We start from the raw sequence: 72,089 nt of genomic DNA on the forward strand, positions 1-72,089 counted from the left end.
CTCTCTTTCTTCAATATAGTTAGGGCCCCCTTCCACTTCTATTCAGGTCTGAGGTACATCTCATCCATAATCCTCTCTATGTCCTCCAGCCAATACTCAACGTCTGTCAGAGGTCCACCAGTAATACCCTCGAATGGAACTACGCCAGCAGCAACAAGAGAATTTGAAATCTCAACCGCAGTCATATTACTAGGGGCTCTGGCAGCTCTCTGAAACATGAGGAATATAGCTCTATTAATGGCATCTTCGTTCATGTCAGTATCCTCATCTCTAGTGACGGGAGGATCTCTCACAGGAGTAAACTGGTCATCATGAGAAAGGGTCGGATCTACTTGCGGAACATGAGGATCACGTGGAGACATCGGATCGTCGATCGTAATAGAAGGTCGAGCGACTCGTCCTCGACCACGACCACATCCTATCCTACGACCTCTAGCAGCACTCATCGTTGGATCTATAAGGCTCTATAGAAAGAGTTTGAAACATATGTCAGATTAGCATCAGGGATCTCGAGAGAACTTTAAATCATAAAATAAGGTGACATTTTTTTCTTCTAAATTTCTTAAAAATCCAAAGTTGGACCCATATACAGTCCGAGTGTTTAAAACCGAAAGCTCTGATACCACCAAATGTAACCCCTCAGACCCGGTCTATAAATTAAACCCAAACCTAAGTGGTCACCTATTACATTCAGCGAATTTTTTTAAACAACTTATAATACATTAGATATAATACAGAACAAAATATAAATAATACAGATATATCCAAAATGATAGCAAATACATGTCACAAAACACAACTGAAAAACATATAGAGATATACGTTCGTACAAAATAAGTAGTTGATCTCCCCTGATGCCAAATCTGTTAGCTTACGGTCTTCTGTTATCTGAAAAAGGTAAAAACTATAGAATGAGCTAAAAAGCCCAGTGTGCTCCAAACAGTGTATAAAAACATACGAATAAAATATTCTAGTAAAATCGGTTATCAAACATGTTTTAAAATATGAACACTACCCCCATCCATCAAGTCCAAAATGTGTAGGTTCCCCAGAACCATACACCCACCGTCACCTGAGCACACAGCCGAGGAGCCGGTAGGTAAGGCCCTGAGCACACAGGAAAGGAGCCTCCAGATATACTTCCTCCAACATTATTCCCCCCAAATAAATCATGTTCCGCTCATAACGTATATATATATATATATATCAAAATTAAAACATAATACAAGTCAAGTAACATATCAGAATCCATATCAAGTATCATATAAAAATCCATGTCAAGTATCATATAAAAATCCAGGTCAAGTATCATATCAACATCCAGGTCAAAAACCAGATAAACTATTCATATGATAGTTTTAAACATTAAGATAACCCTGTCAGGAAACACACCTGTAACAGTCTGAGAAATCAGATAGGAAAGCCTACTAATGGGTTTGTCGATCACGCTCTGCTGCAGCACTAGATCCTACGAATTGGAAAAATCCATATTGGAATCCTAATATAAATAATCTTAATCTTTATTTAAATAATATACGGAAACCTACGGGTAATTCTTGTAGTACGTAGTTAGGGATGATTTAACGAACGAACAACACTGGACCTAATTGATCCTTGCTCAGGTGAAACACGAGTACATTTATAAAATATTTTTACTGAATCAATTCCTTAACCAACTCTCAAATAAATAATCAAAATACTAAAATACTAAGCCTTTTTGGATTCACATGCTCGATTCTAGAATTTCGGGTCTGAATTTGACAAAACGGACTTCGGAATCAGATTCAGGATGTCAAAATACATAAAGTATGACCTTCCGAAATTCTAAATTCTTGGTCAAAATCAAAGTCAACGGGTTTGACTGACGATTTAGAGACTTTTCGGTTTGAATTTGGTGAAATGGACCCAAAAACGAATTCGGACGTCAAAAAATGTCAGGAAAGGTATTCTCGGAAAAGATTAACAGCTATTTAATGACCGATCAAAGTCGGTCAAAGTTCTGGTCAAAGGTGGTCATGATATGAACAACCATTTTATGAAAGTAGCATCATTTCAAAACAATTACCAAAATATCACCATTTTCAAAATAATTATTAAAATATCACTTTTTTAAAAAAATTTACGAAATTATCTTTTTTTTAAAAAATTACAAAATTAGCACCCTTTTCAAAATAATTACCAGAATAGCACCCTTTTCCAAATAATTATCAGAATAGCACCCGGTTAATGATCAACTGGTCGGGTCGGATCAACGGGCCAGGTCGGGTCGGTCAAACCGGTCCTTTTGACATTCCCCACGCGCAGTTACGGCGCGTGGGGGCGCGTGGGATGTCTTCCGGCAGCGTAAAATTCACGAAAAAATTTCTAAAAATTATTTTGAGCGATTTCGAGATACTTACAAAGATCGGTTCAAATTTTTGAACGGCGGAGAGCTCGATTTCAACAAATTGGAAACTTTGACCGTCTCACCTCCTCACGCGCCGCCGTCAACAGAGACCAATGATGACACGGCGGACTCGAAATGGCACAAGGAACACGATGGTGCAGGAGGTGTCGTAAACGGATCAACGATAGGCGGTAAATTTAAGATTTTCTCGGCGATTATGCTAAAAAAACATCGAGACTTTGACTTGAAATTCATGGCGTTTGGTAGAGTTTACTTCAATTAATTTAAGGGGTTTGTTCCTCGCTCGATGATGAACACGATGGTGGTTTCAAAACGACGATCAGAATTCAGACGGCGTCGGGATCGTGGTTGGAAGATGATGTTGGGGGAGGCAATTTTGGGAGCAACTGGTTTTTGATTTTCAGAAACCAATTGCATGTATATAATACCAAACTCACCAACCATTCTAGGGTAAATTCAGGGCTTGGTCCCTGAATTTCCTTTAACTCTAAAATAAACTATAAATTTTAAAATCTTTCAATTTAGTCCCCAAATTTTACTAATTTACTTAATTAAAACCTCAAATTACAATTATATATTTTTTTCAAATTTTCGGGTTGTTACAAGTGTCTGCTTGAGAACATCTATTTTTGGGCCTTGCACTTCCATGTTAAGGTCTAGTGTCAGTGCCTTGCATCCTTGACAGCACTTTTCTTAACTAGCATTTTTTCTTCCTTATCAGTTATCATTGTAGTCTAATGTCTATTGAAAGATGGAAGAACAACATCTATTTATTGGTACAAACAAATAAAAGTGCAAAATTCTTTGCATTTTATATTGAACTTTAGAAACTTTCTTGGTCAAGAGTGTTGAATACTGGAAGAATGTAAAGATAGAGGGGCAAGGAGATGGCTAAAATAGAAAATCACCGTGCTTTTACACTCATGTGCTTTTTCGGGAGTGATTTAAAAGTGGAATGCAGGAAAATGTATATTTCCTAGATTTTGTCTCTTGTTTCCCGATTATGCTGGATTAAAATGTGTCAAGCTAAGGTCACAAATGCATTCCCTATATATTTCCTGGTTTCTTAGTTCCGAGTTGAAAGTGATTATGAAATATATGATTCAAATGTTAAGTAGTAGCGAATCTTACAAGTTACTACTGGTGTCAGGCAATGTTTTTAAATATTGATACCAACTAGCTAAAAATTGAAGTGGACTATTGTCGTACTCAATAATATTGGATATGATAGTGCTCTATATCTGCTAAAAGAGTTGATGTTTTCATTATTGATTCGCTAGCAGCATGTTCAAAATATTTTCATGTGCTTTATTATTGAGGGAAGGGTTGTTTAGAGCATAAAATTGAAAACAAGGTTAGAGCTTAAAACTTGGGATGATTTCAATGAAGTGTTTAGTGCATAATATTGAAAACAAGGATAGATCCATGTATGTAACTTGTTCATTCATTTGCAAAGTCTTTAGAACTTGGGCCAATTTGAGATTAAGTTGGAAAGTGAGTTGTATAATTTAAAAGTTAGCATGTTATTCTAACAATCACACGTTTGCTTTCTAACTCGGTATATTACAGTGACATCTGTATATAATTCAATTGCTTGTTAACTCTTTGATAGTTATAATATACTTCACTTTAAATAAGTATAAATTATATACTTATTTCATATTTTTTACTTAGGTTGGCAATGGGAAGGGAGAATACACGGATGATGATATTGATGATATTCGCAAAGAATGAGTATCTTATGTGGCAAACTTTATTATGCCGTGATATTTTGTATCGACATATGATTACAATATTTTTGATAACTTAATGTTAATATATTGTATGCAAATGGATTGCTTATATATAAATGATATATATATTTAGTATTATGAGGCATTAAATGTGATTTAGTTTGATTATTTGTCAATCTACAATATATATATATATATAATTTACGAAATACAATCACGACACACGAATGTGTGTTATCTTCATTTATGACAGGGGCTTCAATGACACGCAATGTAAGTCATAAATGCGTGTCATAAATTTATGACACACAAATGTGTGTCATCTTCATTTATGACGGGGGCTTCAATGACGTGCAATGAGTGTCATAAATGAGCCTCATAAATGCGTGTCATAAATGCACATTATCTAGTTATGACGCATAATTACGCGTCATCTGATATTTATGTCGGTGGCTTCAATGACATGAATTTGTGTGTCATCTGCACCCATAGATGACGCGCATTGCACATCATTAAATGGGTTTTTTCTAGTAGTGGTTGTGTCCTTTGCATTCTGTTAATAAGCAGAAAAACTTGGTTTTAAGGCAGAATCCCCAAGATTTTTTCAGTATTTTTATCAGTTGCAGTAATTATGTTGCTCCGCTCCTTTTTCCCCCCTTTAAGAACCCATGACCAACACCTACTTTGACACACATTCTGGTATTAATGCATTAGTAGAATTTAACACACATAGTAATCTCTTGAATGCAAAACATTAATCTTATTACCATTTTTGCTTCTTTTTCTTTTTGGCAAATTATTAGCTATAAGTAAGAGAAGGGTATCTTTGTTCCTGATATTTCTTGCAATAGAGCATGTTTAATCCTCAAATAGATACAAGGCATTAAAATTCCATAAAAGTTAATCTCATTACACTTCTTAAGTCAAATCTAATTAAGTATTATCTCCCAATCCATAATATTTCCTCTAAAAATATGATATTTATGTTCTTATGTCAAGGAAAGTATGTTCTTATGTTCTGTACTTAAGGTTCTCATAGACTTTGTGAAATGCAACATCCTGCTAGGGTTCTATCATTGTCTGGATTTCTGCATTGTTAAAAAAACAATTTATCTTATTGTTTGTAGTTAATTTATTTATGTCTTAAGAAAACTTCATACTTTGAGATTGTTACCTGAGTGTGTTGTACTCGATGCTGATATTTATCTCATATTTGTAAATGCTTCTTGACAACATATTATTGGTAGGGCTTTGTCTTTAAACTGTAAGTAGTGTTTGAGTCAAACTCTGAGTCATAACTTATCTCTAAAACTATCTCATAATTTGTAGAAAAGATGACTCCTATCTTATCTATGTCTCTAATCCATGTGTATAAAAATCCTATGTATCCTCTTGTGTAAGATGAAATTTTTCTTTGAATAAAGAACTTACTACCTTCATCAGAAAATCTTATTTTAAATGGTATCAGTCGCCGGCGTCGATCCAAGCTTTGTTCTTTCCACCGTTTGACAGAAATACGACCAGCAATGTGTTTTCCTTGCACTGCCGCTCTCTCGACCATAAAAATCCCATCACCCCGCCACCCGCTCCATCATGAAATACCCATCGCAAAATCGTCCTCCTTGTTGCGCCACTCCCGTCGCAGCGCTGCTCTCCTCGTTGTAATGCTCTCGTCATGCCGCCGGCCCAACGCTTCCCAATTGGATTGCTACTTCATCGTGGTGTCTCCCTTACAGCGATGTCCTCATCACATCGACATTACTTCCCGTTTATTATGGCCAATCAATGAGACCAATCTACTTTCGCCGCTGTTTGGTAACTGTTCGACCAGACCTATCTCTTCACCGCAAAGCCCATACGACACTCATCGTAGCGCCGATCTCCTCAAGCCCTTAATTCTTCTTTCTTGACAGTCATGACATATCCTTCTTCGTCCAACCTGTCATCCGAGGCTAAAACCTCCTTTATCCAGACATCTCCCTCCAACTCGGTTTCCTCTTCCATTACTTGTCATCGTCTAAATGGTGAGAATTACATTGCATGGTATCAATCCGTGCGTTTGTTCATCACCAGTCGTTGGAAAAAAATATCTCTCTGATAATATGCCAGTCCCCGATCCCTCCGACCCCCAATACAACACTTGGCTCTCTGAGAACACCACGATTATGTCTTAGATCCTTAACTCTATGTTGCCTAACAATAGCGTGAACTTCATGCTCTACACCACCGCCTCAAAAATCTAGAATGTTGCGAGGAAGACATACTCCAATCAGGAAAACTCGTTCGCTCTGTTTACCATTGAATGTCGGATCAACAACTTGAAGAAGGGAAATCTCACTGTTACAGAATACTTCACTCAACTGTCTCACTTATGGTGGTAAATTGATCTGTTTGAGTCTCCTGCTTGGAAGGTGCATATGCCAAACTCTACAAAGGGCTACTTGAAAAATGATGTATTTTTCAATTCTTGTCGGGGTTGTCCGTCTCTCTTGATGATGTTTGTGGCTGGATTCTGGGCATCAGGCCTCTTTTCTCTTTTGAGGTGTTCTTTGAAGTTCGCTGTGAAGAAAGTCGCCGCTCTCTGATGCTTCCTCCACCCGTTGAAAGTTTTGTCTTAAATACCCATTTATCTGGTGACACTTGTGTCAAGAAAGGCCGTCCTTGGTGCGATCACTTCCAGAAACCTTGTCATGTTTGTGATAAATACTGGAAACTCCATGGCCGTTCAGCTAACTGGATTCCATGAAATCCTCCTCGCGTCCATCTCATAGTAATTCTGCTGTAACGACATTAGAGGGTGGTTCTTTTTCTCGTCAATAGCTGGATGATCTACGATAGAGGTTTGTTCATTTACAATTTCCTCCTACTATTGAGTTAAAGTCTGTCTGGATTATTAGTGAAGGTAGTTCTCCATTTTCCCTCTTATCCACTTCACCCTGGTGTGTCTCTTGGATTATTGATTCCGAGGCAAGTGATCATATGACGGGAAACTTCAATTTATTTTCAATGTTTCACAAAAATGATGTCTCATGCAGTGTTTGTTTTGCTGATGGCTCCCTATCACCGGTCAAGGGAAGTGGCTCGGTTCACATTAATAGTTGAATTCTTTTGTCTAATGTTCTCTTTGTTACTAGTTTGACTTGCAATCTTCTTTCGATTAGCAAATTATTTATCGATTTGGGTTGTACTTCTCATTTTACTCATGATTGTAGTGAATTTCAGGATTTGACCTCAGGGATGGTGATTGACAATGTTAGGCGTCGTGGTGGACTCTACATCCTTGAAGCTGCTCCTTCTTCTCTCGTTCTAACCGCTCACCTACACCATTTATCTCTTTATTTGTTTCTGTTTCTCCTACAGATGCAAATGCCGACATTGTGTTATGGCATTTTAGGTTAGTTTACCCCAGTTTTCCTTATCTTGCAAAATTGTTTCCAAAATTATTTATTAATAAAAATCCTGCACATTTTCTTGTGATATTTGCTCTCTTGCAAAACACATTCGTAGCTCTTATCCTCCTTCTCCCTATCGCTCGCCTAAAACTTTTTCCCTAATTCATAGTGACATTTGAGGACCTTCACATGTTACGAGTTTACATGGAATTCATTGGTTTACTACTTTTATTGACAACCACTCTCGTACCACTTGGACCTTTTGTATGAAGGACAAGTCTGAGTCTTGTACCATCTTCAAACACTTTCACAAAATGGTTGAAACACAATTCCAAAGTTCCATTGGCATTCTTAAATCTGATAATGGTGGGGAATACCTCACTCATTCGTTGGGAACTTTCTTCCAAAAAAAGGAATAGTCCACCTCACTTCCTGTGTCGATACTTCACAATAAAATAGGGTTGTCGAATGTAAAAACCGTCATCTTTTTTAGGTAACCTGAGCACTATTTTTTCTTCTAATGTTTCGAAATATCATTGGGGTAATCCTCTCTTAACATCTACTTTTCTAATCAATCGTTTACTAGTAAGACTGATAAGAAGTAGTGGCAGGTTAATGATCGTTGCTCTTGTTGAAGAATCAATCCTAGAAAGCTCTAGACTCAACAAAGAGCAAAAGGGGATGAATAGGGAAAGGTGTCGGCAACAACTAGGGTCTTTTAGAGTTTCTTTTAAGTGCTAGAAATAAGGTAAGAAACATGATTAGAACAAGATAAACAAAAAAAATAAAGAAATTGAAAATAAAATATGATAACTAAGAAATCAAAAGATCTCCCTTATGAATGTGAATGGTAAAGATGATGATAGTGAGGATGAATTTGTGGAAAATAGATGGATAAGTGTCCTATCGAACTCTCTTGGTCACAATAAAAAGGTAAAATCGATAATATGACTCTAACCAACCCTCCTAGTCGCGATAAAAAGGCAAATTGGAGTGTGAAGATTAGTCACCCTCACAAGAACTTGAAAGAACTCCAAAGAAGAAGCTTCGAAGACAAAAGACAATTAACACTTGTAAAACCAAACTCTCATTGTATTATTAATCAAATAAATCTATTTTACAAAGTTGAATGAAGTCTCTTTTATATATAACTAATGAATAAAATAATAACAAACTAAACATGTCTTAACTTTAATTCCTAATAAAATAATAATAACTAAAAATAATTTTTAACTCAACCTTAATTCCTAATAAAATAATAAATATAATTCTAAAAGATAATGCATCATCCTATGTTAAATTATATTACAAATAATCAATAAAATATTGAAAATTCATAATATTTACAAAATCATGTATTAATCCCATATAGGATTTTCTGTCTGCACTATCTCCACTAAAATGACCATATTTTGAGTTCTCGATATCATATTGATGCAATTCAAGAACCTTTAAAAATATAAGAGACAAATGGTCGTATATATAAAAGACATGTTGACCAAATAAGATCAGAATCCAATTCAAAAAGTCATCGCAAGTCTGATGTTGTTCTAGTCTTTTTTTCCAAGGCTTGGACGAGTGAATCATTTGGAAGAGTTATTACTTCTTCCTTTGATGTGAGCCTTGTGATGCATGTATCATCATTTCTTTCTTAAAAAATATTCGACTTCGAATTTGAAACATTAAATGGAGACAAATTAGAATCGTTTAATGATTCATTCACATTATGCTTATCGAATAGATATGCTTTGAATATTTGAGACTTGGTTCTTCTGATAGGTTCGAGTAGAAACATTAGTCCAAAGAAGCATGTATTATCGTTATGGACTCTGGTGTATGTATTATTCCCTCACTCCTCAAAAGGATTCGTCATTAAATCTGAAAATCCAAGAGAAATAGAATTAGATGTATTGAAAGAAAAACTTGTGAAATATTTACCAGGATCAATGTAATGTTTCTTTATGCATTTTAGTCGAGGTTTCTTCTTTGTAAGAACTGATTTCTTGTAGTCTTGAAATATTCTTTTGCATACAAGTCTTGTAATATGATGTTTGGGTTGAAATTGAACATGGTGCCGGCTATTGTTGGCTTTCTTTATGATTGCTTCAGATATTCTCTCCATGGATTGAGTGTGTGGCTAGAATGAGTGTTGAAAAACCATGTCAACTGGTTTGTGAAAGTAATCCCTTAAGTCTCCTAAGTGTGGTTCATGAATTATGAATTCTAGGGAGGAGATTTCTGGACTGCAAAACCTTCGTGGTAGTGCATCATCTATTGTGTTTTGCTTACCTCAATCTTTTATTCACTTAAAGGAGTTGTGTTTAGTATGGATGACAACTTCAAGAGTTTTACCTTGTAAAAAGGAGAAGACGCGCGTTACAATATCATTAAAATGAGTAATAAAATACATACCTTTGGACTCTCTTAAATCATGACTCTTCATTGATATATCATAGTGTTTAAGGCTTTCATGTTGTAACTCGTCATGAGGGTCACCTATAACCATTCGACAACTCTTGGTGATGGAAGATAGTGCGGGCTAGTCCCGCGTTACTTTTACTTTTTTATCATTTACATGGATTCCCTGTGCACAAACTATAAAGCCTGTGGAGTTGTTCAAATCATGTTTCGTCATTAAGATGGCGTTACGACTAAGACTTTCCTGGATGTAACCTTTTTTGTAACAAATCTAACTTCCTAGATGTAATCTTTTTCTAACAAATCTAACTCTTTGGTTTCTTTGAGATTATATGTTTGACGAGGTATGATGGAACCTTGAATTATATTGATTTGGTGTTTTTTCCTCTTTCGTAGTAATCCGTCAGGTGGATCACCTAACACTTCTAAAAAATCCTGTAAAAGATAGGAAAATACACTAGACAAATCCTTGTTAATGTTAGAAATCGAAACAATTGATTCCTTAAAGCGAACAAGGATGCAAGGTTGTTTGTAAAGAAGGTTTTCTCTCAATTCTTTTGTGCTCACACATAGATTTTGAGTCACTATTTTCTTCTTGCAATTAGGTTCACTCACCACCCGTGGGTCATTTGTTTGGCTTTTATCGGTTTTGACCTCTTTTGCTTTTTGTTTCAAGTTCCCAATCTCCTTGCGAATTCGTTGTTGATATATGAGAATCTCTTTGGGGGGTTTGTCATTTATCGGCTTTTTTTTAGAGAAAATGGAGTAGAAGATGATGAAGGATTTGAAGGATTACCTTGGTAAGAGGATGAAGTACATTGGTAATGTTATCTGAATCAAATCTCCTTTAGATTTGTTATTCGATTGTTATTGCTTCTTTAGTGTATCTGCAAGGTTTTCATAACCATGGAGGTCAAAAAGATTAATGATATTTGAGTTTAAGCCGATGATGAATCTTGACACAGTGTTCTCTTCTTCTTCGATTATGTTAGCCCTATTGAGTAAGGACTGCATCTCCTTGTAGTAATCTTTAATTGAACTTCTACCTTGTCGAAGTCGGTGTAGTCGTTGTTTAACTTCTCGTGTATAATGTGTAGGAATTGGTTCCTCATGACTTGTTTGAGGTCGGTCCAAGAAGTGATTGGTTGAATTTGGAAGTTGTCGATCTTTTTCCTTGTTTGTATCCTCCAAGTGTGAGCATATCCTTCGAATTCCATGGTGATGAGGGAAACTTGTTTAGCTTGAGGCCAATCATGGTATGCGAACATAAGATCAACTTTTCCTTCCCAATCGATGTACTTGTTTGGATTGCAGTCTCCTTTGAAAGATGAGATCGTGAACTTTGGTTTTGCAAAGTGTTCGGGTACTTGGAAACGTGGTTGTGTTCGACTGGGTACCAAAAGTTCAGCATTGTCTGGTCTTGGATTCTAGTTTGGTAGATCTAGTTGTGGTTCTTGTCGTTCTCTCACGGTATTGTTAAGTTCATCAAATCTTGTTTCAAATTGAGTCGTGACTTGTTCAAGTGCGGCTAAGATAGCCATAAGTGTCTCGTTGTTATTGTCGCCCATCTTGAAATCACAACACTCAACGAAACATTTAAAGTAAAATAAAAAATAAAAGAAAGAAAATTCAACAAAGCAAGAAACCTCACAAGTCACTCCAAGAAAGTAACATAATGAGAGGCAAGTAAGCTGATATTGTACTCTTTAAAACTTACTTTACCAAGTAGTCTTTCACAGTTCGTATCGGAGTTTGATTACTAGCAAAGGCGATAAGAAAACCTAAAAGCTGTAAGAGGTCAAACAAGGGTTAGACTCCAAGAGAACGAGAATGCAAAGAAGGAAGAAGTATGAAAACTCTTTAGTTCTAGTAACACAAGGAAGATAATGTGTTAGATAATGTAAAAGAATAATAAAAAGGGAAAACAAAAGAACCTAAATCACTAAGAGTCAAAGAAAAAAAAAAGAACTAAACCAGAAACCTAGAAAATGTTGGGTGAACTTGAGCAACGTTTTGGGGGGGGGGTTACCGGTGTCCAAAAATTTTGGACAAATTCTTGAATGTCGTTCAATGTGTGTAGAAACCACTTGTAATTTTTTTAACCAAATACCTTCAGTAGTATCAAGTAGACTCTGTTGAACGGTGAGTCCTCAAACAGTCTATTTTTCACGATCGCTTTGTTTGAAGGTTTTATTGACCTCCAAAAATTCTGATTTTTTGAATGATCTTAAATATGTGTAGTTTCAATCTGGAAATTTTCACCATGAAATTCCTTCTGTAGAGTTTTAAAGAAATCTGACAAGATTCTAGACCGAATCTGCCGATGAAACTTAGAACGATGTATTTGAAGGCTCTAATGAACTTCGATTGGGGTGAAATTTGGACTGGAGATTAATCTTAGAATGAATATGAGATATGGAGAAAGACAACCCTAAATTCATTCGTTTGTATTTTTTGAATTTTTGTGACTTTTTTTAGCTTTTTGATTTTTGGCCCTTTTTTATTTTTATTTTTGTATGAAAATCAACAAACTAATAATAAGTATTTGAAGCTAAATTAAATATAAACAAAAAGAACCTGAAACGATGAAGCTTTTGCGAAGTAGCTCCGTTGGGGTACCTTGGCGTTTTCTATGCAAGGACAAGCAAGATTGCTTGATTCTTTCCAAGAATCGGCCCAAATCTAATACCAATTGATAGAGAAGAGGTGTTGGATTAATGAACGTTGCTCTTGTTGAAGAATTAAACTTAGAAAGCTCTAGACTCGATGAAGAATAAAGGGGAATGAATAGGGGAAGGTGGCGGTAATAACTAGGATTCTTTAGGGTTTCTTTTAGGTATTGGAATCAAGGGAACAATATTAGAAAAGATAAATAAAAGATAAAGAAATTGAAAATAAAGTAAGATAATAAAGAAATCAAAAGATCTCCCTTATGAAGGTGAACGATAAAGATGATTGATGATGCAGATGGATTTGTAGAAAATTGATGGATAAGTGTCCTATCGAACCCTCCTAGTCGCAATGAAAAGCCAAACTCGATAATATGACTATAACCAACCCTCTAGTTGTAATGGAAAGGAAAATTGGAGTGTGAAGATTAATATACCTCACAAGAACATAAAAGAACTCCAGGAGAAGAAGCTTAGAAGGCACAAGGCAATCAACACTTGCAAAAATGAACTCTCGTTGTATTATAAATCAAAGAAATCTGTTTTACAAAGTTGAATGAAACCTCTTTTATATAGGGGATGAGTTCTAAAGATCCTAAATAACTAATAAATAAAACAATAACAAGCTAAACATGTCTTAACTCTAATTCCTAATAAAATAATAATAACTAAAAATAATGTTTTAACTCAACCTTAATTCCTAATGAAATAATAAATCTAATTCTAAAAGATAATACATCATCCTATGTTAAATTATATTACAAATAATCAATAAAATAATGAAAATTCGTAATATTTATAAAATTCCGTATTAATCCCGTATAGGATTTTTCTGTCTTCACTATCTTCACTAAAATGATCATATCTTGAGTTCCGATATCATATTGATGCAATTCAAGAACCCTTGGAAAACTAAGATATATCCAGTCGTATCTTCAGAAGACATACTGACCAAATAAGATTAGGATCTCTTTCAAAAAGTCGTTGCAAGTCTGATGTTATGGTATTCTTTTCCAAGGCTTGAACGAGTGGATCATTTGGAAGAGTTATTACTTATTCCTTTGATGTGAGCCTTGTGATCCATGTATCAAAGACTCTTTCCTTTAAGTGTCCTCGGGATATCCTTTTCACCAAATTCCCTCATTTCAAACCTTTTACATCTTCTGTTACTCTTCATGTCTTTGGTTGTATTGCCTTTGTCCATGACCAAAATCCTCATAAATCTAAACTTGATCCTCGAGCAATTTGGTGTGTCTTTTTTGGTTATTCATCCCTTCAGAAATGTTATCGTTGCTACTCTCCTTCTACAAAACTATTCTTCACTTCTATGGATGTCACTTTTCAAGAGCAGAAATTGTTCTTCTCAAAAGCCGAAATCCAGGGGGATAGTGAGTCTGAATTTCAATTTTTACCGATTATTACTGAGTTACCCATCAGTCCATCTTCTACTGTAAAAACTACCACTCCACAACCTCTTAACACCACCACATCTGATAATGAAAACCAATCCATTAATCCCACTGACTCTTATGAAACACCCAGACCATCTACCGATATTCTCACCTACAAAAGACAACCCAAACAAGCCCTACCTTCCACACCGCAACCAATGCATTATCAAGATCCAGAACCGGGTTTAAATCCATCGATAAATAGAGGAGATGGTGACCAAAGTAAGTTGGATGTGGTAATTGATACTAGTGAGTTACCAATTGCTCAAAGAAAAGGAGTTAGAGGATGTACAACTTATCATATTAGTAAATTTGTTGCTTATGGTAAACTAATGTCTGGTTTTAAGACTTTCACAACTCAGGTTAATCATATTCACATCTAGAGACCATAGAGGATGCATTAAAAAGTCTTGAATGGAAGAAGGCAGTTGAAGAAGAAATTTCAGCTCTAGAAAACAACAAAACCTGGGTCATCGTTGATATACCTAAGACAAGAAACAATCGACTACAAATGGGTCTTTACTGTGAAATTCAAGGCAGATGGAAAAATTGAGAGATATAAGGCTAGACTAGTGGCAAAAGGGTTCACTCAGAGTTATAGAGATGACTATCAGGAGACCTTTGCTCCAGTAGCAAAACTCAACACTGTTCGAGTTCTATTATCCTTGGCGGTGTACAAGGATTGAATACTTCACCAACTAGACGTAAAAAATGTATTTCTCAATGGCAATCTTGAAGAAAGGTCTATATGCAAGTTCCACCAGGAATTTATTATGAAAATAACCGGATATGTAAATTACTGAAAATAACCGAATATGTAAATTACTGAAATCCTTATATGATCTAAAACAATTACCTCGAACTTGGTTTGATAGATTGGCGAAGGTAATGTTACAAGACAACTACAAACAGTGTCAATTCGATCACACTCTGTTTGTAAAAATTGCTCCTGATAAGAAGAAATCAATTTTGATTGTCTACGTTGATTGATTAATTCCATCTAAATATTTAAGCAAATATATTTTTACAAATTTCCAATGAATTTTCAAATGTTTCTGGCATTTTAATCCTTCAGGAATGAATACACTATATAGGGTTTGTCATAAATATTATAAAGTTTTCTATAATTGTCAATCATATTTTATATCTTACTATTAATTATATATAACCCACTTGCATTACACATTTAGAGATTTTATTTTATTTTTTTTAAAAGAAAGAAAATAAGAACTGAATCCGTAGATATTTATCAATTGAGTATCTAAATCTAAATCTAAATCTAAATCTAAATCTAAATCTAAATGGTAAAAACTCTAGTATAAAAAAAAGTTAAATTAACATTGATGAAAAGAGAAGTAATGGGAAATTGTTTTTTTTAAGAAAAGTAATGGGAAATTGTTTTTTTTTTAAAGAAAAGTAATGGAAAATTGGAATGGTTAAAAAAGAGGTACCCTTGGACATTCTCGAGGGTTTGATTTGATCTGGGACAAGGCTTTCTTTGATATTCAGGTTTTGTTATTTTTTGCTTCTCTTACTCTTTTGTTATTTTCCTTTTCTTATTTCAAACCCCTTTATGCAAATAGATTTCTGAAATAATCAACAATTTTAAGTTCGGGAAAGTGTCAGGAGCGGACACCGTTTCATTTCACTAGCAAAACACAACTTTCATCTTCTCCGTTTAATACAATAATCGAAACTCAGTTTAATGGGAACCCTGAATTTTTCCCATGTCCCTCAAATGGGATTTATGAAATACCCCCAACAAAAACAGAAGAATCTTGAGCTACCTAGTACTGTCACTTATGGGCTTAGAGGAGGAACAGGGAAACCCTTGTGGAAATCACGGGTGCTTTCCACTGAAGTCATCCAAGCTGTTCATTCCCTCAAGTTAGCCAATTCCGATTCCAAATTACACCATGTTTTCTCCACCAGGCTTTCCAGGTTACTCAAAGCTGACCTTTTGGACACTTTGGCCGAGTTACAGAGACAAAACGAATCCCCCTTAGCCGTCAAGGTGCCCCATTTTACATCTATGTTTTAAAATATCTCTTGAACTGCCTAGATGAATTGGGAGGAACCCCTTAAAGCTATATGTATTATCATTAATCTTCATGCTTAAATGTTTTACTTTTATTTTGCTTTTCAGTTTTTTTACCGGTTTAGGTCTTTGAATTGAAGTGGAAGAACCCTTTAAATCTATATATATTAGGATTTGTTTTCATGCTTAATTTATGACTTTTCTCTTGTTTTCCATGTCTGTTTGTGGTTTTTTAGTTGAAGTGATGTCAGGGCTTAGGTGTTTGAATAGAAATGGAAGTAACCTTTTGAAGCTATATGTATTGTAATTCATTTTCATGCTTAAATTTAAACTGTTATCTTGATTTTCAGTTTTCAATGCTGGGTTTTTAGATGTAATGTTGTCAGATTTTAGGTTTTGAATTGAATTTTTGGCAGATTATTAGCTATAAGCAAGAGAAAGGTATTTTTGTTCCTGATATTTCTTGGAATAGAGCACGTTTTCCTCCTCAAATAAGATACAAGGCATTAAAGTTCCATAGAAGGTAATCTCATTTCACTGCTTAAGCCAAATCTAATTAAATCTTATCTTGCAATCCATAATATTTCCTCTAAAAATTCTGATATTTATGTTCTTATGTCAGGGAAAGTATGTTCTTATGTTCTGTACTTAGGGTTCTTAGAGACTGTGTGAAATGCAGCATCCTGCTAGGGTTTTATCATTGTCTAAAAAAACAGTTTATGTTAGTGTTTGTAATTAATTTATATGTCTTAAGAAAATTTCATACTTTGAGATTATTACTTGGGTGTGTTGTACTCGATGCTGCTATTTATCTCATATTTGTAAATGCTTGCTTTACAACCTATTATTGGTAGGGCTTTGCCTTTAAACTTTTATTAAGTTATGATTAAGTCGTTTCATATTTTTAAATTCTTGTATTCAACACCACCTCGAATGGTATTCAGCTAAAACTTGGCATTATCCTTTTCTGGACTTCAATATTATTTTTTTCTTTCAGAAAAAGACATGAATGTCTTCATCCTGCTCATGCTATATCATCAGGTGCAAAAGCTTATAAGTTCTCTTTCTAGTCTTAGTACTTGTTTTCCCTTTCTTTAATGTACTTTTTACTTTGTGGTGTTAGTTTTTTTATTGTGTTACTTATTTATCTAACTTGGTTAGAGGTGGAAAACGTTGGAGTTTCTTCCCAGTTTGAAGACTTCACTGTTACCACTTCCAGTGCTGAAGACGGCCGAGAGCTAAAGGTACAAATTACAAAATACTTTATATTTAGGGTAACATGTGTAGAAATAGAGTTTTCGGTTTTGGTAAACAGAGTTTTTCGGTTCTGGTAAACAAGGTTTTCTCGATTCTGAAATTATTTTATTCAAAGAACAATTGTATATTACAAAAGAGAATACATGTGATTTTTATATACATGAATTAGAAACCTAGATAAGATAGGAGTCATATTTTCTACAAATTAAGAGATAGTTTTAGAGATAAGTTAGGATTTAGAGTTTAACTTAAACACTACTTACACTCCCCCTCAAGCTGGGGAGTAAATATTGTGAAGACCCAGTTTGGATGTAATTTTGTCAAAGGTAATCCTTGGAAGTGCCTTGGTCAATACATCTACTAGCTGGTTTTGTGAAGGGACGTAGTCTAGTTTCACTGTTCCGACATTTACTTTTTCTGCAATAAAGTGTGTCAATCTCCACATGTTTTATTATGTCGTGGTGCACCGGATTCTTTGCAATGTTTATCGCAGATTTGCTGTCACTCTGAAGTTCAAAATTGTTGTTGTCGCACATCTCTAGTTCAGTTAAGAGTCTTTGTAGCCAAATTCCTTCACATATTCCGAGTGTTATCGTCCTATATTCTGCTTCTGCACTGTTTCTGGAGACTACTGATTGTTTCTTGCTTCTCCATGTCACTAGGTTTCCCCACACAAATGAGCAGTATCCCGTGGATGACCTTCTATCTGTTAATTCTCCAGCCCAGCTTGAATCTGAGAAGATTTTAACTATTATGTCTTCATGTTTTCTGAAAATCAACCCATGTCCTGGTGTCATCTTTAGATATCTTAAGATTCGATTAATTGCCTCCAGATGTTCTTCTCTTAGATCATTCATGTATTGACTAACAATGCTAACAGGAAAAGCAATGTCAAGTCTAGTTAGAGATAGATAAATGAGTTTACCAACTAGCCTCTAATAATGTTCCTTGTTTACCAGGTTTCCATCTTTACTCAATTTCAAGTTAACTTCCATAGGAGTTTCCGAGGGCTTACAATTAGTCATTCTAATTTCAGAAAGTAAGTTTATACTATACTTTCTTTGATTTATAACAATTTCTTCTCGTGATCTCGCTACCTCCATGCTTAGGAAATATCTCAGAGTTCCCAAATCTTTGGTTTCAAATACTTGCTAGTAATATCTTCAACTTTTTGATTTCTACCAAGTCATCACCCGTGATGATATCATCAACATAGACAATCAAGAATTGACTTCTTATCAGAAGTAGTTTTTACAAACAGAGTGTGATCGGATTGACACTGTTTGTAGTTGTCTTGTAACATTACCTTCTTGAATCTATCAAACCAAGTTCGAGGTGATTGTTTTAGACCATATAAGGATTTCAGTAATTTACATACCCGGTTATTTCCATAATAAATTCCTGGTGGAACTTGCATATAGACTTATTCTTCAAGATTGCCATTGAGAAATGCATTTTTTACGTCTAGTTGGTGAAGTATCCAATCCTTGTTCACTGCCAAGGATATTAAAACTCAAACATTGTTGAGTTTTGCAACTGTAGCAAAGGTCTCCTGATAGTCAACTCCATAAGTCTAAGTAAACCCTTTTGCCACAAGTCTAGCCTTATATCTCTCAATTTTTCCATCTTCCTTGAATTTCATAGTAAAGACACATTTGCAGCCGATTGGTTTCTTGTCTTTAGGTAGATCAATAATAACCCAGGTTTTGTTGTTTTCTAGAGCTGAAACTTCTTCTTCAACATGCCTTCTTTCACTCAGAACTTTTTAATGCCTCCTCTATGGTCTCTGGAATGTGAATATGATCAACTGACCTGTGAAAGTCTTAAAACCAGACATTAGTTTCCCATAAGCAACAAATTTACTAATAGGTTGAGTTGTAAATCGTCAAACTCTCTTTCTTTGAGCAATTGGTAACTCACTAGTCTCAATTACCACATCCAACTTACTTTGGTCAATATCTCCTTTGTCTGTCGATGGATTTAAACTTGGTTTTGGCTCTTGACAATGCATTGGCTGCGGTGTGAAAGGTAGGGCTTGTTTGGGTCGTCTTTTGTAGATAAGAATATCGGTAGATGATCTAGGTGTTTCATGAGAGTCGATGAGATTAATGGATTGATTTTCATTATCAGATGTGGTGGTGTTAGGAGGTTGTGGAGTGGTAGTTTTTTTGGTAGAAGATGAAATGGTGGGTAACTCAGTAATAATAGGTAAAAATTTAAATTCAGGCTCACTCTCCCCCTGGATTTGGTTTTTGAGAAGAACGATTTATGTTCTTGAAAAGTGACATCCATAGATGTGAAGAACCGTTTTGTAGGAGAGTACCAACAATAACCTTTCTGATGGGATGAATAACCGAAAAAGACACACTGAATTGCCCGAGGATCAAGTTTAGATTTATGAGGATTGTGGTCATGGACAAAGGTAGTACAACCAAAGACACGAGAGGGACAGAAGAGGTAAAAGGTTTGAAGTGAGGGAATTTAGTGGAAAGGATATCCCGTGGATACTTAAAGGTAAGAAACTTACTAGGCAAATAATTGATTAGAAAAGTAGCTGTTAAGAGAGCCTTACCCCAAAGGTATTTCGGAATATTAGAAGAAAAAAGGAGTGCTCGGGTTACCTCAAGTAGATGACGGTTTTTACATTTATCGACCTCATTTTGTTGTGGGGTGTCGACACAAGAAGTGAGGTGGACTATTCCGTTTTCCTCGAAGAAGGATCCCAACGACTGAGAGAGGTTTTCCCCATCATTATCAGATTTAAGGATGGCAATGGAACTTTGGAATTGTGTTTCAACCATTTTGTGGAATCGTTTGAAGATGGTACAAGACTCAGATTTGTCCTTCATAAGAAAGGTCCAAGTGGTACGAGAGTGGTCGTCAATAAAAGTAATAAACCAAAGAATTCCATGTAAAAACACTTAATCCGTGAAGGTCCCCAAATGTCATTATGAATTAAGGAAAAAAGGTTTAGGTGAGCGAGGGAGGAGGAGGATAAGAACTTCAAATGTGTTTTGCAAGAGAACAAATGTCATAAGAAAATGATGCAAAATTTTTATTAATAAATAATTTGGGAAACAATTTTGTAAGATAAGAAAAACTTGGGTGACCTAACCTAAAATGCCATAACACAATGTCGGCAGCTGCATCTGTGAGAGAAACTGAAACAAAAGAAGAGATAAATGGTGTAAGTGAGTGGTTGGGAACGAGAGTATAAGGAGGAGCGTCAAGGATGTAGAGTCCACCACTACGCCTAGCATTGCCAATCATGATCTCTAAGGTCAAATCCTGAAATTCATAATAATCACGAGTAAAATGAGAAGTACAACCCAAATCGGTAGATAATTTGCTAATCGAAAGAAGATTGCAAATCAAACTTGGAACAAATAGAACATTAGATAGAGTAATGTGGCTATTAATGCGAACCGAGCCAATGCCCTTAACCGGTGATAGGGAGCCATCAACAGTACGAACACTGCATGAGATACCACTTTTGTGAAATGTGGAAAATAAACTGAAGTTGCCCGTCATATGATCACTTGTTCCGGATCAACAATCCAAGAGACACCCTGGTGAAGGGGATAAGAAGGTAAAAAGAGAACTACATTCATTAACAGTGCAGGCAGACTTGGACTCTTTAGCAGTAGGAATCTGTAAATTGCCAAACATCTGCCGTAGATCGTCCAGCTGTTGATGAGAAAAGGAACCACCCTCCAATTTTGTGACAGCAGAGTTACCGTGAGATGGACGCGAGGAGGATTTGGATGGAGTCCAATTGGTTGGATGGCCATGGAGCTTCTAACATTTATCACGAACATGATCAGGTTTCCAATAGTGATCTCACCAGGGACGACCTTTATTGACACGAAAGTCATCGGATGAATGGGTATTTAAGGCAAAACTTTCAACGGGTAGAGGAAGCATCAGAGAGCGGCGACTTTCTTCGTGGCGAACTTCAGAGAACACCTCACGAAGAGACAGAAGAGGCCTGATGCCCAGAATCTGGCCACGGACATCATCAAGAGAGATGAACAGTCCCGATAGGAATTGAAAAATACGTCGTTTTTTAAGTAGCCCTTTGTAGAGTTTGGCATTTGCACCGGTCTGCCAATCGGAAGACTCAAACAGATTAATTTGTTGCCATAAGCAAGACAACTGAGTGAAGTATTGGGGTAACAGTGAGATCGCCCTGCTTCAAGTCGTTGATTCGACATTCAATGGCAAACAGAGCGGATGAGTTTTCCTGATTAGAGTACGTCTCCTTGGCAGCGTTCCAGATTTACGAGTCGGTGGTGTAGAGCATAAAATTCGCGCTAATATCAGGCAACATAGAGTTGAGGAGCCAGGACATAATCGTGGTGTTCTTGGTGAGCGAAGTGTCGTATTGGGGGTAGGAGGGATCGGGACCGGCATATTATCAGAGAGATATTGTTGTTTCCGGCGACTGGTGTTGAACAGACACCAGGCAATGTAATTCTCACCATTTAGATGATGACAAGTAATGGATGAGGAAACTGAGTTGGAAGGAGTCGATTGAACAATGGAAGTTTCAGCCTTGGATGGCAAGTCGGACGAAGATGGATATACCATGACTATCGAGGAATTGAGAGCTTGGGATATGTCGTGAACTAGCAGGGAACACTGCTATAAGTGACAATCAGAGATTTGAGGAGATCAGTGCTAGGATGAGTGTCGGATGGGCTGTGCGGCGAGGAGACAGTGCTGGCCGGACAATTACCAACAACGATGGAACAGGTACCAAACAGCGGAATGGGAAGGGCTGCCGCTGTGATGAGGGCAGCGCTGGACCGGTGGCGCGACAAGAGCAGTACGACGAGGAGAGCAGCGCTGTAACAGAAGCGACACTGCTGTGGTTGCGCAGCAAGGAAGACGGCACTGCGAAGAGGGTGGCGCTGCGATGCGAGGAGAACAGGGCTACGATGAGGACGGTGCTGCAAAGGGTGCGGTGATGGGAGAAGAACAGCGCTGTGATGGGTGGTGTGTTGACAAGATTTCACAATTGGAAGGACGGCAGTGCACAGAAGGCACACTGCTGGTCGGAAGGATGACGAACGGCGACAGCAACAAGGCTGGGATCGACGCCGGCGACTACTACCATGAAGAAATAGAGTTTTCCGGTTCTGGTAAACAGAGTTTTTTCGATTCTGAAATTATTTTATTCAAAGAACAATTGTATATTACACAAGAGGATACATGGGATTTTTATATACATGAATTAGAGACCTAGATAAGATAGGAGTCATCTTTTCTACAAATTAGGAGATAGTTTTTAGATAAGTTAGGATTCAGAGTTTAACTTAAACACTACTTCAACATGTAGGCTTGTCCACTGACCAAGCTAGGCTTTTTCTAAATTTTTTTTTTTCTTTTCCAATCCTGTTTCCCCCAACCTCGCCTGTGGGCATACTTTTTGTTCATTAAATATTAAAAATAAAAGTATTTTTTTTAACAATATTTATATATTTATTATTTTAAATTTTGATTTGGGCCAAGCCAAATTACAAAAATCTTGTCCAAGGCCTAACTTGGGTGGGCCTGGCGAGGCTGGCCTACTAGGCCAATAGCCTGGCCCTTGGATAGATCTTGTATCATGTAAGAAATGAAGTTCATGATAAAACTGAAATATAACAATCATGCAAAGGGGTGGCCTTTGTTTTTGTTTTATAATGAATTTTTTTATGCTAATGTTTGAAGGCAACTGGAATGGTTGTGAAAGTTCAGCTAAGTTATTGCATTTATTCAATCAGATAAGAGTTGAGGTATCAGGAGCCAAAACTCGAGCTATATTCAATGATGTATTTGACAAAATGGTTGCTGATGCCCAGCCAATCCCAGGTTTTCGAAGAGTAAAAGGAGGTACTATTTTATTTCTAATGGATAAATACTATTTCTTGGTTTTCTAGATGTATCTTCGTGTTTCTCCAGGGTCCTTCACTATTCTTAGATTGTCTGATTAGCATGGTAGAGTGCATTCTAACACATATATCATACTTCATCAATACACCATAACTCTTGCTCTCAGCTCTCCAGTCAAAGATAGATGATTCAACAATAGCAGGGTCTCTTTTATTCGTTCCTACATTAGCTATTTTCTTCCTAGAGAAAGATCATGCTTCATATCTACAGAGCAATCTTCTTCTCACTCTTTCATGAAACTTCTTTTTCAATCCCTTCCTGCCATTTAGGAATCGGGTAGCAACTCAACAAGTTGAGCAAATGGATATCATGGCAATGAAGCATCTGAGTAACACCCATTCCTCAAAAGTAAAGTGCTTTCTAGTTCGATTCTTATTCATTGCAGTACTGAAAATATGTGTCAACTCTCGACCCTTATGTTGACCCTCTCTTCACCTTTCACTTGCACTATACAAAAAGATACTGCAACTGCAAATGGCATATGTGTGTGCACACTGTTATGTGTTAGATAATCTAGATAGAATGTTTAAGAGAGAGGAAGAAGAAATACAATGTCTTAGATTAAAAAATTTGAAAAATCCAAGGAAATCAGATGTCCTCTCGTTTTACATGCTTCTCTTATTTATATTTTAAGGCGTAGAAACGGACAAAATTGGTTAGAGCTTGGGGCGCCTTTCTCTCTCAAGCTTTTACGCCTTTCTCGGATATCTTTCGCTGCCGATTCCAGGTCTACAACATCATCCTTGGCAGCTGCCTGCTGCTGTATATTATTCCCTCCTTCTATCTCGGCTGCCCTTCCCTTAACACACACACATATTATATATATATATGAGAATGAAAATGATAGGTAAGAATGGTATAGTTCTTTAAAGAGAATGAAAATGGTTCCCTATGTTGAAAACTAATCATTTAAGATCCAATCTTCAGGAATTGCAAATCAACATATTCTCTTTTTTGCTAAAACCTATTTTGCTCTGACTCTACATTTTTGTAAGCTCCTGCATGTGGAACCTGTTCCCAAAGATTCTCTAAATATGTAACCTCCAAGGACCCTCCAAATACATGGAGATCGTTTAGAAAATTGAAAATACCCTTGGGATTAAAACTTAGACTGAAGAACTTTAATTGTAATTGCAGTTTCCTTATTTTCTTGACATACTTTTTAATCCTCTTAATGATTTTTTGATGTTTCTTTAACGACTCCATTGGTTGATTTGTCTCACAACAACACTTTCGGTGCTGGCAGGAAAAACACCAAATGTAAGTTTGAATATCTATGATGTGATGCACATGGATGATTTTTGTTGTGCTCTCTATGCCAGTCTGATTCGGGTGTGAATATTGGATGCTATTATGTTGTATCGAATTTTCATTTTTCTTAAATAATCTATATTCAACACATGTTAGATGCATATTCGAATATGGGTATAGAATGATCCTTCAAAGACCCTCCAAACATATTGAAAATTTTGAAAAAAATGAAACATATCCATTTTAAACACATCATTATTTGATACTTACACTCGAGTTCGAATAACATGGTCAGATACATGAATGTATCAGAAATTGATGTTGTCATATATATATATATATATGGGTTATGATCCATATACATAATGTATTTTTTTTTAATTTTACACAGATTTAGGATCGTTGGATGAGTGAAAATAGACGGTTGAGATTAACTCATTGTTTCTTTTCAATGAATATCTTCGCATTTCTTATTGTTAATCCGAGCCGTCTATTTTCACTCATCCAACGATCTAAATCTTTGTAAAACTAAAAGGTTTTACTTTGGAGAGTAATATATCTATACTCATGTTTGAATATGCGACGGATAAAGATGTTAGGGAAAAATGAAGAGTCGGAGTGAAACTTAGTGCTCTCCCTCGCGTGTATATAATATATTTAATTGTGCTTGGCAGATACCAAGAGAGATTTTGTTAGAAGTGCTTGGATATCAAATGTATACAGGCAAGTAATCACAAAAGTAATTAACTCCACCGTAGCTGAATATGTTACAAAGGTAAGCAATGTGTTACACAATATTTGCTCTGTCATTTCTCTCATTTTACATATTTCAACGGCCTCGTAAGTGGAGCTTTATGGTGATTTTAAATGTTGCAGGAAAGCTTATCTGTTGGTAAAGATTTGAGAGTTGAAGAAAGCATAGAAGATCTTGAAGAGATGTTTGAACCTGATGAAATATTTAGCTTTGGTGCAGTCATTCAACTTCAACAAACAAATTGAGCAATTTGTTTACGTTTGGTTCAACTTCTGAAATCTAAAACCAAGGATAATAGGCCTGATGAAATATGTTTACGTTTCATTTTGAACCCCAGTTTGAACTTAATATAAATGTTAATGTTTGAATTTTTATTTTATTAATCTAGGGCAAGTATAAGGCACAAGTATAAGGTAGTATATATTCGAAGATAATTCTTAATTATTTGACATTAAATATTCATATCTTAATATTTATGATGCTCGAATTGGAAAACTAAAAAAACAACAATAATTTATTCACCGTCGATATCATTTGATTCATGCAAAAAATTTTGGAAAATAACTTTTTTGTGGGCAGATGGTAATATGAAAATTTAAGTAGATTTTTTTATTCTAATTCGCATTAAAGAATTTTTGTTAAAGACCACTGGAATGATAAACGACTAAAATATAAATTTATTCATCATTGAATAATTAAATTATAAGTTTTATTAAAATTACTTGTTTAAGATGAAGTGTTTCGACATTGACTTTACTTGTAAAATATTATATATTTTATTAGTCTAAAATGATTATAAGGGTAATATTTATTCAAAATTTTCTTAACTTATTGACAATACGTACACCTTGTAAACGTAATTGCTTGAACTCATAACTTTTAGAAAGAATAATATTCTCTTTTAACACTGACCCACTTGATAGATTCAGATAAATAAACTTGTGATGTAACTTAAATTACATTAATATAATGTGATGTCAAAAAACAATAATGATATTAACTGTTTGGGCTTAACAATTAACTTTTAAGTAGGTTTGGTTTATGAAATATAATATTATCTTTGGGACTATGATTGATAAAATGTAAAATTAATTGTCCTTGTGACATTTTCTTTTTAATAATTTATGTAGCAATAAAAAATTTTGAGTCAACATTCTAAAGTTTACCTGATCCATAGATCAATTTATAACTTGCTTTGGGCTTGATAAACAAAGTTTAGGCTTAATTGACTTTAGACCCGAGAGGTCATAAAAAGGTATCTTTAATCTGTGATGAAATATAAAGGATTAAATGTGTGATTTATCCATTTTTGAAAAGAAAACTAAAAACTTATTAATTTTGGTACTATTTAGACGTATGGGAGAGAAGGACAAAGGAATGTCATCCTCTCCTCTTTGACGATTTTACCCAAAAAAAAAATCATGATAGAAAATAATTATTTGTCAAACACCGTTTCGTCAAATTTTACTGATTAGCATTATTTCTGACAAAGCGCGGCAGGGTTTCGTCTGAGCTGGATCCACGTCATCCGCGTCTTATTTGAGCTGGCGCCACGTCAAGACATGCGTAGATCACCATCCGCACATTTGCGAGGTTTTGTCCGAGCTGACGCTACGTAAAGGAAGGCGCGGATCGTCATCCACACCTTAACATTTTAAAAATATATGTTTTAAAAAATTAAAAAAATAAAACTATAGGACTAACATTGTAATTTAATACATATTAATTCCATGAGTTGAAGAGCTTAATGAGGTTAACTTATATTGATATATTAGAGTGTTTAAGTTATGCTTTTTGATAATGTGAGATATTGAGCTTAGTTTAATGAACCTGTTAGAGATCTTTTGATAACTCCAAATTTACTATTGTGTTTTTGAAATTAAATGAACCACATAAAACAATTTTGCCATGATTTTTCAATGTTTTTTTTTCATTTGCTTACAGTTGTAGCTAATTTTTATGCAAATAGAAGCGATAAGTTTTATTTAAAAAAATATTCAAAATCATAATAAAAGTTTACAACCATGAACGTAAACTAGATATATAATTATGACACATTCTTATAATCTTTGAATGCAATAATCGTTCTACTAATCTAAAGACATAAAATTCTTAAGCCATTTTGACTTCAACTAATTAATGAATAACATGAAGGGAATGGTCAGAGTTAGCCGCGGTGACAACTGCACTGTTTTTAGTTCGCAGTCAACTGAATGGAGTTAGGCACTAGTGATGTTTATGGGAATGGAAATAAGGTGGAGCAACACATTTGCAAAGTCCTCCCCATTGCTCCATTCCCATATCTGTGCCTTTATTAGGCTCCTATTTTTGCAAATCAAGTCCCAAACCGGGAAACCATTCCTTGGCATTACATATTCTCCATCACCAAGCTTCAAACTTGGGCAGAAATCACCAAGTCCGTCACCAAAGTAGATTATTGTTTTCTTCTGGTCTTCCATGGATAGAGAAGCTTGTATCTTTTCAATCACAGTACCCTATATTTCAGAAAAATAATTAAACCACATATACTTTATACTCTACATGGCAAACAAGTTAAGATGATCACATAAAATTATAAGTTCAGCTATCATACTTTGGAGTTTGCATGGAACATATTTGGAGTGCAGCTTTAAAAATTTTATACTATATTTTTTTTGTTTCCCATGTCATATCATATGCTTGTAACATACGGTGTCATTGCTGCTTACTTTTGATTTTAAGTTATTATATATATGTGTGTGTGTGTGTGTACCTTGCACATATTTGGAGGGCAGCTGGAGTGAACACGTCCACGAGAAGATTTGGTAAAATCATGGTGAGGAAATATCCTTAGCCTGCCTTCTTCATCCACAAAACTAGGGTTTGTATGGATCTCCGAGAAACATTCTTCCATTCCACGATGTTTCAAAATTGTCTCGATGAGGAACGTGTTTGCGTCGCTCACAATCTTCAAGTCACATCTGAAAAACAACAAAACTCTTAGTATTTTCCCATAAGAAAGTTGAGATATAAACCAAGAGAGAAGAGTGCATCGATAGTCGATACCCTAAAGCATGAGCCAATTTAATGGCTTCGATGATTCGAGTGTGTATAGGAGCTCTTTTCAAAATAGCTACAATATCCTCAACTCTGGTTCCTTGCGAATGAAGTTCTTTCATCATTCGATCTTATAATAGTTTATCAACGATTAATTGGTTGATTGGAAATGAAGAAAAACAATTTTGAATATTTTTTTAAATAAAACTAATCGCTTCTATTTGCATAAAAAATTAGCTACAACGATAAGCAAATGAAAAAAAATGAAAAATTATGGCAAAATTGTTATGTGGTTCACTTAATTTCAAAACAACAAGAGTAAATTTAGAGTTTTCACAAGATCTCTAACCGGGCCATTAAGCTAACCCCAATATCTCACATTTTTAAAAAATAAAAATAAACACTCTAATATGCCTATAAAAGCTAACCCTATTAAGCTCTTCAACTCATGAAATTAATATGTATTAAATTATAATGTCAGTCCCTATATTTTTATTTTTTAATTTTTAAAGCATATTTTTTAAAATTCTAAGGCGCATATCGTCATCCGAGCCTTCCCTTACGTGGTGCTAGCTCAGACAAAACCCTGCAAACGCGCGGATGGCGATCTGCACCTGTCCTGATGTGGCGCTAGCTCTGGTCATCTGCGCCTTTCATGACTTGGGGCCATGATGGGCTTTGTTCTTTTCCTTCATCTTGGTTTATCTTATTAAGACCCTCGGCTTGTGATTTGGGAGGCTTGGATTTCTTAACACCAAGTTCGATGAGGGATTCGGCAGTTGTCAAGGCTTTAGACAATTCTTTAACACCCATTCTTTCCAACTCGTTTTTGGCCCATGACTTTAATCCGTCCATGAAGGTGAAGAATCTGTCTTCTTCGGTTAGGCTCGGGACTTGTAAGCTTAACTCGAAAAATTGTTGAACGTGCTCCCTTAGAGAGCCTTCTTGCCTAAGACGTCTTAGTTTTGATTGTGCCTCGTTCTCGACATGATACGGGTAAAATTGATCTTTGAACTCAATTTGGAATTCTGACCAGGTTCCAATGGCGGTGCCATATCGTTTCATCTCGGTGCATTTGCGTCGCTACCATAAGAGTGCTAAATCAGTTAAGTAAACAGAAGCAATGTTTACTTTCCCAGTATCGTTCTCGATGCCCATGTCTCGAAAGTATTGGTCTATGTTCCACATAAAATTTTCAACGTCTTTGGCCAACGTCTTTGGCCGACCTAGTCCCTTTAAACTTTACTGGTTTAGGGGCTTCGGCCTGGCCTTTGGGGGTGTCGGTTAGCAAGTTACCTGCTACGACAGCCTTGCACAAGGCCACCTCGGTCTTGAGTTGTTCGATCTCCTTTAGGTTTTCAACTTCGGTTTCGGAACCCTTATTCTTAAGGTGTTTTATCAGAAAGGGTGCTAGATCGGTAAAATTAATGAAACAGTGCCTGACAGGTAATTATTTCATGTTAGGGCGGTATTTGGGTAAAATCTCCCTCCTCTCATCTTTTCTTTCTTTCCTCTTTTCTTTTTCTTTCGTCCTCAGCCCGTAAAGCTAAATAGATTTTTCCATCATATAAATCAATCAGGATTAAAATAGGCAAGAATCATCATCTTCACTTCATGAGCTTCAAGAAAAGCTCACCTCTTCTCCAAAGGATGGCTTGAATCCATTTGAAGGCTTTGGATGATTTGAGGTTTGGGAAACTTTTCCAGACCATTTTTGCAGTGTTTATATTTTCAAAATGCGTAGCTTGTTCTTTCTTTAATTTTGTGTTTGATTAGAATTCCGTTTGACACTTATTTGTTTTGAAGAAGAGAAGGGAGAGCTTTCAAGTGCTAGAGGAAAGAGGGAAGAAGAAATAAGAAAGTGGTGGAGATTAAGCAAGGAATTTCTTTGATGATTTTTAGTAAGGTAGTACACTTTGAACTTCTAAATGCTTCTTATCTTTCATAAATTTGATATTTTGCATGTTAGTATAATGTATGTTGGGTGTTTTAAGTGTTAAGCATGTTTTAATGATCTAGGTGAGGATTTTGTTATTAAAATATGTTAAAAATGGTGTTAGATGATGCCTAAATAATCCTTTAAACATTAGAAATCATATAAGACTTCAAAACAAAGTGTTTAGAGGTGATTTCGAGTGATGTTCGAGCCTTGTTCTGAATTTTTTAGGCTGTAGTATTGATATTGTTCATACAATATCAACATCATATGAATTTAATCTTAAAATATGGGTTGCAAAGGGTTAGTATCAATATTCATTTATGTTGTATTGATATTGTTCATAGAGTATCGATACTCCCTTCTGCAGTATCGATATTGATTGGTTCCAGACATTTGTAACATCCTAAAATCTGGGTTAATATATAAAATCGTGTCTGCAATCAAGTAATTTCTAAAATTTTTGGAAAAGTTAGATTTTTAAATTTAATGTGACAATTTTTTTTAAATATTAATAGATAATTTTGAAATCATAAATATGATTTTAATAAGGTTTAATTTGATTTTTAATTAAATTACTAAATTGAATTTCATTAAAACTGAAACTAAATTGTAAATGATCAAAATTATTAAATCTATAAAGCAATTAACCCCAAGATCAATTTTCCACCTTTTTCAACATCCTTTTGCCATGAGTTCCCTTTTTCAATTTGCTTAATTTATATTTTTATTTTGAATGATATTATGACCAGCCTTCGATCTAATTATAACTCTATTTTATCACTAATTCATTTGAGTTAAATACTCTTGTTTTCTTTCTTTTATTTATCTTTGAAAAATGAAAATTCTCTCAATTCTTAATTACCTTGTTGTCATTTTGGATCAAAGCACTCTTTATTTCCCTTATTGAATTCTTCTCAATTTTTACAAGTTTCCACCGCTGATTTCCAAGATTCTTTCCTTCTTGATTTTAAGTATTCTTAAAGCTTTTTCATATACATTTTTTAAACAAGATAATGTTCTTTATATTATGATTGATCTTTCTTTTGGTGCTTTAATGATATGTTGATCCCCTCTTTAATTGACTTAATGGTTCTAAAAAAAGATGAATTGAGAGATAGATTTTTTGAAATACTTGACTGATGCATTTTCTTGAATTAATTTCAAAAAATTCTTGATGATTTTTAAGATGTTATCGAAGTTATAAAATTAGATGTATGAATGGAAAAAAAATATGATTTATGTTTTGGAAGCAAAATAAATTGGCTTTGGCGAATTTATCAGAAATTCAGAATTTCTTGGGTTGTTGCTATGTTTGTGCTTTTAGATTGGTTCTAAGTCTTGTTTATGGTTGCATTTGATCAGTTTGAATCATTAGAAGTAGGTTTCATTGACTTCAGGTGATAGGAGTGCAAGATTGATAAGTTTTGTCGGTGTTTTGGTGAATTTCGATTTTATTTATTAGCAGAATTTTCAGCTTTGTTTTGTGTGTAGACACCTATTTTTATCTTGGGTTAATTAAATTTATTTTCATTTAGCAATTTTATTTTAAATTATTTATAATTATTATCACTCTATTTTATTATCATTATTATTTATTATTACCTTATTATTATTATTTGTCATTTTAATTATTTGTTATTGTAACACCCTAATCTCGATCCAAGTGGCACAACAATCACTGAAGTGACTAATCACAAATAATTTATTAGATATTTACCCAAAGTATGAAACTACATCCATTTACAAAAGTGGGGCCCCAATTTAAAAAAAACCCAATAAATAAATAAACTATTACAATTTAATCCATTTTCAAATCATATTTGAACATGCCCACCAAGTCATCAATCGTTGCCCCATTGCATTTCATGTAACTTGTAAACTGCGAATGAAAACACATTCCGATAGCCGAGTGATACTAGTAAAAAATACATATGCTTTAACCCATTTTAAGGAATGTTTTATGCCCATTGTATGTAATTTTCACGGGAATTTATGTCGTTGCATTGCATTTGCATGTAATTATCGTTGCATTTGTATTTCATCATATAAAAAAAACTCTGTGGATTTGTTGAATTTTAATGGTTTTTATAACCTTTGCTGATGTCGTAAAAGTTGTTTCAGTTTGCACCCAGGATGTCGCTGATTTAATTTTTGTAGAATACACTCAAGAATGTCGCCGCAGTAGCCAGCTATGAAAGGATTTCAATAAGATTTTTATAAATGCTGACCTAGCATATGTGATAACAAACTGTATGACCAATCATGCTTTAGGCGTTAGAAGGACACCAGGAGGAATATAGAAGTATAAGGAATAGAAGATTTGGACTCTCCCTCATGCACGCGAATTTTACATCATCGTCTTCTCCCCTAAACTTCCCAACGCCATGGCCATGGCAGGTTAGATTTCCCCTGCGTATTTGAAGGCAACTGGATCTCATCTGATCACGAGAGTGATGGAGCAGCGGCACACGAGCAAGGAGCATCATCATTGCGTAGTCTACTGTAGTCAGAGATAGCTTCCCTATTACTCATTGGTTGTGTTCTTTTGTTAAATGCTAGATGATTCTATTTTTTGTTTATTTTAAGTACAAGAGTACTTTTTATGAATTTGGTGAATGCTTTATTATAAATTTGAGTTTTCTTGTTCCAGTCTATGGATTCAAGTGTTTTAGACATGAGAGTGAATATTGCGATCACAGGCACCAAGATATGTTGTTACAGTGACAGTTTGAGTTGATAAAATCTTTCTGACGAGAGTCACATTAGATTTAACGAGAGTTGACTGTTTTATCCTTGCATTAGATTTTGCGCTGACATCTAGAGGTTCACCTGGTAATTCTAGTGTAAGTCTTGGGTTGAAGTGGAGGAATCTGATTTACAATATTTGCATGTGTTTAAATGTTAATTACAGTCACTATTTGAGAATTGCTCATGTGTTTGCTTTGGGTTGAAAATGCGGCATAAAATAGCCGATTTGATCCCTTATACATTTTAGTATCTTCTACTTTTTGTTCTTTCCATCAACATCATATCTCACAACTCTTCTTTATTTTACAGTTTATTACAGTGAAAATCTTGAACATATAACTTCATCTTCTCTTGAGATTGATATCAAACAGATTTCTTTATCTACTATACTTGCATCGACAGTGTACGTTTGCACATTAATGTGGTGACATTTTCAGCCGATTAAGTTTTGGCACCGTTACAGGGTAAACGACTTAGTTAATATTTATTTTTGTCTTTTTGTTTACATTCTACTTTCCTTATTCTTGTTATTGAAACTAAATTTTGTTTTCCTTTTTTGCTGCCATAAAATTTTTGTGTTTGTTTTATGACCAGAAGCAACCTTGGTGACAATTGTGATTTTGATCCAAATAGTGTAAGAACATTTAGGAGGAGGCATCATGAGCAAAGAAAAAAAAATGTTACCAGCTCCAAATGCAGCCATACCTCCTATGCTGTCATACCATGATAATCAAAACCCTCCACTGCATCTACAAAATCAGCAATTTCAACATCGAACCATTCAAGATTATGTTGTACTAGTGTTGGATGATTTACAATCTTGAGTGGTTCGCCAAAAAATTCAAAATGGCAACTTTCAACTTAAACTTGTGATGTTCCAAATGCTCAATTCCAACGGGCAATTTACACGATTGCCACATGAGAATTCCAGGGAACATCTTAATTTTTTGTTGTTGTTAATTTGTGCTTCATTCCGTCAGTAAGGTGTTCCCGACGATGCTTTGCGTATGCAGTTGTTTCTATATTCTTTGCAGGGACGTGCACGTACTTGGTTTTTAGGCTTACCAGCGATATCCATTACTACATTGAATGAGCTTGCAACTCACTTTGTTTTGAGATTCAATCCACTGACAATGAATGCTCAATTGAGGAATGATATCACTGCTTATCATCAGTTGGATGATGAAAATTTCACACCACATGGGAATGTTTTAAGTCATTGCTGCGACGTTACCCTATGCATGGAATTCAGCAGGAAACTTAGATTGAAATCTTCTAGAATTTATTGAATTCTCATACAAGAAATATTATCGATGCATATGCAAATGGTTCGATGTTGGATTGTACGTATCCTGGCACTATGGATATCTTGGAAAGAACAACTCGTAATGATTATCAATATCCTATTTCAACAACGTCGACAATACGATCTAAACCTGGAGTGATTGAACTAGGCCAGATTTTTGCTCTCACTACAGCAAAAGTGGCTTATTGCGGCATTTTTTTTATTTCTAGCGGCGTTTTTAAACGCCGCTAAAAACACATACGGCGTAAAAAAAAAACGCCGCTAAAAGCGCCGCTAAAAATAGCGCCGCTAAAGTTTGCGGCGTTTTTCAACAAAAAAACGCCGCAATAGGTTACAACATATAGCGGCGATTGTTCAACAAATGCCGCAAAAGGTATTGATATTTAGCGGCGTTTATCATTAAAACGCCGCAATAGGTTTTGATATTTAACGGCATTTGGCAGACAAACGCCGCAATAGTCGTTGATGTTTAGCGGCGTTTTCTTCAAAAACGCTGCAGTAAATTTTTATTTTTACCGGCGTTTTCCTAAAAACGCCGCAGAATATGTATTGAGATTTTGCGGCGTTTTTATCAAAAACGCCGCTAAATGTATGGTATATTGCAGCATTTTGTTACAAACGCCGCTAAATAACACAGAATTTAACAATTCTAAAAGTTATACTTAATACCCCAAATCTGTTTTTTCAACCTGTTCCATTATCTAACAAACAAAACAACAATAACATCAAATCCAATATAATAAATAAAAGTTTTCATTAACGTAATATAGGTTAAGTTAAACACGGTTCAGTAACATTAACATAATGCTCATAACATAAATGAGGCTACGATGGTGGATTCTGAGGTTGCGTTTTTTGTATCATCAGCATCATATCATTGAGTCGTTTTTCAAATTCTTTACATCTCTGCTGATATATTACTTCTCTCTGTTCTGCCGCTGCCTCTCTCTGTGCTGCCGCTGCTTCTCTCTCTGCTTCCGCTGCTGCTCTAGCTGCTTCCGCTACTGCTCTCTCTGTTTCCCTTGCTTCATTTTCCGCTTTCAAGTTAGCCATTTGTTGATCCATCTCAGCCAACTTTTCTTTTAAACGACCAACTTCTAATTGGGAAGATCGAGACTGTGATGACATGTACTGTGATGAACTGGATCCAAAATATTTGGTGGGAGTAACGAATGATCCTTGACAGCGCACCCGACCATATCTTTCAGGACCCAAAACGTCATTAATAGCTTGGTTTTCAATGTCATCATCATTAACAATACCTTGACTCGAAGCAGTAGCATGATACTCTGCCTTTTTCTCCCTCAATTTTTCCTAATAATAAAGTGAATAATTAATTAAATAAAAAATGTCATGGTACAAATATAAATAAAGTCAGGTAAATTTAAAACATCTACCCAATAAACGTACCATAATTTCTGCAGCGTCAGCAGTCATAGGAGTGCCATCCTTCTTCGTATGTGTCATGTCGAAGAGTTGGATTCGACCAACTTTAGAACCGGATGTATTTTCCTACAATGTACCATAATGTAATTACTATGAGTTAGTATGTACATGGAATACAAAAAAACTATTTCAATAATCTATAATACCTCCTCATGAGCTATACAAGCAAAGCTCTTCGATCCAGCCGTGTGCGTAAACTTTTGTTGTTGCCTACTAGCAACACCAACATGCTCTCGGTCCTACAATGTCAAACAACCACTTATAATGATGATTTAAATTTTGTTACAAGTATTTATGAAAAATACATCATACCTGTCCTTTTTGAGAACTCCAAAATCTGACTGCATCTTTCCATTGGTACCTGAGCATTCCTGGTGGGACTGTTTGCAACTTCTCTTCAAGGCTGAGATCATTCTTGAAGTATTTCTTCTTTAAGGAGCTCTTGTGATCCCTCCATCTCTTCCCTAACGCTTGCTTCACATAATCGTCAGAGACCTCTAAAACAAATTTCTCCTATACAGCAAATAAGTGTGCACCGTAAGTATAAATTAGTATTGAATTTATATAGAGTATCTATTATAATGACATTATTACCTTAACAAAATCCAACGCTTGATTTTTATTACTATTAGGCATTTTGCGCCATGACTCATAATTGATCGGTAACAGATTCGCATTACGTCCAACTATGCCTAAGTAACCTGCTAGAAGACGTGATTCTGGGCCAATAGGTTGACCGGCATCGTTTCTTGAAACTTTGACACGATGCCCAGGAGGAAGTTGGTATAATTCCTTTAAAGTGGTACGTCCTCGAGTCTTGCGCGTTCCAGCATTTTCAACTATATAAGAAATTATTAAATGTCAGTTTTGAAAATGAACAAAGTAGTAAATAAAGTTTCGAAGATTACCTTGAATTTCTACTTCTTCAACAGTTTCAGGAACTTCGGAAGACTCAGGTGCATTCGTTTCCTCGTTATTTCTTTCTACATGGTCTTCAGAAGCTCGAACAACCCGCAAATCAGATATTTTTCTCCTCGGCATTATATCTGTAATAAACATACATGAGTAATAAAAACGATTTAATTAATGAATACATTGAAAGACAACATATTAAGGGTTTAACATTATAAATAAATAAATGAAGATATAAAATCGTACAACAGTCTTATGTAATGTCAGTTGTCATAAATATCTTCATCAACGTCCTCCCGAACCCATTGAAATTGTGTTGTATTACTGATAGTTTCATCTAAGTTTTGTGGTAGTAGAGGTAAACACTCTGATCTTGTTTCAATGTCATCTCTACTTCCATCCCCGATGTCTATCAAGTCTCTGGGAGTATTTCGAAGCACAACATACCAACCGTCATCCATTGGATCGTGACAATAAAATACTTGTTTCACTTGAGAGGAAAATACATATGGTTCATCCATCAAACGTTGACCCGTGTGAATTAATCGAGAGAAATTCACCATTGAAAACCCGAATTTATCTCTTTTTATACATCTGTTTACATCAACCCAGTCATACCGAACAACACAACCTTTCGTTTTCCATAATAATCTAACTCAATAATGTCCGTAAGATTTCCATAAAATCGACCTCTCCATCCTGCGAATTATTGTCCCTTACAGTAGCATAACTTGTAGTTGATGAAGTAACTACGACTCCACAATTTTGTGTCCTCCTTAATCTTTCACGAGATTTCGTGTGAAACCTGAACCCATTAATGAGGAAGGCATTATATCTTTTAACTATTCTATTCGGACCTTGAGAAAGCCATTTAACTTCTTCACTAACTTCTCTCCCACTCCAAACCTATTACACATGAATGGTGAATTAATTTGCATTGATGTCGATATAAAAAGCAAGACATATATTATTTATAAGTGTTCCGTAAGATTTATTTGCTTACCGTCTGGCCTAACCATTCATGAAAAGTTTCTGTGAATAACTTATGTAGCTCTCGCTGATTTAATCTTCGGGAGCGTGCTCGAGATCTCAATACTTCTTTAAACTCACTATAAAGAATATTATGTCGTTAAAAATTGATAAATATAAAAGATAAAGAGATTTCATTAGCATTGGGTCCGAAAGACTTACGTGCGAAAGTGATCTATTGAATCGTGATGGAAAAGAACATATCGGTGTGCTTGTACCCAAGACGTGTCATCTAAATGTGCAATTTCAACTTTCCCTAATGGTTGACCATAACTTCCAAACAAATAATGTTGAGTTAAGTCATCAGTACCTAACTCATCATTTCGATTTGGTCTATTCCATCTTGTTTCAACATGTTCCAAATATCTAGAGCAAAATGTCATACATTCCTCTGCCAAATACCCTTCAGCAATTGATCCTTCCAGATAACGCTTATTACGACAATAAGACTTCAACTTGCCCAAGAACCTATACAGAAAACAACATACTACGTAAATACATTTTATTCAAATGTATAATCAGTAGTAATTTGAAACGTGTAATTCAATTAACACCTCTCTATAGGGTACATCCATCGATAGAAAACGGGACCACCAACTCTTGCTTCGTGAGGAAGATGAATTAATAGATGCACCATAATTGTGAAGAATGAAGGCGGAAATATCTTCTCCAAGTTGCATAAAGTCAAGGCAACTCGATCTTGTAGTTTATCAAGTTCTTCAACCATTAGAACTTTCCCACATATGGCTTTCATTATATTAGAAAGTTCAATGATACAAGACGTCACCTTACTCGACATGCAACCGCGAACAACTACTGGTAGTAAATCTTGCATTAATATGTGATAATCATGAGACTTTAAACCATAAAGTCTTCGATCTTTAACACTAACACATCGAGAAATGTTTGATGCATACCCATCTGGGACCTTTATATCCTTCAACACTGTGCAAAACACTTCTTTTTCTTTCTTCGAAAGAGAAAAAATAGAAGGCGGCAAGAAATTTCTTCCATTCGGACGTAATTGCGGATGAAGATCATGTCGAATTCCCATGTCCACTAAGTCAAGTCGACTCTTAAGATTATCTTTAGATTTTCTGCCATCATTCAGAATGGTCCCGATAATATTCTCACAGACATTCTTCTCAATATGCATTACATCAAGATTATGTCTCAAAATCTGCTTTTTCCAATAAGGCAACTCGAAGAATATACTCCTCTTTTTCCACAAGTCTACCTCATTTGGATCATCCTCTTCATCATACTCATCATCAGTTTGTTCGTCAACTTCAAGCTCTTCATTGACCTGTTTTGCCTTTTTCTTTGATCGTGTACTAGTTGGTTGATTCATCTTTCCATAAGTAAAATTGATATTTTTCAACATTCTGAATATTTCAGAGCCGGTTGTTTGGTCAGGAGCATTTCGAAACTCTTCATCACCATCAAACATATTCTTTGACATCTAAATCTATGATTATCAGGTAACCACCGACGATGTCCCATATAAGAGAACTTTTTTCCATTAACCAACCACTTCGAACATGTTTGTGCAGCACAACAAGGACAAGCATAACGACCTTTGGTACTCCAACCAGATAAATTTGCATACGCAGGAAAATCATTAATTGTCCATAATAAAGTAGCGCGTAAATTAAAGTTCTCCTTTGTCAACACATCGTACGTTTCGACCCCTTCCCATAACTGTTTCAACTCTGCAATTAGCGGCTGCATGTAAATATCAATATCATTTCCGGGGCCTTTCTCGCCGGGGATTATCATGGATAAGATGAAAGATGATTGTTTCATGCAAATCCAGGGAGGCAAATTGTATGGAACAAGTACAACAGGCCAAGTACTATACGAAGTACTCATGAGTTTGAAAGGATTAAACCCATCAGTTGCAAGACCGAGCCTGACATTTCGAGGATCTCTCGCAAAACTTGGATACTTGTTGTCAAATGACTTCCAAGCTAAAGAATCTGCAGGATGCCGTAATAATCCATCATCGGTTCTGCCATCATGATGCCACCTCATAGACTCAGCAATCTTGGAGGACATAAACAATCTTTGTAGCCTAGGTATGAGAGGAAAATATCGCAGAATCTTGATCGGTTTCTTTCTTGATCGTGCTTGAGCTTCATCCTCAGTAACATTTCTGCCTCTCTAGTAATCCATCGAGATTTTCCGCATACATGACAAGACTCATGATTTTTTCGATCACCCCAATATAACATACAATCATTCGGACAACTATGAATTTTTTCATATCCAAGACCCAAATCTTTGATCATTTTCTTCATATCTTTGCATGATTGAGGGATTTTTGCAAAAGGAAACACTTCTCCTAGTAACTCCAACAATTGCGTAAAGGAGTTACCAGTCCACCCTCCCAGGCATTTTAAGTGGAAAAGACGAATGCAGAAAGAAAGCTTTGAAAACTTTGATCCCTCATAAAGTTGTTCATTCATTTCATTCAGCAACTTGTAAAACTTTGCCGCTTCTCCATTTGGCTCTTCATCACATCCACTTCTTCCAATCTCAGTGAAATCATTAACATCATCCTGACAATAATTTTCTGTATCATACAACTAATGATTGTGCATATTAAATGCATCTCGTAACATCCCTTCCATGTCATCTTCTCTAAAAGTTGGATGGGAGAAGGAGCACGATAAGTCGAGTAACTCGTGGAAGCAGATCTATCTGATACAATCTCTCCATGAAAGATCCATTTTCTATACCCCGAACAAATCCAAAATTACTAGATGCTCGTACACAACTTCACGAATGTGCCAATTAATGTTCACACAATTCATACAAGGGCAAAGAATCATATTTTCTTGGCTTGCATTCAGAAAAGCTAAATTTAGAAAGTTTTCGACTCCATTTCGATATTCGACGCTTACCCTTGAGAAATCCATCCAACTCTTATCCATTTTGTATTTCTGGAGTTTCAATTTCAAATGTTAATTGCTAATAATATAGATAAAATTAGAACCTAAACAGAAGCATTAAATTATCATATTAGTGCATATAATATTTGCATAGTATAAAATTAATCACTCGTAAATTATACAACTTTTAAATTGAACTAAATGTATGGGAGCAAATGTATCTCAGTTAATTTATAAAAATTATAACGAGAATTATATACAACTGCATACTATAGAACTAAATATTTACACATGTTTCATCGAAATGTAGCATTTACATCTAAACAGACTCATGTTTCTTTGTTACAGAGAGAGGCATTAAGAACTTAGAACGAAATATAAATGTTATTGTCTCTAATTTGTAGTATATATCCTGTGGAATGGAAAAAAATTAAACACCATGTTATATTAGCTATTCAACTTAAATCAATGGGTTTTTTTTTGTTTAAACTTGAAACCAAAGTTCTTATTAGCTTTGAAAACTTTGATCCCTCATAAAGTTGTTCATTCATTTCATTCAGCAACTTGTAAAACTTTGCCGCTTCTCCATTTGGCTCTTCAGTACTTCCAATTTAATTCAAATTCAAATGTTAATTGCTAATATTATAGATAAATTTAGAACCTAAACAGAAGCATTACATTTAATTTCACATCATAATAAATTGACACTAGAGGAATATTGTAATTTCTGGTTTATGTTAGACTTAAATCTTAAACTTATTTAGCATCTTTTTCTGACTCGACAACTTTTCAATATTTCAATTTAAAGTAATTTATAACATGAAGAATTCAATTTAAAAATTCACATAATGAACCCCCAAATCTCTCCCCACACATACACTCAAGCATCTCCTCCATCAAAGCCCTATATTCATGCAAGAAACAATATGTAAAATAAAGTATCCTACTAATTTAGATTGATCACTTGATTGATTCATTATTGTCTTGTTTGACATAATAATAAGGAAAATGCCTAAGAGTTAGCAAGTAATTTGCAAATGATGAGAGGTATTGCGAGGAATTCAATGGATGCTACAGTCGTTTTGTCTTTATCTCCCAATGTCTCCTCTACTAAAATCAAAGCAAATTCCCAAACAACATTTCTAGGAAAAATTAAACTTTAACGTACTTCTATTGATGATCAAATCATAAACTAACATTGAACATAGGTTTGTATAAGTGTCTTAAGTACTGCCAAGGTATCAAATGTAATCAAGAAAATATAAACTTCCATGACAAGAGAAATATTGATAAACTTCCATGACAAATATTATATGCACTCATAATTACAATGAAATTTATAGCGAGGAACCTGAAGTGATCTTTGAACAGGGCAGCACGACGGTACAAAGGCAGTAGACTTGGGTGTTTGTTGACTGTTCCTGAGAAGACAGAAGGATGCGTTGCAACTTCTCAAGTAAGATAGCACATCCTTTATCCTTAACAATATCATTGTTCTTAATACCAAAAGATTTTTAATAATGCAAATATCTGACATTACATATAGTTGGCATAGTTAAGACACCAACTACAATGAAAAACCTCCCTGCTAAGTGGTAGATGCTTCACAAGTTCAAGTCAACAAAACTAGAAACAATCTTTTATGAAAGAAACTAGAAGTCTAGCATTTATGGAAAGTTGAATCAATAAAGATAACATTACTACTATACATTCAAAGAAAAAATAGTTGCAGTGTTTGTTGACTGGAGAATAAACATTAGACAAGCACAAACATAGACATGGAAAACAAGCAGAAACATTAAACTCCAAATCCATTAACAAAAATATCATGGACTAACCTAATGGTGGAATGTTGAAAAACTTGGTGGGTAAATATTCCCATATGCTGCAGTAATGCAAAGTTCAGGCTACAAAGCACTTAAACTGGACAAGAAGATCTCCTATATAAATTAGGAAGAAATATTTTTTATAAGCAGGTTAGAAAAGTTAATGGCTTTTATATAGTACCACATTACACAAAGTAGAAATACTTCTACCTTATTTTCGTTGCTTCAAAAGTGTATAATACAAACTGAAGCATACCAAACCAATGAATAACTAATCAAGACACACGCTTTTATCAACCCAACCGCAAGTTAAAAAGGTAAAAAGAAACAGATAATTACATAAATGTTAACAAAAATAGAACATATGAACGGACCATTATGGAGACTAGACTTTTATACTGATTTGAATTAACACAAACATTACATTCCACTCAACAATTCAATAAGAGCTTTTAAAAGTATTGAGATTGAAAAGTAATTAGATCATATACAAACACGATATAGGCTCTCACTGTCTAGGCTCCAGATTCTCACCCCCACCCCTCTTTTCCTTCTTCCGTACAAAGATTTCTAGTTAACAAGATTTCTCAATTTCTAACTGAGATTGCTAAATAAATTCTAAAGACTCTTACTGAATAAATTTGATTTTTTTTTGTATTTGAGTGACATATCGAGTCTTAATTTAGAGAAAGTATTTGATATACATATTGTGTAACAAATAATTTATATAATATGTCTATTTTAATGCTAAACACTACAATATAAAACTTTAAATTCTAAAACCTAAAATTTAAACCTTAACCCTAAAATCATAAACTCTAAATTTTAAATAGAATACTTGACACTAAAATATAACATTGTGCAAACTACAATTTATACAATATAACACTTAAGTCCTATACTTATCTACCACATTACTCCATACTCCTAAGGTACATGTCACTTACCAAGCTTTTATCCAAGTTTCAGATTGGGGATTTAGACCCCCTCCACACACGGCTGAATTCTTTGTACACAATTCACAACATATAATGAAACTGGTTCAACATGCTAAAGTGAGGCAAAGGTTTGATCTTCTCTCTTTGTTTTTAAAGAAACGCCATTTTATTTATTTAATGATTTCAGTGATGTCATCAAATTTTTATCTGTACATTTCCTTTCAAATTGTGTATACTCCTGTGGTTTTTTCATGCTAACAGTAACAATGTTTAATTGTAGAAACTTTTGCTGAACATTAACTACTTTTACTGCTGATGTTACTAATATCTCTGTTTTATTCTCTGTAACTTCATGTTTTTGTGAAGTTTTGAACTTGAAATATTAGAATTATTCTGTAATTTTCAGTTGTTTTCTTACATTTGTAAAGTTTTTGAATTTACAAGAAACCTAATATGTTTTGAACGAGGGCAAGAATAATTTTTTTTGAACAAATGCAGGTATTCAATCTCCAACTACAAAACTCAATTGTCATAAAATTTGAAACAAATAAAAATCAATCAACCCTTAATTCGGTCGATCGATGGTTCAAGGTTGACTAACCGTTTCGATTCTGAGGCTGCGTTGGTGGAGAAACTTTTGGTAGGACGCAAATTGGAGAAGGGTTGTCAAGGACGCAAGGTCAACGACAACGTGAGGCTGCGCTGGTGGTGGTTGCACTGGTGGAGAAGTTTGCGCTGGTAGAGAATGTTATGAACGATATTCAGTAAATGGGTACGAAATTAGGGATTTGGAATGATGGGTATTAAATTGTTTAACTATTGCGGCGTTTGTTTATACAAACGCCGCTACTGTATCATGTAATGGCTGCGCTTTTAACATAAACGCCGCGTTTGTACATGTCAATACTGGCGTTTTTATACAAATGCCACTATATATCAGAATATTGCGGCGTTTTTAATAAAAACGCCGCAAAGGAACTATTTTATTGCTGCATTTTTTTACGAAAACGCCACTAAGGAACTATTCTATTGAGGTGATTAAAAAAGCCACCTAATAACAACTCTATTGCGGCGTTTGTATCCAAAAACGCCACTAAAATATTATTCTTTATCGGCATTTTTGGATACAAATACCGCAAAAGTAAATCTATCAAAAACGTCGCTAATAACATTTAATTTACATAATATTAGTTCATTTTACAACTAATCATTTCTGCTCTACATCTACTAAATTCACTGATATATGTAGCTTTATATAAGTAACAACAACCATACATTTGAATTAAGACATAAGGTATGCATAAAAATGCTTAACAACATAATACATTACAATTTAGAAACATTAAAGCTATGTATAAACAGTCTTCGCTATATTGTTCAGTAGAATTTAGTTTTGGTCATTCGTGGGGAAAGGATGTAGGAAAGTTGTTTTCTTTGTTTGACGACGCATCGTTAAGTTTTTCGTCCTTGTAAACTCTATATGGATCAAACCGTGCAATTGTGTTATAGTACGTCGGTGAGAGGCCCAATTTGGTCGTCGGGACATACAAATGACGACGTCACTTGAAATCGTTTGAGAGTTGTTGTTGTACCAGAGAAGAATCTTTGAGGGAAGAAGAGTTTAAATGATTTTAGGGTTCGGGTAAGAGAAATGAGGACTATATATTTAACATTTTGCGGCGTTTATACAAAAAAACGCCACTATTGATTACACTATTCTGGCGTTTGTTAAAAACGCCACTATTGATTATCACTATTGCGGCGTTTTTCTAAAAACGCCATTATTGATTAACACTATTATGGCGTTTGTCTAAAAACACCACTATTGATTATCACTATTGCGGCGTTTGAGGAATAAACGACACTATATGTGTAATATATTGCGGCGTTTGTGGTATAAACGCCACAATTTACCACTCTATTGCGGCGTTTTGGCTCAATCGCCGCAAAATTTATACTCTATTGTGGCGTTTGTGGTATAAACGCCGCTAATTTACCACCCTATTGCGGCATTTTTTTGTAAAAACGCCGCTATATGTCAACTCTATTGTAGCGTTTGTACTAAAAACGCCGCTAAAGTATCAATTATGGCGCTACGATTGGAAACGCTGTTATATGTTTAACTTTTGTGGCGTTTCTTCTCCAAACGCCGCTAAAAACGCCGCTACATATCAGTTTTGCTGTAGTGTCTTAGTGCTCAAGTATCTACGTTGACAAACCTGATTAAAAATATGCAAGGGCAAAGTGAGGTCGTATCGATTCAAGTTTCAAAATAGATTGATATTCTTGTATTTAGTTGCGAAATCTATAGTGACAATCATAGCTATAAAGATTGTCCCCAACATTCTGAAAATGCTTGTTATGTCAACAACCTTAGGAACCCTTCCTACGGAAGTTCCTATGATAATGCTGTTAAGAATAATGGGCAGTCGAAATTTGGTCAGAATGCTGCCATATTTCATTATGGAAGTAACCCCATGTCGAACTGCTACAATCAGAAGTCAAGAAATTACACCCGCCCACAGCAAGCTTATAACTAACAATACTCTTTACAGCCACAATTATCTTCGCAATCATAGTACCCTGCACAACCACAATTCTCTTCACAACAACAATGTTCTTCGCAGCCACAGCAAGCTTACTACTATTTCTTGGATGGATATTATGGTTACAATCAGGTTGCAATTACCCCTGAAGATCAAGAGAATACAACATTCAAATGTCCTTTTGGTACTTTGACCTTTCGAATAATGCCTTTTGGCTTATGTAATGTTCTAACAACATTCCAACGGTGCATGATGTCTATTTTCTCAAATAGTTGAAAGAATCATTGGAAAATTTTATGGATGATTTTTCAACGTTCGGTGATGATTTGATCACTGCGTTGACAATTTGGACCAATTTCTCCATCGATGTGAGGACACATTTAGTTCTCAATTGAGAAAAATGTCATTTCATGGCTACTAAAGGCATTATTTTAGGCCATTGAATTTCAAACAAGGGTATCGAGGTGGATAAGGCTAAGGTGGAAATTATTCAAAAATTGATTCCACCTAAAATTGTGAAAGCAATTAGGAGTTTTCTTGGTCATGTCGGATTCTACCATCGTTTTATCCAAGACTTCTCTAACATAGCAAAGCCTTTTTGTTCGTTGTTGGAACAAAATAAAAAGTTCATTTTGACGATGCATGTCTGGATGCGTTCAATCAAGTTAAACACAAACTTGCCAATGCACCTATTGTCGTTGCATTAGTTTGGTCGCAACCCTTTGAATTAATATACGATGCTAGTGATGTTGTTGAGGGAACAATTTTAGGACAAAAGAAATGAAGGTTTTTTTTTCATGCAATTCACTACACAAGTAGAACTCTTACAGAAGCTCAGATAAATTACGCGACTACTGAGAAAGAACTTCTTGTCATTATATTTTCTTTCGATAAGTTTTACAGTTACCTTATGGGCACAAAGATTACAACTTACACTGACCATGCTGCTTTGTGGTATCGCTTTGCAAAAAAAAGATGCCAAACCACATTTAATATGGCAGATTCTCTTATTAAAAGAGTTCGATCTTGAAATCAAAGACCACAAAGGTTTTGAGAACCAAGTAGCATATCACTTGTCAAGATTAGAAGATGGCAGTAGAGATGGAACTGTAGTACTTATTGTCGATGCATTTCCTGATGAAAAGTTGTTTGCTCACAGTACAACACCCTGGTATGCAGATATTGTCAATTACCTTATTTTTGGACGAACTCGTTTAGGAATGATTGGCCATCGAAAGAAGCGATTCCTCCCCTACATAACGAAATATCATTGGAATGCGCCCTATTTATTCAAAGTTTGCAATGACAACATCATTCGTTGATTTGTTCCTAAGGAAGAGATGCACTCAATTTTGAAACACTGCCATGATCTATTTTATGAAACTATGAAACTTTGAAACTTTCATGTTGTGTTGTGTTGTGTTTGAAAAAAGAATTGCAATTGATTAATCTGTAACCGAATTGTTAATAATGGTTAACCATTTACGGTTAGCAAAATATAATAAATTTTTCTATTCAAAATGAGCACCTTGTTGACCATTGTTGGTATCGTTTTGATTAGTCCTTACCAAGAGTCTTGACTACTAATATCAAGGGGTCTCAAAGTGATAAGATGTCATCAATTAATATGTGCCATTATAACATTGATGTTGATGGACGTGGATGCTCCTCTACAGGTCATTCCTTGGCTAAGTCAAGGCCTTCACATGGAAATAGTCATGGTCAATAGCCTGGGCGTGGGACTTCTGTTGGGTCTAGTGCTTGATTTGTTGATTCTGGAGTCACTCATCACGTAACTGTCGATGAGTATGAGGTGACAGATGCATCAGACTATAACGGTTCTCATAAGCTAATTATTGGTAATGGCTCGACCCTTCCAATTGCTAGGGTTGGGCAATTTTCCTTAGTTTCATATTATCTCTCTTTGAAGTTGTCTAATTTTCTTCATGTGCCTCAAATTACTTAAAATCTTATTTCGATTTCCAAGCTTGCTAGAGATAATCGAGAATGCTTGAAATTCAATGCTCATAGTTGTATTGTTCGTGATGAAGACAAGGGGTGGTTTTGCTAAAAGGAAAAGAGACTAGTGGCCTATATGAGTTTGGTTCGTGTAAGTTGATGAAAAATCTACTCGCTTGAAGTTAATGTTGCAGCTGGTTCGGGTGTTTTGTTTGACATTTGGCACTACTTACAGGGTCATCTGACTCGTGATATGTTGCTTATTTTGAAATCTAATTTTAATGATTTGGCTATATGTGATGTTAATAAAACAAAGTCACAGTTGTGCATTGATTGTCAAATGAGAAAAATCATAAATTACCTTTCAAAATATCTTAAATTGTTTACTCTAAATTGTTTCAACTTATCTTTACAAACTTATGGGGGTTGCCTCATGTTACTTTCAATGGTTTCAAATACTATATTTCCTTTTTTATCCATATAGTCGACATAGATAGCTTTATCTTCTAAAGGATAAGAGTCAGATAATACATAGCTTTATCTTCAAATCACATTAGGTCTTAGTCATATGTGTTTCTTGGTTACAACTAGTGATGCTCATCAGGCTTTTGGGTACCCGATTCCTTAGGTAGTACATTGTCGACTTGTGTCCAGGCCCGTGACTATGAGTACCCGCTAATGGAGTACCCGCTAATGGGTACCCATAAAATCTAGGTACTCGTAAAATTAGGTATCAGGTACCCGATTAATATTTTTTTTTATTTTTTTAAATCTAAAATTTTTAAAAATATCACTAGGAAATACACAAAATTTAAAAGTTCATAATACATCATTCATATACATAAATGAGTGATTTGAAGTTAGTTTTAAGGATATATATATATTAAAGTGTATTTCCGAAAGAAAATGTTAGCTTTATCAATAAACCGAAATACACCAAGAGAGGGGTGAATTGGTTTTTCAAAGGATTTGGTGGAAGTAATAGAAAAATAAAATTATTGCACAACGATTTAGAGTGGTTCGACTTCTCAACTAAGTCTACATCCACTACTTTATCTTCCACACTAAAGATTTCTCAAATCCACTAGGTTTGTTTACCTTTAATGACAAGGTGTAACCTTGCAAACACTTCAAGGTTTATACCCTAAAACATTGAATACACACTTTTCCAAAGAGTAATTACAAATTTATCAAAAAAAAAAAAAAAACCTCACAAGGCAAATGTGTTTGCAAATGATAAGCTCTCACCTAAATCACACTTGAGAAAATTAAACAATAAAGCTCACAAGTGTGTTACAATGAAAAGATTGAGAAATTAAGCACAAAGGACTTTGTTGATGTTAATATATTTGTTCAATATGGTTCTTATTGACCTTGGGATGCTTTGACCTTCAATTTATACATTCTCTATCAATTCTAGCCGTTTGGAGTCGTTGGGGATCATTATAGCTACAACAAAAAATAACATTTAATGCACAAGGGATCGATCATTTTGTGAAAATGTTCAATCTTGTTTCAAATAATTCAACCATTGCAAGAAATGAATCGATCCTTTAAGGGAAGAGATCGATCCTTTTCCTCGAGGAATCGATCCTTTTGTGAATGGATCGATCCCAAACTTTCTGGAATCCAAGGGATTGATCCTTTTACAAGGGGATCGATCCTTTGGTCAAAGGGATCGATCCATGTACCAAGAGATCAATCCTTTGAGCCAAAAAAGCTTGAAAACACAACTTTAATGCACGAAACGATCGAGTATATTTTGGAAAAGGTTTGACTAAGTTGGAAAACGTTTAAAACATATTTTTCAAGTTAATTTGGACTTTGAATTATTTTTTTTATAAAATTTTGACAAATTCGATTGAGTTCAAAATTAATTTTATAATTTAATGTTATATCAAAATACATATTCAACATAAAACATTAAAAATATTAATATCGATCGTGATTTCTCCTTCAAATCTCATATTGAAAAATTAATAAAAATATTTTTGAAAACTTTAATGCTTAAAAGTAAATAAAACAAACTTAGAAAGAATTTAGGGATCTAAATTTATTTTTAAGGTAAAAATATTAAGGGAATAAAAATAAAAATATAATTTAAAATTGATACATATATTAAAACTATCGGGTCAGGTCGGGTACCCGGTTATAAATTATTTTAGCCTAGACCCGCCCCAACTACCCGAGAAAATCACGGGTTAGGTTTCCAGCTCGACCGAGTAATTGTTTTAAAGAACTACACAATTTTTTAGGGTTTGGGTCAGTAGGTCAATAGATAGAGTCAATTGAGTCAGGTATTTTTGAATACCCCTAGTTATAACATTCAGTATCGTGGTTGTCAATGTTTGGCACTGGATGAGAGGTTGTACATATCTAGACATGTAGTGTTTGATGAACAAGTGTTCCCATTTGCTGAAAAATGTGATTCCAGCCAAGGTTCTACGTTGCCTACATCGAAAAGTGCTTCCCTGTTTGTTGTTCCTGATTATGAATGGGTACATAAGGATTTCTCGCTGCAAGGAGATACGTCCCGTGACCCTGGTCAAAGCTACGTTCCTAGTAATACTCACGATATTGAGCTCTTGTATGAGAATGACTCACGTTGTAGCGACTCATATAGTCCTCCTTGTCCGCATAACATGAGGTTAAGGGAGACTTCCATGAATCTAGTCCACGAAGTATTGCACATATGGTTCAACCAATAGCTCCAACTATGAATCCTAGGCCTTTGATGGAGGCACAATGTCGTTCTAGTTCCATTTGTCACTCGGTTGTCACTAGAAGCAAAGTGGGTGTGTTCAAACCATTATGACACTGGCTCTTGCAAGACGGAAGCATATGTTAGCAATAGTTCCCTATTCCCATTATATGGACATGATATTTTGATTATTAGATTTATTACTATCATAATGTGCATACTTTTGTATATTAATATCATTGAATATTATTGTTAATTATTCTAAATATCCATAACCAATTATTATTATTATGAGAATAATAATAAAATAAGATTGATTTGAAGTCTGATAGATATTGTAATTGCTATTTTTTCATTGTTTTCATTTCAAACCCATTTACAAATAGACCCCAAATTAAAACCACAACCAGGCCCAATCAGACCCAAACCAACACCCAAAATAGAATCCAACCCGAACCCAAATTGGAGCCTAACCCTAGCCCTAGTTTATCATCCCCAATCACCCACCCAGTTGTTGCCGTTCTCTGCCACCAAGCAAGGGAGATTGCTGCTCCAGCACGCCACCACCAAGCCTCCAACAATACAGTGTACAGGGGATCTCTGGTTCTCGATTTTTTTATAAGCAATACAAGGCAAAAACAAAGTTTCAAGGTGATTTTCCTTTCTATTTTTTAGGTTTCGAATATATCACAAAAATAACTCTTTTTTGGAACACAACCGAAAAGAAAAAAGTTTTTAGTTTCAAAAAATCACAGCAACCAAGTTTTTTTCTTAGTAAAGAAAGAGAAAAAATGAAGAGGGTTTCATCTGGTTACCTGAGTCATAGGGGTCTTCGTTGGAGGTCACCAGAGATGAGGGAAACTAAAAGGTTAAGGGGGCTTTTCGGGGTCTTTAGGGAGTTGTTTAGGTGATTTTAGCCCGAGATCTAAGCCTAGGTTAGTAGATCTGGAGATTTGGGTAGTTTTAGGCTAGTTTGAGTTTTCCTATAGCCGTGTGTGGTGGCCAGATTAGGGTGTGAGGAAGCCGACAGTGAGCCGACCGAGAGAGAGAAGAGAGAGGGAAGAGGATTTTTCGGTTGTTTTTTCAGTTTTCGATTTGAAATGAAAAAGAAGAAAAATGGCATATATAGAGAGTTTAGGGAAAAAGCATGCTTAGGTCCCCTAGGTTTAGCACATTTTTACATTTGTGGTCACCTGTAAAGATCGAATATATTATTTTCCATTTTCTTTGTATGTTATATAATTTTTGGTCTATTCACTATTTAGTCCTTCTAGGTTTATCGCTTTTTTACATTATTGTCACCTATAGGGATTGAAATCATTATTTTCCCTTTTACTTGCATGTTATAATATTATCGGGTTATTAACATTTTAGTCACTATGAGTTTAGCATGTTTTTACACCTTGGTCATATGTAGTGACTGTTTAAATTTTATTTTGATTTAGTTGGATTGATTTTTTAATTTCCCCATTTTCGTTTAATAGTGCATTTCAGGTCAAAAGAATCAGATAATGGGTTTTTGGTCCATACAATTTTGCTTTTTTCGCATTTTAGTCACTAATCTATTTTTTATTTTGTTTAGATTTAGTCATTAAATTTTATTTCATTTTAATTTAGCCCTTATCATATGTTTAATTTATTTTTTATCCTTGTAATTTAATATTCATGTGATTTAATCCTTGTTTCTTCATTTATTTCATTTTTATTTCTTCGATGTTCTTGCTTATTTTTATTTTTATTTATATTAATAGTTGATTTAATATTTCATAGTTCTTAGTTAACTAGTATTTTAGATTTCATCTTTAGATTAGGTTAGTAAATCAAATCGGATCTAGTACTTAGGACAAGACCTTAGTCTTAATTAGGGAGAAAGTTGAGCAGAGTTTTCGCATAAGATACTCAATTACTCGAGTCGATGGTTCTAACTTTAAATTTGTTAATCATTGACTAATTTTCTAAAATTCTTTTAATTTAATCCCATAATTTATAATATGTTAATTTACAGCCTCCACTTTTAGCTAGATTTAAATATAGTCATATTAATTTAGGGAATAATTCAAGTCGGCCCTCGCCTAAGTGCTCAAGGAACCATCTGTTGCGACCGTTGGCGTACCCCACGGTGCAGCGGAAACAAAACTAGATGGTCTCACCTGTGATTCAAGTACGAAAAACCAAAATTGGGAGGAAAGGATGCGAATACTTACAATGGGTTCCTTAAAACAAAGCAAAGGCAACAGTGACTAATGGTGATCACGAACGGTTCGAATCGTAAGCCTCCACAAAATCACGTCTCGGCCTCTACTTAGTTCACCCGATTGTGAGCAAAATTTACTTTTCCCAAAAACAGTTTTGAGAAAAACGACTGAAGAGAGAAGTGGCTGCTAGACCTTACCTCACTTTAAAATTATTTCAGTTACCCTAACCTCTTAGGGATTTTAAGTTATTTTGAATTAATATAAAATCTTATTTAATTAATTCAAATTAAATATCCATTAAAGACTTATAATATGAATTATAATCTTTAACGTTTATTTAAACTCTAATTTAATTATTCTGAATAAAATATCGATTAAAAGAGTTGTAATCAAATTATATTCTTTTCATGTTTACTTATTATATTTAGAATAATTAAAATCATATGTACATCAAATATACATATATTAACTCCAGATATATTTTAGTAACATACAAAAAATTGTACATCGTTGCTCATTTCAATCCTAGGGTGTGACCCTGTAGGTTCTTGTAACGTTAGTAGTAATTATTAGAACAATTCTAATATTACATACAATGAGTGACATCTAGCAATATATCATTTTCACCTAATTTACAAGAAATTATGGTTCGACATATCATCTTCGTGATTAACACTTTTATGTATTACATCCTTTTGTCCTTTATATCTAGAATAGGCACAAGTTTTGGAATTGTCACACTTGTATAGCCCATCTATTGTTTCTTGATATCTAGAGTAGACTATAATTAACAAATAATTTGTGATATCTCATATCAACTTATTCAAGCATGTCCATGCATTTCTAGTCTCACTCAATCAAGTGGCATGTGATATATTTACTGTTATGTAGAAAAGACAAATCCTATATTAATCATACGCACCCACTACATATATTAAGATATATTCAATAATAATCTTTATAGTGCAACCAGTTACGGAGCATGTTTAACTGTATTAAAAAAATACAACAATATATGTTGGGATAAAATTAATCTCAAGTCTGAGGATCATACATATAGTCATCACCATGAGCAATGTTATGATCGTTACATAATAATCCAAGACATATGCTCATGGTGGGTCAATCCAATACATTGTTCTCTAACAATATAATCATGTATCAATTCTGACATCTCTATGTCAATGAGAACACGTTGTCATCAATCAATAACATGTTAGTCTTAAGCGTATTATTATTGTCCATGCCCATAATAATATTTGACTATGGATCTTTTAATAATAATAATGTTATTATATGAAGTTTATTATATTTCAGTTTATTTTAAACACAAACATATAACTGAAAATAAAAGTGGCAATGCCTTTATTCAATAAAATTGGTAAATGAATGTATTATTACAATCATCATATGATTGATCGTTGGGCATACTCTAATAATCTCCCACTAGCACTACGACTAATCACTCACATATCTAATACCGAGTGACTCAATATGACGATTATGTCTCTGCTGTGTAAGAGGCTTCCTCAAGGGATCAACAATATTGTCATCCGTGTGTACTCTGCATATTTCCACATCTCCTCGATCTATGATCTTTCGAATGAGATGAAAGCACCTAAGAATATGTTTGGATCTTTGATGAGATCTGAGTTCCTTTTCTTGTACAATGGCTCCATTATTGTCACAATGGAGTTCTACAACATCTGATATGCTGGAAATAACCCCTAGTTCTGATATGAACTTCTTGATCCAAACAACCTCGTTTACTACTTCATTGCCTGCAATATATTCAGCCTCTACTATAGAATCAACTAATGTGTCCTGCTTCAAACTTTTCCAGCTCACAACACCTCCATTAAGACGAAGCACAAAACCCGATTGTAATCGTGAGTCATCCTTGTCAGGTTGGAAGATGGCATCAGTATAACCTTGTACACTAAGCTCTTCCTCCCCTCCATAGACAAGAAATTTATGCTTAGTTCTTCTTAAGTACTTAAGGATATTTTTAACCACAACCCAGTGATTTTCACCAGGGTTTGCTTGATACCGACTCGTCATGCTTAAAGCAAACGATACATCTGGACGAGTATATATCATGGAATACATGATAAACCAATAGCTGAAGCATATGGAATCTTATTCATCCATTCTCTTTCTTGTGGAGTTGAAGGACACATTTCCTTCGAAGAGAAATGCCATGTCTTTTAGGCAAAAATCCTTTCTTCGATTCTTCCATATTGAACCTTTTCAGCACTTTGTCTATATATGTACTTTGACTTAGACATAGAAGTTATCTTAATCTATCTCTATAGATCTTAACTCCTAAGATATATGCTGCCTAACCCAAATCTTTCATAGAAAAACAACTACCTAACCAAGTCTTAACAGACTGTAAAGTAGGTATATCATTTCCTATGATGAGTATGTCGTCTACATACAAGATTAGGAAAGAAACAATGCTCCCACTATCCTTCTTATAAACACAAGGCTCATCTTCATTTCTTATAAAACCAAATTCTTTGATTGCATCATTGAAATGAAGATTTCAGCTTCGAGAAGCTTGCTTTAGTCCATAAACAGACATCTGTAGCTTACAAACCTTTCTAGTATTTCCTGGAGCGACAAAACCTTCTGGGGTTTTGATGTCCATTTGCCAAATTTCATAATCATGGAATGCAGATATTGCGAGTAAGATCCGGATGGACTTAAACATAGCTACAGGGGAGAATGTTTCGTCATAGTCTACACCATGAACTTGTCGAAAACCTTTCGTGACTAATCACCCCTTGTATGTTTGTAAATTACCATCCATGTCGGTTTTCTTCTTGAAAACCCATTTACACCCTATAGGTTTGACCCCTTCAGGTGGTTCAACCAAAGTCCATACTTGGTTTGCTGACATGGAATCCATCTCAGATCTCATGGCTTCAAGCCATTTCTTAGAGTCTGGGCTAGACACTGCCTCTTGATAAGTTATAGGCTTATCTTGATCCATAAGAAGAGCATCTCCATGTTTGGTAACGAGAAATCCAAATCTCTCAAGTGCATGTCGTTTTCTTATGGATCTATACAATGGTTGTGTTTCCAAATATGTTGAATGTTCCTCAACAACTTGTGAAACATGTTCAACTTCAGGTTCACTGATCTGTTGTTCTTGAACTTCTCCAAGTTCAATTTTTTTTACCTTTCTCTTTCTTTGAGAGAAATTCTCTTTCAAGAAAAACTCCTGTTCAAGAAACAAACACTTTGTTCTCGTTAGGGTTGAAGAAATAATACCCTTAGTTTTTTAGGATATCCAACAAATATACACTTATGAGATTTATGTTTGAGCCTTGTAGACATATGATGTTTTACATAAGGTTCACAACCCTAAATCTTCATAAAAGACATACTAAGACGTTTCCCAGTCCATATTTTGTATGGTGTCTTTTGATCCGATTTAGATGGAACACGATTTAGTATGAAAGCGGCTGTTTCAAGTGCATGCCCCAAAAAAGAATTCAAAAGATCACTATGACTCATCATCGATCGAACCATGTCTAACACTGTTCGATTCCTTATTTCAGAAACTCCAATCCATTGTGGTGTACTAGGTGGAGTGAGTAGTGAAACAATCCCACATTCTTTCAGGAGTTCATCAAACTCTATTCTTAAGTATTCTCCACCTCGATTTGATCAAAGTGCCTTAATACTATTGCCTAGTTGATTATGTACTTCATTTTTAAATTCCTTAAACTTTTCAAGGGCTTTAGATTTATGGCGTATAAGATAAATATACCCATACCAACTGATGTCATCGGTGAAAGTAATAAAGTAATGGAATCCACCTCTGGCTTGTGTATTTATCGGTCTACATACATCACTATGTATTAACCCCAATAAATCACTTGCTCACTCACCTTTACTATTAAAAGGAGCTTTAGTCATTTTACCAACAAGAAAGATTCACATATATCATATTGTTCAAAAACAAATGAATATAAGAATCCATATTTATGGAGTTTTGATACGCATTTCTCACTTATCTGGCCTAAAAGACAATGCCAAAGATAAGTTTGATTTGAGTCATTTGTTTTTGAGTCTCTAGTATTTATGTTATAAATGGTGTTTTCTTGATCCAAAATATAGAGACCATTAACCAATTGTGCCGAACCATAAAAACATTATCGAGATAAAAAGAACAACAATTATTCTTAATAATAATCTCAAAACCAATCTTGTCCAAACAAGAAATATAAATAATGTTCTTAGTCAAACTAGGCACAAAATAACAATCATCTAAATTTAAATCAAGTCCACTAGGCAAAGATAAAACATATGTCCCTATAGCTAATGCCGCAACTCTTGCTCCATTTCCCACTTGTAGGTCTATGTCTCCTTTAGCCATATTCCTTCTCTTTTGTTGTCCATGTACAGAAGTAAAAAATATGAGAACCACAACAATATCTAATACCCAAGAAGTAGATGTTGACAAATTAACATCAATAACATAAATACCTGAAACAAACGTTCCATTTGCTTTTGCCTTCTTGACCTCTTCAAGGTAATTAAGGCAGTTTCTCTTCCAGTGTCCGGTCTTATCGCAATGGAAACATTTTCTTTCCTTGCTAACTCCCCCTTTGGGTTTCAATGCATTTTTCCCTTTCGGGTTGGCCTTACTATTGACTTTAGACTTTGCCGCTTCATTTTTCTTTCCCTTTCCTTTGTCCTTGTGGACCATCAAAATAGGCTTAGGTCCAACCTTTTTTATGTTACTTTCAGCAGTTCGTAACATGGCAAGTAAATGTGGCAAAGTCTTGTTAATTTCATTCATGTTGAAATTAAGGACAAATTGGCTAAAGCTATCTGGCAACAATTACAGGATATCAGCTGTAGCCAATTTATCTTTGAGAGGAAATCCCAACTTTTCCAATGTTTGGATGTAGCCCATCATCTTGATGACATGAGCTCCTATAGGAGATCCCACTGCCATTTTACGTTGAAATAGAGCTTTAGAGGTCTCATATCTCTATAGATGTACTTGCCCTTCATATATTTCTTTGAGATTTTGAATCATCTCATATGCAACCATGTCCTCATGTTGCTTCTGAAGCTCAGGAGTCATGGTGGAAAGCATTAGACATCCAACGTCTAGCATATCATCCATATGTTTTTTTAATTTGTCTTTGTCAGCTTTTGAAGCATTAGTTGCTGGTTCATCAGGAACAGGTTCTTCAATGACATATTCTTTCCTTTCATGTTTGAGTAAATTTCTCAAATTACGAAACCAATCAAGGAAATTTATGCCATTAAGCTTCTTCTTCTCAAGGAGTGATCACAATAATAAAGTGTTGTTTTCCATTAAATCTACAATAACAGAAATATTAAAGTAAGTAAATTTACCGAATTAAAAATTTATAAATAAGTCTTTATTTACAAATTACTCCCACTATTTTATTCAAAATTAAAAACCCTCTCTATTTTAATTTTGAAAAAATTCAACGAATTTTTTTCTAGTGGGCGAGGATTCATAATACATCAATTTCCTAAATCAATTTTGGTTTTTCTTTTAGTATAGTGATTATTTAGGTAAGTAACACTTTACTAGTTACATCTCATGTAACTCTTCCTTTTGGTGAACAACTCTTGTTCAAATCATCTTATGACTTATCCAAATACTTAACCTCTAGATTTCTAATCCTATTAGAATAACCTAGCTAAGTTATTACAAATATCTCAACCGGTGAATATCACTTGCTTATTCTTTGCATTTAACCAATATAGATTTATGTGCCAATACTTTGGAAAAGCCGACACAATATCGATCGAAGCCTTAACGAGGGTAAGCATTGGAAGATTAAGTTAACTTAGATTATAAAGAGGAATTTACGTAAATATCTCATCATTGTTCATTTTAATATTAGGCCCTTATTGATCTCATCAATATTCATTCTTATTTTAGTATTTGTTGCATTACCCACATAACAGATATACACAATAAATAAGATGTAATGTTATAGCCCAAAAATAATAACTAAGGTGACGCATCCCAAGCCAATGGAAGAACCAAAAACCCTAAATCCTAAGACTACACTCTAGGTATCTTCTTGCCTTTAGTTCAGTCGTTCTTCTGCTCCTTGTGAATCTTCATAAGATTACAATTTTAAAAGAAACGCATTTTACATATGAGGGAGTAAGATGGGAATAGAAATACAACTGAGATATAGAAAGGCACAGCTCGCAGGCTGTATTTCAAATTCAACTATTGTAAATTGAACAAGGGCTATAACCATGCATGTCAAATATCATGCAAAAGAAACATATCATATATATACATATTGTTTCACCTTTGTTAAAAATATTAATATGGGCCTACAATCTATACTTCTCATTACAATGGGTTCCCTGAAAAACTGCAAAAGCAACAGTGACTAATGGTGATCACGAACGGTTCGAATCGTAAGCCTCCACGAAAACACTTCTCGACCTCTACTTAGTTCACCCGATTGTGAGCAAATTTACTTTTCCCAAAAACAGTTTTGAGAAAAACAGTTGAAGAGAGAAGTGGCTGCTAGATCTTACCTCAATTTAAAATTATTTTAGTTACCCTAACCTCTTAGAGATTTTAAGTTGTTTCGAATTAATAAAAATCATATTTAAGTAATTCAAATTAAATATCCATTAAAGACTCATAATATGAATTATAATTTTTAAATTTAAACTATTATTTAATTATTCTGAATAAAATATCGATTAAAAGAGTTGTAATCAAAATTACATTCTTTTAATGTTTACTTATTATATTCGGAATAATTAAAATCATATGTACATCAAATATAAATATATAACTCCATATATATTTTAGTAACATACAACAAATTGTACATCTTTGCTCATTTCAATCCTAGGGTGTGACCCTATAGGTTCTTGTAACGTTAGTAGTAATTATAGAACAATTCTAATATTACATACAATGAGTCACATCTAGCAATATATTATTGTCACCCAAGTTACAAGAAATTATGATTTGACATATCATCTATTGTTTATTGATATCTAGAGTAGACTATAATTAACGAATAATTTATGACATCTCATATCAACTTATTCGAGCATGGCCATGCATTTCTAGTCTCACTCAATCAAGTGGCATGTGTTATATTTCCTATTATGTAGGAAGGACAAATCCTATCTTAATCATACGCACCCACTATATACATCGAGATATATTCAATAACAATCTTTATAGTGCAACCAGTTACGAAGCATGTTTAATTGTGTCAAAACATACAACAATATATGTTGGGATAACATTGATCTCAAGTCTGAGGATCATACATATAGTCATCACCATGAGCAATGTTATGACCGTTACATAATAATCCAAGACATATGCTCATGGTGGGTCAATCCAATACATTTTTCTCTAACAATATAATCATGTATCAATTCTGACATCTCTATGTCAATGAGAACTCCTTGTCATCAATCAATAACATGTTATTCTTAAGCTTATTATTATTATCCCTCCCCATAATAACACTTGACTATGGATATTTTAATAATAATAATAATGTTATTACATGGACTTTATTATATATCAGTTTATTTTAAACACATACATATAACTGAAAATAATAGTGGCAATACCTTTATTCAATAAAATCGGTAAACGAATGTATTATTACAATCATCATATGATTAGTCTTTGGGCATACTTTAACACCATCTTGATTATTCAATTCAATAATTGATTAAAAATCAAATAGGGTTAATATTAAAACCTATATTTCTAGGTTTGTGCCTTTAAGTTCTTTAATTATCATAATTTGACACCTTAGGATAGAGAGAGCGTTAATTTACCTTTACCTTAATTAGGATTAATAAAAATTTGTTTGATTGCATTTTATTTTTAAACCTAAGACAAGGTTCACTTATTTGGGAATTAATAGTATATCTCCAACAAATATGCTCAGGGGGTGACTACTAGTAGTTCCCGAAATAGGTCGACATCCTTTTCTATATTGCATCATGATTTTTAAAATTAAGGCAATGTCCGGTTATTGGGCACAATAGTTGATCTCTCATATTCATGTTAGGGGCGAAAACTATTGGCTTTAATAAACGAATTCCCTTTTAACTTTGCATCAATAATGATTTTTAAATTATAAAGTTCAAACTTAAAATTTTCGATTCTAAATATAGGGTAATCAATTAGGTACCAACTTTTGGGCGCGGGTGCTAATCCTTCCCCACGTGTAACCGACTCCTGAACCTAATTTTTGGATTTTACAGACCCAAAAACTTGGTATTTTGATAAAAATAAAAATGCTTTATTAAAATAACCCTATTTTTATGGTGTCTCTGTTGCGTGTTGTGAGTGCCATAAAATTATACGCAAATAATATGCAATTATACACAATCGCTCAAGTAATAAAGTGATGAGTGAGTATCGTCTCCACAGGGATTGGTAGAAATTACAAAGTTTAACCAATACAAAGCACTTTTCTATCTAAATATAGTTAGTGATGATTTGTACCAATGAAGAATGTCCGGATAATGAAAAGTTTGTGTGGATGGATGCGGTTTGATAGTTTGATGGGATAGAAAATGGAAATGTAGTGGCAAGAGGAAATCAATACTCAAGTAATAATGAATGAATATTTTGATAATCCTCAAACAACAAGCTTCCATGGGAATGAATGGTAGGGATTGATTTAAGTATGTTAAAACTTATCTCTCAAGTAGATTTGATTTATCTAGGCTTCACTTGCTCGACAAGGTTTTCTTTAAGTGCTCCCACTATCTCTAGTCAAATGAACCTAATAGAATAGAATGCCACAACATCTCATCTCAGTCTTAACTTTGGCAACCTATACTATTGATAAAAACTTCCCCTCTTAGTCTTTGAAATCATATCTTAGTCTCTCTCAAGCACTAAGGGATCAAGATATTGTATTACTACCGATTATAAGCTTAAGAAAATACTACATCATGTTGCTTATGTGGATCTTACTCGTGTTTCTCTCGAATACTACAAGTATTACTGACTAAGTTTTTCTTGAACACCTAGTCTTCATCTAAGTAATGAACACTCTATACCTCCTACAAACTTAGAAGATGAAGCATTCATAAGCAAAACAAGTAAATGCAAAAGATAAATTTAAATATACTATTAAAATAATATCAAAGATCCGTAAAATCAACCCCACCAAATAAGGTAGTTTATGGCGGGATTTGAATCATGCATGAAACAAAACATGAAATTCATCCGTTCCAGGAACCCAATATCAAATGGAAAATAACAACAAAAAGGAAGGGAGAAGAAGCCTTCGACGCGCACACCCGAAGCTTTCCTCAACCACCACGACTCGCCTTAGCTTGCTAGCTCCTCTTGGATGCCTAGCTCACCACTCCTTGGGCATGAGTCTTATCCTCCCATGTGCCAATGGTCCCCAGCAGGCGGTTATAACCATCAAAGACGTGCCTTTCCAGCTGTCCTTTTATAAAATATCTTTTTCCTTTCATGTTCTAGAAATGCCAAGGCATTTCAATCTGTTTTAACGTGTGATGTCATGACATTCCTTCTCAATGTAACCTTTTACTTGCTATTTCTTATACAACATAAACATCCACACCTTTCCCTCATACATCACCTTTACAAGATAAAATAATACCACCACTAATGCAACTATATGCAACTACATGATCCTAAATGACTAAAATGAGCTTTTAAACAAACAATAAATTAAGTGAAAAAGACCTTAAAAGTAGCCTTTTTAGGAAGTTATCACACCCCCAAACTTACACTATTGCTTGTCCTCAAGCAATGTATAACACTTAACATAAACAGAGAATGTCATGGTAATGTTTAGTAGCAAAACAATCAAGATAAAAATAGAATTTCAACCCTAAATTTTTTTTGCTTCAACATGCTAGACATATAAGAATTCAAGTACTTTTCCCTAAGTGAAGAGTCTTTGTGGTAGTGTGTGTACGTGATTTTATCCAATACGTACTTAACAAATTTAAACAATTTCTAATCAAGTTTTGCCCTAGCATTTACTTATTCTTTAAGCACATTTGTACTCCCCTTTTTTTACAAAAGAAAAATTTTAATTGCTACTACGAGGAGAGTCAGCCCATTACACCTACCTTTCCACACTTTAGGTGAAAGGGAGCATACCTTCCACCCAAGCTAGTTAGGTAGAGTCATCCCGTGACTTCTTTCATTCACTCATATGCATTTAACTGCCATCTATTGAAGAAAGTTTCAAGCAATGTCACTCATATTAAATTTTGATGCCAAGACTAGCAAGTTCCTTCATAAAAATTTTCTAAATTTCCTAAGTATAGAGAACATACAAACTGTGTAAGAATAATTCACAAAGCATCAAGCCCTAGAGTAAGTTCTCTTATTCCCAACAGATATTTACATTCAATTTCTAGCCTAAAAGTTCATCATCAATGGATATCACCAAACATTTTTTTCTAACTATCTTACTAATTATTGATGCCATGGCATAAAATTTTTCTAATACTATCATGCACATATTCTACAAAGAACACTACCTTCCCTAAACTTAAGGAAGCATTGTCCTCAATGCTTAAAGAGAACTAACTATAAAAAAAAAACTATATGACATGAAATGGAATGCAAAATGAATGCAAATAGAGGTACCTCATGTTTTCTGTGGTGGTGTTACTGTGGAGGTGCTGGCAGCCCCTCGTCTTGTACGCTTGGGAAGTGGTGCAGGGATGGAATCTGAAGATGTAGAATAGTAATGAGATATATTGATACTCCAGCCGATGCCTTTGTACGCCAGGTGTTGCATCGTGCAGGAGAAGGTTCAGGTACAGGAACTGTACAACGGGTTCTGTTAGCTAGAAAAATAGGTGAGTTTGGGGTCGGGGATCGTCAAGGGTCTAGAATCGGTTCATCAACAGGGTGATCAACTTCATCTAGTTTTAGAGATGGCTCGGCATTGAATCCCAACAGAATTTCATCTAGAAAACCTGGAAAATTCTGCTGCACGTGGGGAAGTATTTCCTGAAACATAGTTTCCACCACAACATCTATGTGTTTCACATAACCGAAGAAATTTTTGATGTCACCGTGTAAAGTGTGTAACTGAGTCTGGGTTTGCATGACATCTTCTTCGAGGGCAAGCATTCTTGCCTCGACATTAGATTGTGCATTATCTGCAGACTTTTCATTAATAGGGCCCTTAGATTTTGGGTTTTCAAAACCCAACAATAATGGTAACCGAGCCCTAGTAATACCCAAAACTCTAGATAAAATTTCATCAAAAGAATTCTCACATACCTTTTTCTTACGACACAAAGCAGTTATCAGATTTGGAAAACTAAAGCACTAGCCTTTTTACCTAAACATTCATGCAGTTACTGAACAATAATCCTACACACATCATTAGAACGAGTTACCGTAATAGAATGTAAAAGCAATAATCGAGGGGGATGCCGTCGTATTGTGTTTCCATAGTTTGACACGCGTTGGAGGTATTCACGATTAATCAAGTAACGAATTATTTGGCGGCTATTCCAAGGGTATTCGAAAAACACAAATCCTCAAAAACTCCGTTGTAAGTTGCACTGTCGGTCTTTCTCAAACTTTGCATGTTGGTCTTCAACACCTTGCAAATGAATGTAATGATTAATGACAGTTGGTGTAAATCGAATATATTTACCTCATAAAAAAATAGCATGCTGGTTCGGTTTGGAAATATTATCATAAAACTCTTTTACCAACGATGCATTCACTGAACCAGGGTACCTTGCAAACTTTGCCACTTGTGTGGAATGACTATATCCATTACATCTAGTTAAAAACCACCATCCTCTTCATCTGTAAAAATGAACCCTAACTCAAAGAGAGGTTTTTCATTTTTGAAGTTTTGAAGCCTTGGTTTTGCTTCATCATTTTCGAACTGTTGAGTAATACGAGCTTTTGCCTCGGTAGGTATCGTACGAACCATTTTTGTAGCATTTGGAGGAAAAAATGGAAAAGGAGTGAGATTTATGTGCTTGGAAAGCTAGAAGAGTTTCAGCTATGGAAGAAAATGAGGGAAAAAGGAATATAATTAAAAATTAAAAGTAATAGTGAAAAAGATGGAGTGAGTGGACGATTGAAAAGAAATAGTGGATGGGGTAAATAGGTAAGTGGGAAAGAGAAAAAGTAAACTATAAAATTAAATGTGATGTGAAAAGGTAATGGAGAGAGAAAAGTAAAAATAAAAGAAATGAATAAATCAAAAAGAATATTTCCCCCTTTTAATTGCTTTATCTTTTCTTCCCTTGATAACCGCTCCATGCACGGCTGCAGTACTGTGGGTCCCCTACAAAACAACCATAATTATATACAAAACTAAATAAAATAAAGGAAAGAATAAATTTATTATTTATGCAAAGTCAACAAAATTCAATGATGTGGCATTGAAATTTGGTTTTCAGTTGGGCACACTTTAGCATCATATAGGTACAAGACTAGCTTGTCGCGCAGAGGTGAAACTCCATTGTAAGCTTTCAGACGCTGGCCATTGACTTTGAATATCGTCACACTATCTATGTTCTTGATGTCAATGGCTCCACGGGGATAAACATAATGCACCTTAAATTGTCCTGACCATCGAGATTTAAGCTTCCCAGGAAAACGTTTAAGCTTGGAATTGTAAACCAATACTTGCTCACCAACATGAAAATGTCATGGCATCATTTTTTGGTCGTGCCACTTCTTGGTTTTTTTCCTTGTATATCCGTGCATTTTCATATGCTCATGACCTAAACTCTTCAATTTCATTAAGTTCCAGTAATCTTTGCTCCCTAGTTAACTGAGCCTTAAAATTCAATCGCTTAATAGCCCAGTACGCCATATGTTTGAGTTTGACTGGGAGATGACAGACCTTCCCATACACCAACTTGAAAGGTGACATGCCCAGAGGAGTCTTGAACGTTATTCTATACGCCCAGAGTGCTTCATCTAACTTTGGTGACCAATCCTTTGGCCTTTGATTCACCATTTTTTTTTCTAAAATCTACTTGATCTCGCGTTTGGATATCTCAGCTTGACCATTTGTCTATGGATGATATGCTATTGCAATCTTATGATGAACTCCATATCTCCTTAGTGCCTTGGCAATCAACTTGTTATCGAAGTGGGTTTCCTAATCACTAATGATGGCTCGAGGTACTCCAAACCGAGTGAAAATATTATTGTGTAAAAACTTGAGTACTATTTTAGAGTCATTCCTTGTTGTTGCTATTGTTTCTACCCACTTGGATACATAATCCACAACAAGCAAGATGTATAGATCATCTCCAGAAAAAAGAATGGTCCCACGAAATTGATGCCCCAAACATAAAACAACTCTGTTTCCAAAATACCTTGTAGTGGCATTTCATGTCACCTGGATATGTTTCCAATGCGTTGGCATCGATCATAAGATTTGTAAAATGTCTGAACATATCTGAATAGAGTGGCATCTCAGTACTTTTTCTATCTACAACCTCAAATTCTTGTAAAAGTAAGATCCATCTAATAAGTCTAGGCTTTGCATCCTTTTTATGCACTAAGTATTTTATAGCCGAGTGATCAGTGTGAACAATAACTTTAGTGCCTATTAGGAATGGTCTAAATATATCAAAAGCAAGTATTTTTTTCTCAGTGGTGATGTAGTTCAATTGTGCTTCATTCAAGGTACAACTAGAGTAATATATAACATGAAAATGTTTACCTCGACGTTACCCCAAAACAGCTCCTACAGTATAATCGTTCGCATCATACATCACCTCAAATGGTGCTGTCTAATTTAGAGGGATGAAAATAAGTGCTGAGATCAATCGTTGTTTCATCTCAATGAATGCGCCGAGGCATAACTCATCAAACACAAAGAGCTGGTTTTGTTGAAGCAATGTGTACAAGGGCTTAGAAATCTTGGAGATGTCCTTGATAAATGTTCTATAAAATCCAACGTGTCCAAGGAAACTCCTTATACCCTTAACCGAAGTTGGTGGTGGTAATTTTTAATTGCTTCAATTTTCACTTTATCTACCTCAATGCCCTTGTGAGATATTTTGTGGCATAACACAATGCCTTCAGTCACCATGAAGTGACATTTCTCTTAATTTTAAAACCAAATCAGCTTCCTCGCATCTTTTGAGAACTTTTGCCAAATTGTCGAGGCATCGCTCGAAGTCGTCTCCAAAAACAGAGAAGTCATCCATGAATATCTCAAGGAAATCCTCATCCATGTCAGAAAATATAGCTTGCATGCAACACTGAAATGTTACCGGGGCATTACAGAGTCTAAAAGACATCATTCTAAAGGTAAAAGTTTAATAGGGACAAGTAAATGTAGTCTTCTCCTGGTCCTCTGGTGCAATGGCAATTTGATTTTACCCTGAGTAGCCATCTAAAAAGCAATAAAATGCTTTGCCTGCCAATCGATCCAACATTTAGTCGATGAAAGGTAGAGGAAAATGGTCATTCTTTGTAGCTTTGTTGAGTTTATGGTAATCCATATACATCCTCATCCAATAACAGTGTGAGTGGGATAACTTATTATCCTTATTTGTAACTACAATCATGCCTCTTTTCTTTAACACACATTGGACAAGGCTCACCCATGAGCTATTTGATATAGGGTAAATCACTCCAGCATCAAGCAATTTCAGAATTTTTTTCTTTATTAATTCCTTCATAACAGGGTTAAGTTTTCTTTGTGGTTCTATCGAGTTGCTGTGGCATTCCTCTAGCATAATCTTAAGCATGCAAATCATGGGACTAATTCCTTTCAAATCAGCCATAGTCCAACCAAGTGCTTTCTTATGCTGCATCAAAACACTTATAAAATTTGCTCTTTGTTAGTAGTAAGTTTAGAAGAAATAATCACTGGTAAAGTATTTTCTCTACCCAAGTAAACATATTTAAGATGCCCTAGCAAGGTTTTCATCTCTAGGGTAGGTGCATGCAATAATGATGGCTTAGGAGGAATAAATTCATCAAAATTCAAAGGTTCAAAATTCATACATGATCTAGCTAGTAGTAAGCTAGATTGATCCTTTAAAATTGGGAAGTTGTCATACTCCTCTAAACTTTCATCATCCATAAAATATTCCTTGTTTGTTAGCTGAATAAAATTGTTCTGGCAAAACTGTTCAGTTTCTTCTTCAATTACTGAGTTAAGTTCAGAAATGCCTTGGCATTCTTTAGTGTCATCAACATACTTGAGAGTACAAAACACATTGACAGTCACACACTGATCAACCACTCTCATGGTGAGTTCACATTTTTCACAATCTATCAAAATATGACCAGTGGCTAGGAAAGGTCTTCCCAGATGATGGGTGCCTTGGCATCAACTTTACAATCCAGAATTAACAAGTCGACTAGAAACACAAATATCCCCCATACTATGACATCCTCGCTCTCCCTTCAAGTTTTACATGGGATCGATCGATAAGTTGTATAATAACCATGTGGGTCTTGCATCTCCTATGTCAAGCTTCAAGATATAGATTTTGGCATTAAGTTCACACTTGAACCCAGATCGCATAATGCCTTTGCAATAAAATTAGCTCCTATAGAACAGGGAATAATGAAGCTGCCCAAATCATTTTGCTTTGGTGCAACTACTCAATGAAGAACAAATTTTGTTACCGTGGCAATTATCTCATACTTCTCCACGTTCCTCTTCTTCGTACAAATTTCCTTAAGAAATTTGGCATACATCGACATCTATTCATTAGCTTCCAAGAGAGGTACGTTAATATGGAGCTAATGAAGAATGTCCACAAACTTCTTGATCTGGACTTCATCATTATTCTTCAATCTTTGGGAAGGGTGGTGGGGTCTAGCTTCCTTAACTACAAGTAGGAATTGTTTTTGCCATGACATCAAATTTTGGCCTCAACAGGCTCACTTGTAGAACCCTCGTCCTTGCCTTTCTCAGAAATGATATCATGATGTAATTCAGCTTCAACTATTCAGTAGTAGGGGAAAAATCATCATGTTGTGTCCCACCAACCTTGATTGTTGGTTAATTTACGTTCCTCTCCTAAGAGTTAACACATAACAATGCTTTTTCCCCTGCGTTTTAGTGACTTCAGTGTCACTTGGAAACGTTCTTACTGAAGCTCTTACAATGCCGCAACAATTTGACCACTTGACCATCCAAAGCTCTCAAAGACGAGCTATGACTTTAAAGTAAGTCACCTTGACTATGAAGTAAGTTCCTTGATTCTTAATTGAAGTAGAATGATCTTGCAGCTTCGTCTTCGTGGTAGATATGAAATCTTGAATTGTAGCTTCCAATAACTAATGCTCGCTGAAGATGAAGCTCATTTGTTGGTATATGCCATGGCATAGAATTTTGGTATCCTTGAGATTCATTGTGATTTTGCTGCCAAGTGGATTGACTAGCATTTTGAGCTCCTTGATTCCCCATGAAATTAAGATATTGACGCCATCCTGCATTATAAGGTTTAGAATAAGGATTATTGTTATCTCGATTGAAAGTACCTACAAAGTTGATGGACTCATGGTTGGTAGGGCATTCACTCTCGTGATGGCTGCCTTGGCATAACATACATACCAAGCTAGCTGCTTTCACTTTTTACATCAGAGCGTTGTAATTTTTAGCATATTAGTGATAGCTGAGAGTTGAGTGGACACCAAATCCTTGGCATCTAACTCGAATGTTCCAGGTGCTTTCCTCTCACTCCCAAGGCTTGAGGAAGGAAATTGATAGTCATTATTGGCAATTCTATCCAAATAGCAAATGCTCATTAGGTGATTTATCTAGTAATGTCCCATTTTCCAAGGCATTCAACATCATCCTCGTGGGCATTGACTCCATTATAAAACATAACTACTAGAGTCCAATCGTGAAAACCATGATTTGAACACTTCCAAAGAAAACTCTTGTAAATGATCCCAACACTCATACATAGATTCATCGTCCCCCTGGCGAAAGGATGCTATGTCATTCCTTAGTTGACTGTTCATGTTTGGTGGGTTATACCACAATAAGAAACTCTGGCAAAGATCGAACCATGATTCCATCGAACCGGATAGACCCACTCAACCAAGCCCTTGCTCGGTCACACAAGAACATGGAAACAACTTTTTGCACATCCTTATACACTCCTTCTGGCGGAAAGAATAAAAACCTCCAAAAACTTTTGAATATGTTACCTGGCATCTTCAGTTCGCATGCCCCCAAACTACCCTATAGAATTCAACTATTAAACATAACTGGTTTAAGCCCTCCAAAATCATCTTGCACGGCGCCAAAACTTGTACGTGTTGTGAGTACTATAATTATACGCAAATAATGTGCAATTATACACAATCACTCAGTAATAAAGTCATGAGTGAGTATCATCTCCACAGGATTGGTGGAAATTACAAAGTTTTAACCAAAGCAATGCATTACTCTATCTAAAAATAGTTAGTGATGATATGTACAAATGGAGAATGTCACGACAATGAAAAGTTTGTGTGGATGGAAGCGGTTTGATAGTTTGATGGATAGCAAATGGAAATTTACTAGCAAGAGCATATTATAATGTTGAAATGATAGAAATGTCAAGACAATGAAAAATGATAAAAATAGTAAATGAATGAATATTTTGATAATCCTCACACAACAAGCTTCCACGGGAATGAATGGTAGGGATTGATTTAAGGATGCTAAAACTTATCTCTCAAGTAGATTTATCTAGGCTTCAGTTTCTTGACAAGGTTTGCTTAAAGTGCTCCCTCTATCTCTAGTCAAAAGAACCTAAAAGAATAGAATGCCACGACATCCTCTCTCAGTCTCAACTATGGTAACCTATACTATTAATAAAAATACCCCTCATAGTCGTTAAAATTATATCTTAGTCTCTCTGAAGCACTAAGGGATTAGGATAGTATTACTATGCCGATTCTAAGCTTAAGAAAATACTACACCTCATGCTTATGTGGATTTTACTTGTGTTTTCTCTCGAATACTACAAGTATTAATGACTAAGTTTCTCTCAAACACCTAGCATTCATCTAAGTATGGACACTGTTGTGCCTCCTACAAACTTAGAAGATGAAGTATTCACAAGTAAATGCAAAAGATAAATTTAAATCTACCATTAAAATAATATCAAACATCCATAAAATCAACCCCAAAAAATAGGTTAGTTCATGGTGGTTCAAATCATCATCAAAACATGAAATTCATCTGTTATAACAACCCATTATCAAATGGAAAATAACACAAGGGGAAGGGGAAAGAAGCATTCGACGCGCGTAGCCAGAGCTCTCCTCAACCACCACTACTTGCCTTAACTTGCTAGCTCCTCTCGGATGCCTAGCTCACCACTCCTTGGGTGTGAGTCTTATCCTCTCAGGTGGCAGTGGTCCCGAGCAGGCCGTTATAACCATCAAACACGTACCTTTCCAGTTGTCCTTTTAAAAATATATTTTTTTCCTTTTCTGTGCCATAAATAGTAAGGCGTTTCAATCCACTTCACAACATGTGATATCACAACATTCCTTCCCAATGCAACCTTTTGCTTTCTATTTCCTACACAACATAAACAACCACACCTTTCCCTCATACAACACCTTTACAAAAAATAGCAACCGCCACTAATGTAACTACATGACCCTAAAATGACTAAAATGAGTTTTAAACAAACAATAACTTAAGTGAAAAAGGCCTTAAAAGTAGGTTTTTTACGAAGTTATCAGTCCCCATTGCACCTTAAATGATTGGTGGCGACTCCTCACATTTCAAAACATTTTCAAAGAAAAACCCTCAAGTTGGTACAAGTTTTTTCCTCGCTCGGGAAAAAAAGCTATCGATAGCTTGGCAACTCTGCTGGGGAACTTTTTTATTTTTAAAACACTTGAGAGCTGAGCCACGAGTCGATTACCCTATATTTAGGATTTTAGAAATTATGAGTTTGATCTTATTTTAATTTATGATTAATTATGTTATTTCAAAAGAAAAAGATTTTCTCTCTAGTTAATGCTTACACTTCGTGAATATTTAGGACTGTTGCATATCAAAGCTCTAAACCCGAGCTTAATCTTGATTTATTTAAGTAGAGAGAAATTTACACCTCATGAGGAGCATTGGGATTCCTTGTGTGGGTATGATAAAGTACCTCTGGAAACTATCCTAAGTTGCATATCTATATATCAGTTCTCTAATGGGCCAGAATCGAGTCAACCCTAGTGTGTTATAAATATGGCTTGGGAACCTTTGTTAGAACACTACCTCATGTAGAGAATTTAGTAAACCTACCCTGCTAGAGCCATGTGGATA

General features: G+C 35.0%; 2 pseudogenes; one reads left to right on the top strand and one right to left on the bottom strand.

The window, feature by feature from the left end:
• The first annotated feature begins 15,577 nt into the window (after positions 1-15,577).
• Positions 15,578-25,632, top strand: LOC120182515 (annotated as a pseudogene).
• A 1,807-nt stretch (positions 25,633-27,439) lies between these two features.
• On the bottom strand, positions 27,440-34,108 carry LOC120182516 (annotated as a pseudogene).
• Positions 34,109-72,089: the final 37,981 nt, after the last annotated feature.

The sequence above is a fragment of the Hibiscus syriacus genome, unplaced genomic scaffold (assembly GCF_006381635.1).
Source record: "Hibiscus syriacus cultivar Baekdansim isolate YM2019G1 unplaced genomic scaffold, ASM638163v2 tig00112674_pilon, whole genome shotgun sequence".
Taxonomy (NCBI): Eukaryota; Viridiplantae; Streptophyta; class Magnoliopsida; order Malvales; family Malvaceae; genus Hibiscus; species Hibiscus syriacus.